Genomic DNA, 72,089 nt, shown 5'->3' with positions numbered 1-72,089 from the left:
GATGTATGTAGGTATTTTTATATTTGCAATTGTCCTGTATGTTAAAAATTATTTTGATAATGTTAAAAAATAGTAAAAAAGGAATTGAGAAGAGAATTTAAATCATACACTATAAAGTTTCAATTAAAAATATTAACCAAAAATACATATAAAAAACAAGTAAAGTGGGAGGAAATTTTAATTCTTTAGTTGTAAGTAATTTTATACATGATGCCAGTATCTGCTCTAATTATTTAGTTTAATACATTTTCATTTAAAGTAATCACTTCATTAAAAAGACTTTACCATAAATAAATGATAATGCAACAAATTATAGCCTGTAGGAGATGTACTTTTTTATATTTTTTTCTTTTTAGGAGATACCAGGGAATGAACCCAGGACCTTGTACATAGGATGCAGGTGCTCAACCACTGAAGTATCCTGGCCCCAGACCCACTTTAGATCCAAATGCCCAGAGAGGTTGAAAGTAAAAGAATGGACAATACTGAGAGACACCGCATCCAAATAATAATGAAAAGAGAGTTAGACTCACTTGAGTTGTTATCAGAAAAAATTTAAACAAACATGGTTACAAAGACAGAAAAGTATTTATATATCCATAAAAGGGTCCATATAGCAAGAACATATAATAATTATAAACATATGTGCAAGAAACAACAGAGCACTTAAATATATAGAGGGAAAAAATGACAGATTGAAGGGAGAAATAGTTTTACCATAATATTTGGAAATTTTAATTTCCCACTTTCTCATACGTTTAGAAAAATTATACAGATGATTAGTAAGGATATTGAGAACTTGAACAACACTATAAGTCAACAGGACCCAGTAGAATATATTCTTCTCAAGTATATGTGGAACATTCCTAGAATAGATGCTATGTTACCCCACAACATACACAGAAATCCTGAAATTATGAGGAACTTCTTTGACCAAAGTGGCATGAAACTGGAAATTAATAAGAGAAGGGCATGAAACTGGAAATTAATAACAGAAGGGAAATTAGAAAGTTCCACAAATATGTGAAAGTTGAATTACACACTCAAATCAACCTACAGGTCACAGATGAAATCTTGAGGGGAATTAGAAGACACTTTGTGATCAATAGAAATGAATACAGAACATACCAAAACTTATAGGATGCACAGAAAACATTACTAAGAGAGAAACTTGTAGCCAAAACTCCTAAATTTTAAAAATAACCATCTCAAATTAATAACATAATTTTACACCTTAAGAAAATACAAAAAGAAGGGCAAACTAAACCCAAAACTGGCAGAAGGAAGGAAATAAAGATTAGAGCAGAGATGAATGAGACAAGAGAAAATCAATAGAATCAACACAGTTTTAATAAAACCTGGTTATTTGAAAAGATCAATAGAACTGAAAATCCTATAGGTAGACTGATTAAAGGAAAGGGAAGCAGATGTGGCTGAACTGATAGAGCATCTGCCTACCATATGGGAGGGTCCAGGGTTCGACACCCAGGGCCTCCTAGCCTGTGTGGTGAGCTGGCCCATGTGCACAGCTGCCACATGCAAAGAGTGCTGTGCCATGCAGGGGTGTCCCACACATGTGGGTGCCCATGTGCAAGGAGTGTGCCCTGCAAGGAGAGCTGCCCCACACAAAAAAAAGCACAGCCCACCCAGGAGTGGTACCACACACACAGAGAGCTGATGCAGCAAGATGATGCAACAAAAAAGAGATGCAGTTTTCTGGTGCCTCTGAGGGTGCAAGCAGACATAGAAGAACACACAGGGAGTGGACACAAAGAGCAGACACGGGGGGGAGGGCAGGGAGAGGAGAGAAATAATGAAATAAATCTCTAAAAAAAGCATAAAGGAAAGAATCAATTCACTAAAGTTAGTAATAAAAATAGTGACACTGCTACAATGGGATTTATGATTGGCTATGAAAAAAAAAAGTGTAAAGCTGAATGTTTAAATTAATAAATGACTGTGAGTTATATAATATTAGAAGAATTTTAGCAAATAAATGGCTTGGTACCTTAGCAAAGAAAATTATAATTACTAAGATTTATGATAGTTTCATTAAAACTTGGCAACACTAAAAAAAAAAAAAAAAAAAAAAGTAAACTTTAAGCAATTGCACCACGACAGATTAGGTATCTTTGATGACATGGACCAATTCCTAGAAATACACCTGACCTTCTTTATAATATTTACTCTTAAAAATTCACTGCTATGAAAAACAAAAAGCAAAAACTTAGTGCAGATTTTTATAAAAATAATTTAGGTAATCGTATATTCTATTTTTTAGGTAACTTATACTTTTTGGTTACCCTTTGTCTTTCCTGTCTGGCCATTTTCCAAGGGAAGTAAAGATTTGTTAGAGTCAGTGATCGGAATTATACAGGCAAATCAATCAACCACCTGCCCCTGTGGTGTTTCAGTTTGATTTAGAAGTGAATTTAAAGTGATAATGACCATGTTAAATTATGCACTTAGTATCAGAGGATTTCATCAGTTCAGATGGGACAAAACTTGGAAAACATCATGTATAGCTGAAACCTAAAGATTTAACTGGGCATAGTCTTAGAAAAGGTGCTTGGGATAGGAATTGGTTTACTGGAAAAATGTACAAAACCCAAGCAACATCAGACTGTTCTTTGCAGAAACTAAGAGGAGGGGGAAATGAAGGAAATTGAAGTATTCAGGACTGAAGGCCATTGTAAGCTCCATGGTCCTTGTCCTAAGGACAGTGGGAAGCCATCAACAAACTTAAAGAATGACAGGATGAGACAGGTATGTCCAAGAGAGCCTTTTAGGTTTCAGATGCTTTGACATGTGGACAAGAGAGTACACCAACAGAAAATTGAGGAGGGTAAGGGTGAATTTTAAATATTCGATGATGGATGTCCATAAGACTTGATGAAAGAAACAGGTCCTGTGACATTGCATGCAGTTTGGACAAAGAAGTCAGGAACTATTTAACCCCTTTTCTGTGAATCCCTCCTAGACTAAGTACAGATGAGCTACCTGGGCCTCACTGAATCAACTTGAAGGGTATCTCACTAGTGCGATCTGGGAAAATTTGTGCATTAAAATAAACAATGATAACAGATAAGAACATATTGAATAAAACTGAATACCTCAATCTGTAGTGCTATAACAAATAAACAGGAAGCAAACAAGGCTTTTTAAGGTAGAAAGCTATGTAAGATATATAGAAGCAGTGCTGGAAATGGGAAAATATTACCATCTGACAACCATCAGAGTGGTCGTTGATTCAGATGAGAGGATGGTGGGTGGAGGATGGTTTGGGCCTATGTATTGATATCAGAATATGCCCTCGTAATATGTCATTCATTGTAAAGTGAAAACATGTTTTTGCATGAGAAGGAACCTGAGAGAAACTTCATGGGGTTATCAAGTTCACATCACCAGTGGTGACCCAAAAGGGGATCTCCTACCTCTCCTGATGGGCTTCCCTCCTAACTTCCTGATGGTCTGAATGTAGGGTCTAAATCTCAAGAGGAAACACTGGGCAAAGGCTGGGGCCATCTGTGCTCCTTCAATTTTTCAAAGATGTGAAAATGAAAGAACTTCTCAGGAGGAGCTCCATATTGAAGTTGACTGGATAAAGCTGACAGGAAAAATGTATTTTTGAGAGAGTTTGAGAAGGATGAGACAGCAGATAAAAGTTGAAGAGGTTTGTGAATGGGATTACAGCATTGAAGCAAAGCTGATTTCCTCTTTTGGGGTGTTCTACTAGAGTGTTCCTGTTTTGCAGATACATATATTTTTGTGAAATGTTTATTAGTGGGCAAATGGGATAAAATGAAAATAACTGGGGAAATAACTGGTGAATCTAAGGAAGGGATTGGATTGGGAGTTCTTTGTACCTACTCCTGCAATTTTTTAAAAGAGGTCCTGGGGATTGAACTCAGGACCTTGTACATAGGAAGCAGGAGCTCAAGCACTGAGCTGCACCCACTCCTACTGCAGTTTTTCCTATCTTTAATATTATTTCAAAATAAATGACTTTGAAAAACACCCATGTTGCTGCCATCCTACTAAAGTATTGAGGCCAAATCTGCTTCAATGCTATTCAACCAAAGTCAAGAAAGCAACTGACTTTTTAAGAATCTGGATGTTATTAAAGAGAAAACGGGCAATTATTATAATAATAGCACTATGTCTTTGATGTCCTGAGTGATTTGTGGTGTTTGTGGAAACAGCAAGATATCTGTATTTCAGTTTCCCACAGGAACTCCTTCCACTGCTCTATGTTGTGGACAGACTACCCTTTGTCCCAGGTTGAAAGCCATGGATAAGGACATTACATAATTAGGTGGAAAAATAATCAGAACTGAAACCATAGGAGTGAAGCCAACTAGATTCCAAGGTAGGTTCCACAGGAAAGCAGCACTTGGCTTTTCTACTAAAGTCCTGTACTCTTCATCTTGTTCTTTTCTGGTTAAAAACTCCTCTGTCTGTCTTCCCTTTATACAGGGAGGAACAGTTCATAAACCTAATCAGAATTACATTTCAAGGGACACCCTGATTACACAGCTGCTAAAGCTGGCCAGGCTCCATTCTGTGGAACGCGCCCTGTTCACTTTGAATTTATCGTACAATTAAAATTTTAAAATCTCATAAAATTTTGCAAACATTTTGTATCCTTTATTAATTCTATAAATACTTTTTGGCTGAATTCTTTGTACCAGGAAATTTCTGGATCCTGGAGATTAAGTAGGGACCCAGATGCACTGGATCTCTATGGACAAAAAGCTAGAATCCCCTGGAGGAAATATATAATTTTTTAAAAAGGGAGCAGGGAGTGGATGTGGCTCAAGTGATTGAGCACCTGCTTCCCACAAGGGAGATCCCAGGTTCGGTTCCTGGTGCCTCCAAAAAACAAAGACAAAGAACAAGCCTTGTGACTATAGAAGATTCTTCGTTTCATACCTTAATTCCCACTTGTTAATATACTTTAATGAAGAGCCTTTTCAAGTGTTTTCTCCATCTTTCTACTGGGCTTTTTGCCTTTCTTACTAATTTGTAAAGGTTATTTCTATATTAAGGCTATGAGTCCTTTCTTGGACATATGGACTGCAAAAGTATTTTCCCACTAGTTGACTTGACTTGTACTTTCTCCATGTTGTCTTTTGAAGACTAAAATTCCTTATTTTTCTTTTATTTTAGTACTGTTTTAAACAAATCAATTTTATTGACACATATTAATAAAGCATAAATTGTTCCAAACTTATTGATTGTATTCCATTTAATCACATATTTGTGCATTCATTACTTCAATCATTTTAGAGCACTTTCATTATTCCAATAATAATAAACAAAACACCCTAAAAAACTCATCCCCTCTAAATCTTTCTATACTTCTCCTGCTGTACAAAGCTGCTATTCTTTTTTTTTCTTTCTAGTATATTTGTATTATTATTTTGCAAAAACGGCCTTATATATGCAATATCACCCACATTCATGCTTTTCATGAGGTTTCACTGTCTTATGAAGTCCCATGTTACAGTTTTTAGCTTTCCTTCTAGTAATACACATGACCTTAGACTGGCCCTTTCAAACACTGTCATACCCATATATAGCTCAGCTAATTACAAACACCATGATGTGCTTCTATTCATTTCCAAAGATTTACAAATAACCTTTTTACCAGTGATGCACACATTAACCCTCAGCTTTCCATTCACTACCCTCATTTTCTTTTCTGGTGACTTATATTCTAATTATTAACTTCATGAGTTGACATTTTATATTTAGTTCATAATAGCACAATCATACAGTATTTGTCTTTTTGTGTCTGGCTTACTTCATTCAACATAATGTCCTCTAGGTTCATCCATGTTGTCATATGCTTCACAACTTCATTTCTTCTTACAGCTGCATAATATTCCATTATGTGTATACACCACAGTTTGTTTAGCCATTCATCAGTTGATGGACACCCAGGTTGCTATAACTTTTGACAATCATGAATAATGCCACTGTGAATTTCAATGTCCAGATGTCCGTTGGTGTCTCTGCTCTCAGTTATTCCAAGCACATACATAGTAATGATATTGCCAGGTAACATGCTAGGTCGATATTCAACTTCCTTAGGAGGTGCCAGTCATTCCTCCACAATGGCTGTACCATTCTGTATTCCCACTAACAGTGAAAAAGTGTTTCCATCTCTCCATATCCTCCCCAACATTTAGTTTTCCAACTTTAAGAGTGGTCAGTGTAATAGGTGTGAAATGATATCTCATGTAGTTCTGATTTGCATTTCCCTAATTTCTAATGAAAATCACTTTTTTTCATGTGTTTCTTCACCATTTGTATTTCTTCTTTGGACAATTTTCTTTTCAAGTTTTTTGCCCATTTTTTAATCAGGAAGTTTGTCTTTTTACTCTTGAGTTGTATAATTTCTTTGTATATCTTGGATATTAAAGTCTTACTAGATATGTGACTGACAAATATTTTTTTTCCATTGAATTGGCTGTCTTTTCACCGTTTTGACAAGATCCTTTGAGGTGCAAAAGTGTTTAATTTTGAGGCAGTCCCATTTATCTATTTTATCTTTTGTTGCTCCTGCTTTGGGTGTAAAGTTTAAGAAACTACCACTGGTCACAAGATGTCAAAGATGTTTTCCTACATTTTCTATTAGCACTTTTATGGTTGCCTCTTCTATATTTAGTTCATGACCCATTTTGAATTAATTTTTGTGTAAGGTTTGAGATAGACATCCTCTTTCTTTTGGCTATGGATATCAAGTTCTCTCTGCACCAAGGGAGTAGACTGTTTTGGCCCAGCTGGGAAGGCTTGACAGGCCTGTCAAAAATACTTGACGATAGATGTGAGGGTCTATTTCTGAATTCTTAATTTGTTTCCTTTGGTTAATCTGTCTTTATGCCAGTATCATGCTGTTTTCACCACTAGCTTGGTAATATCTTTTTCTATTTTTAAAAAGATCTACTTATTAATTTATTTCTCTCCCCTTCCTGCTCTCTGTGTCATTTGCTGTGTGATCTTCTGTGTCCACTTGCATTCTTGTGAGCGGCACAGGGAATCTGTGTCTCTTTTTGTTGTGTCATCTTGCTGCATCATCTCTCTGTGCATTGTCACTCCTTGGCAGGCTGCACTTTTTTTTCATGGGGGGTGGCTTTCCTTAAGGGGTGCACTCCTTGCACGTAGGACTTCCCTACATGGGGCAGGACTTTTATTGGGATTGCATTGAATATGTAGATCTGTTTGGGTAGAATTGACATCTTTATGATATTTAGGCTTCCAATAAAGGAACAAAGTCTGTCCATTTATTTAAGTCTTCTTTGGTTTCTTTTTGCAATGTGTTGGAGTTTTCTGAGTATGGACCCTTTAAATCTTTGCTTAATTTTATTCCTAAATATTTTATTTTAGTTACTATTATAAATGGATTTTTTTTCTGATTTCCTTCTCAGATTGCACACCAGTAATGTATAGAAGCGCTATTCATTTTTGCATATTAATCTTGTATCCTGCCACTTTGCTGAACTTGTCTATTAGGTCTAGTAGCTTTGTTATTAATTTTTCAGGAGCTTCTAGGTATACAATCATATCCTCAGTGAATAGTGGAAGTTTTACTTCTTCCTTTCTTATTTGGATGCCTTTTATTTCTTTATCTAGCCTAATTGTTCTAGCCTGAATTTCTAGTACAATATTGAATAACAATAGTGACAGTGGGCATCCTTGTCTTGTTCCGGATCTCAGCAAAAAAGCTTTCTACTGCTGCGATCAGTTTACAATACAATACATGAAGGGAAGGCAGTGTATAACTTAGAAATAAAGGACAGAGAGAGAGACTCAGAAGAGGAGAGAAAGATAGGGCCAGGGGACTCATAGCTTCTGAAACTGAGAGCCTCAACCCTTTTTACACATCGTATTTATTTGGAAACTAATGAGCAGCTGTTTGCTATCAGAAGTGCAACATTATCTACAATAACAGGAAGGAAATTCAACATCATCTACAATAACAGGAAGCAACAAAAAGGTAAGCGTGTTTCCCACAACATTGTACCTTTCACCATTGAGTACCATGCTAGCTGTAGGGTTTTCTTATATGCATTTTACCATATTGGGAAAGCTTCCTTCTATTCTTATCTTTTGGGTGTTTTTATCAAGAAAAGGTGCTGTATTTTGACAAATGCCTTTTCTGCATCAATCAAGAGGATCATGTGATTTTTCCTCTTCAATTTATCAATGTGGCTTATTACACTAGTTGATTTTCTTGTGTTGAACCACCCTTGCATACCTGGGATAAAACCAACTTGCTTGTGGTGATAATTCTCTTAATGTGATTTTTTATTTGGTTTGCAAGTATTGTGTTGAAGATTTTTTTGCATTTATATTCATTAGAGAGATTGGACTGTAATTTTCTTTTTTGTTGTATCTTTGTCTGGTTTTGATATTTGGGTTATATTGGCTTCATAGAATCAGTTTGGTAGCATTCTTTCCTGTTCAATTTTTTTGGAAAAGCTTGACCAAGTTTGGTATTAGATTATCTTTGAATGACTGGAAGAATTCACCTGTGAAGACATCTGATCCTGAACTTTTCATCTTTGGGAGGTTTTGTTTTATTTTTAAGATTTATTATTTATTTCCCACTCCTCCCCCCAGTTGTCTGCTCTCTGTGTCCATTCGCTGTCTATTCTTCTGTGTCCGCTTGTATACTTGTCAGCAGCACTGGGAATCTGAGTCTCTTTTTGTTGTGACATCTTGTTGCGTCAGCTCTCCGTGTGTGCGACACCACTTCTGGGCAGGCTGTACTTTTCTGTACAGGCAGCTTTCCTTATGGGGTGCACTCCTTGTGCATGGAGCTCCCCTATGCAGGGGACACCTCTGTGTGGCACGGCACTCCTTGTACACATCAGCACTGCATGTGGGCCAGCTCACCACATGGTTCAGGAGGCCCTGGGTTTGAACCCTGGGTCTCCTATGTGGTATGTGGACGCTCTATCAGTTGAGCCAAATCCGCTTCCCTTTGGGAAGTTTTTGATGACTGTTTCAAACTTTTTACTTGTGATTAGTTTGTCGAGATCTCCTATTTCCTCTAGAGTCAGTGGAGGTCAGGGGTTCTTATCCTTTTTTGTTCCACAGACCCCTTTGCCAGTCAGGTGAAAACCACGAATGCTTTCTCAGAATGTAGCAGCAGAGTTTTTGGCACTTAACATTGGCATGTCTTTAAATTAAAATTTAGGATTATTCAAAATTCCTTCAAGTTTATAGACCCCCTGTAATCTTCCCAAGCACCCCTGGGGGGGGGGTGTTGAACCCTTGTTCAGAACCCCTAATATAGGTTTGTGTGTTTTCTAGGAATTTGCCCATCTCATCTACATTGTTTCATTTTTTGCACACGGTAGTTCATTGCATCCTTTTTTGATCTCTCATTTCTGCAGGGTCCATGGTAATGTGTCCTTCTCATTTCTGATTTCATATATTTGCATCTTTTTTGATTATTGCTCTCCCTAAGGATTTCTCAAATTTGTTGAACTTCACAAAGAACCAACTTTTCATTTTTCTTTTTGTTGATTCTCCCTATTGCATCTATTTATTTATTTATTTTAATTTATTTTCATTCATTCATTCCATATTCCCCCCCTCCCCCCATTGCAGGTTGCTTGCTGTCTGTTCTCTGTGTCCACTCATTGTGTCTGTATTTATTTTTTATTTATTTCCTCTCCCCCCCGTTTGTGCCTTGCTTGTATTCTGGTATCTGCATCCATTCACTGCATGCTCTTCTGTGTTGTTGTTATTTTCTTTTGCTTATCGCCCTTTTTTGTTGTGTCAACTTGCTGAGCCAGGTCTCTGTAGCACTTGTGGGCAGCAGCACTCCGTGGTGCTTGCAGGCTGGGCAGCACTCTGCAGTGCCCAGCTGGCAGCTCACCACAGTGTACGGATGAGCCTGCCTTCAAAGGAGGTCCCAGGATGCGAACCCAGAGCCTCCCATATGGTAGATGGGAGCCCAACTGATTGAGCCACAGCTGCTTCCCATTCCCTATGGTTATTTTGTTCTTGATTTCATTTATTTCTGCTCTGATCTTTACTATTTCTTTTCTTCAGCTTGGTTTAGGGTGGGGGGACAGGCAGGGGAGAGAAATAAATGAAAAAAATAATTCTATATATAAGAAAACAAAACCCATCTAAGGGGGAGCAGATGGAATGCAACTTGTTGAGCGCCTGCTTCCCATGTTCAATCCCAGGTACCTTCTGAAAAACATCAAAGATAAACAACATGTTTGGCAGTAAAATATGGATTTTCTATAATCACAGATAAACACAAATATAAGTAAATCTTGTGTCAGTATGGCAACAGCAAATACACAATCATTAAGGAAAAAGTACCAGAATTGTAGGGTCTTATCATGTCATTACAAGGTATAAATTCCAAGAAAAAAATAGCAAATTAAAATTGAAGTGCACCTATTTGCAAGCTTTTGCAAACTGACAGAATTACAACATGTGAGAGCCAAGTAAGAGCCACATAAGAGCCAAACTGACATCCCAATAGGAGATTCTGGGACGACTCTCTCAGCAAGGGATGGAATAGAAGAAAAATTATCAACAAGGAGACTACTTCATTATCATGAATAATATATTTTACTTAATGCACACTTGTCCTTAAGCCATCTATATAAAACATGGCAAAGAGGAAAATACACTTCTGTTTCATGAACTTAAGGAACTGAAGGGCTGAGGCAGGAGAAGGATATGTAGGAGGCAACCATGGTCATCCTGTCAGCAATGAAGCAGGCTCTAACAAGAGAGAAAGAGGAGGCAAAGTAGAAGGGGCCAGATGAACACAGGAAGTGAAGGATGGAAGTAACAAGGAAAGGGAGAAGTAAAAAAAGGCTGCAAAGCTTTGGCCTGAACACATATCAGGAAGGAAATGCTGACTATGGAAAAGGGAGAGACCAAGAAGTAGGAGTTTGGGGGAGGAGTCTAGATTTTGGCGTTGGCACATTACACACAGAAGTGGGGTGTCCTGGATACAACTCTGTGTAAATCTGGACTGTGTGGAAAATTGGATTAGATAAGTAGGGTTAGTACTCATGCCAGGAGAGATGGAACTTAAGGCCAAGAGTAATCACATGAACCACAAGTGAATCAATTTCTGGAGAAGAAAAGAGGTCCAAGTATGGAGCCCTGGGGGAAAACAAAACTAAAGCTGAGGAGTTTTTGGAAGAAAACACAAACTAGCAGAGGAGACAGACATGGAAAGACTAGAGAGTCCAGATGATAAAAAGAAAAAGGAGAATGTGGTGAAACAGAAATAAGTTATGGGAGCACTTGAAGAAGTACACAGGAACCAACGGTGCCAAACGCAGCTGATGCAGCAATTAGTGGGATGTGAAGGATCTTTGGGGAGTAAGCTTTCCTTTTCTATCACCCAGCAGAAAGGAAAACATGTCCTTAAGTGAAGGATACCTGTAACACCTTTAGGTCATAATACCTTAAACTTGAAGGGTCCAAATATCCACACCAAAAGGAACAAGAATTTTGTAGCAGTCATTCAATTTCAACGGATTCAATGATAAAAAAACAAACAGGGAACTATTGATCCACCAAACAAGAAGAATGAACCTCAGAACAGTTATTTTGAGCAAACGATGCAGGTCCCAAAATGTAAATTCCAATTTATTTCATTTTTATGAATTTCAAGATGTAGCAAAACAACTGTATGAGGAGAGAAAGTAAGAACGAGAGTGAATATGGTTATTGATTGACGTGTATAGGGATTATTTTCCAGATTATTGGAAATGATTCCTATCTTGATAGGGCAAGTGGATGGTGTAGGTGAAGGAGATGAAAGGTTTGAAAAATTTGACATCATTCAGTTAAGAACAAAGCATTTAACTATATTTAAATTTTACATCACCTTGAAACAAGCAATAAGAGAGAGAGAGAGAAGACTGCTCGTAAGAGTACAATGGAGATAAGCACATTTCATTTTCAGTATCTTTCCCCCACTGACCATTCACTGATGAGCAGTTGGGCTGTCAGTTGCTTGTGGGTTCCAGGCAGAATGCTGGGGAGTTCCCTGGGATTTGTTGTGGATACAGGGTTACTGGGCAGAGTCCTGTGGTGTCATCAATGCCACAGAGGGCCTGTAGTGCTCTGTGGAGCTTGTCTTTGGACGATCCTAGGGAAGCTTTGAGAGGTGGTGATGGAGCGCAATGGCACTACTCCATACCTCACATTCCACAGCCTCCTGGAGGACTCGGGGGCATTTCAATCCTTCTTCAGCCTTCTGGTGTGTCTCCTCCTATTCAGACTTGAGCACTCTGTTAGAAGCCGACTTTATATAAAACATGAAAAACAGCTTGCAGACACACTAGCTACACTGATTGTCAAGAAGTGTCAACTTCTTGATAAGATGAGTGATGTGAAGAGGAGGTATGCAGAGACTAAGTCATCTTTAGAGGAAGCTAGGCTACAGAAAGTGACTTTAAAAAATGAGTATGGGCCATGATGTGAACCATTGACCATGAGGTGCAGAGGTGCCCAGAGACGTACTTACCAAATGCAATGGATGTGTCATGATGATGGGAATGAGCGTTGCTGGTGGGGGAGTGGTAGGGTGGGGGTGGTGGGGTTGAAGGTGTCCTCATATATTTTTTAATGTAATATTTTTACAAAATCAATAAAAAAAGAAAAAAAATAAAGTGATAATAAGATAAAAAAAAAACCACATAAAAAAATTCTTATGATGAGCTATTGTCCATGTTTTAAAAAGTGCCATTCTCATTTAACTTGTACTCTATTATCTTCAGGATTGATGAAATCTTTGTTTGGCAGAGTATTTTTTTCTCCTGTTCAAAATATAATAATGAAAATTATTAATTGCCAAAAAAAAAAAAAAATGCCCAGCCTCATTGACACCTACAGAAAGGTTAAGGGAACGACAGCAGTGTTGATGGAGGAATTAACTTCAGTGGTCCTAAAACTACAGGAAGAGAGAGCCAGATGTTCCAGACAAGAAAAAGAGATGAAGAAGATGCTGAAAACACTGAAGGCACAAGAAGAGGTCCTGAGGACCACTGCAGCACCAAGTGCTTTTCCACACTCAGTGTGTTTGGAATCCCTTCCCCTCCCTGATGGTCACTCCTGCAGTAGTGGGCTAGGTCAGTCTTAAAGCAGCACTGAGCTTCTGCTCCCCTCAGGCCTACAGAGCCACCAGGCAGTAATGACCCTCTCCAATTCTTCCATCAAAGAATTTTTGAGGGCAGTGGATCAACAGAACTTGCTCCATGGGCTGGAGATCTTCTACCTTCACCTCCTGAACACACAAGTGATTTCCTCCATAGTCAATTCCTCTTTCAATCACACAGTTTCAACTTGAGGAACACACCAGAAATATGGAACTTTCTCTTTACAGAAACTCAACATGAAAGAAAATACTACTACTGACAAAATTGTTCATATACTTGAGAGACTTATGTATATGTTCATTATTTATTAATCTGTTCTTATATTTATGTTACAATTTTTGTGTTGATCTTATGAGTATAAACTTTCTTTTATTCTTATCTATATAATATGTATTACATATGTAATTGTAAGTTGAACATATATGCAATTGTCATGAGTTGTTTTTAAGACAAAAGCATTATAACTTGCAAGAGTATATTGCCAAGAAACCTAAGTGAAAAGTAAAACTTAATAGATGTAAATTTTAAATTTTTAATAGATGTAAAATAAATAAATATAAATGAGATTTTCATCTTTCTTGGGAAGAAGGTAAACAGTATACTTACAAAGAATTTTACGTAATTCAATGGTCTATTTGAAAAGAATAAAGAATAAAAATTTAAAAGTTATATGGAACAATTTTTATTCCCATACAAGAGTGCTGCCGTATGAGTTGTATAAGCAGGAAGAAATCCCTCTTGGACAAGATCAGAAAATCTATACTCCCCATCCCACACCCATCTCTCACTCCTGCTTTCCATCAATGACACACCCTCATGGAAAGCTGAGGGAGCAGCAAGGAGCTCCTCTCCCATGGAGACAGATGACATCACTAAGATAATAATTCTAGTCATATAAAATGATGCTGGTCATGAAGCCCTGAAGAGAGCTCGGGAACTGGCCTGATCCATCGCACATATTCATGGTATAGGAAGGAAGGGCTGTGCTTGCCCTTTGGTTAATAAAAGTTCATGCCAAAGAATTTTATGTAATTCAATGGTCTATTTGAAAAGAATAAAGAATAAAAATTTAAAAGTTACATGGAACAATTTTTATTCCCATACAAGAGTGCTGCCGTATGAATTGTATAAGCAGGAAGAAATCCCTCTTGGAAAAGATCAGAAAATCTACACTCCCCATCCCACACCCATCTCTCACTCCTGCTTTCCATCAATGACATGACACACCCCCATGGAAAGCTGAGGGAGCAGCAAGGAGCTCCTCTTCCATGGAGACAGATGACATCACTAAGATAATAATTCTAGTCATATAAAATGATGCTGGTCATGAAGCCCTGAAGAGAGCTCAGGAACTGGCCTGATCCATTGCACATATTCATGGTATAGGAAGGAAGGGCTGTGCTTGCCCTTTGGTTAATAAAAGTTCATGCCAACCACGGTATTACCTGGGATACTCTCTCTGCCTGGGACTGGGCTTTTATTTCTGGAGATCTGACCTCAGGACCATGTGATCCTCACTGTTGGGGTAACCTGCCAAATCCTCATGCTTCTAAAAGTCATTCTGAGAATTTTTACCCTATTTCAATTGAATACCTTCTTATTTTTTTAATTTTATTATGATTTTTAATTTATTTCTCTCCCCTTCCCACCTCACCCCAGTTGCCTGCTCTCTGTTTCCATTCACTGAGTGTTCTTCTGTCACCGCTTCTAATCTTATCAGCGGCACCAGGAATCTGCAATTCTTTTTGTTGCATCATCTTGTTGTGTCAGCTCTCCATGTGTGTGGTGCCATTCCTGGGCAGGCTGCACTTTCTTTCGCACTGGGCGGCTCTCCTTATGGAGCGCAGTCCTTGTGTGTGGGGCTCCCCTCTGTGGGGGACACCCCTGCATGGCACGGCACTCCTTGCATGCATCAGCACTGTGCATGGGCCAGCTCCACACAGGTCAAGGAGGCCCGGGGTTTGAACCGTGGACCTCCCATGTGGTAGCAGACACCCTATCCATTGGGACAAGTCCACTTCCCTGAATACCTTCTTATTCCACCCCAGTCTCCAAGCCAGGGGCTCAAAATGCTTAAGCTAGAATTTCTCAGCCCATCCAATCAGAATGGATTCCTAGGGCCTGCCTGGAACTTACCCTGAGAGGATTAAGGGAATCCTGAGAAGAAATTCAAAGCTAGACTTATTATTAGTATTAAGTCATTCATCCCTCATGAAGAGGTTTCAAGGTTGTAAATGTTATTCCAGGTTCACCACTTTTGAATGAAAGGGTCAATCCTCAGTGTCTCCTCAGAAGTAATAGTGCAGTGGGATAAGGAAGCCTGTGTTCCCCATGGGAACCAAGTGCCAGGAGAAACAGTGCTGGCAGTTGTACCCTTAGTTGACATTACTTACATGTTCCCCATATTCCACCCTATTGTTAGTACTTGTAAGAATGTGCATTTCTTGTATTTCTACTGTTAACCATAGTCACCATCCACTAGATGGTTCATTGTGCTATACATGTTTTATCCTGTAGCTTTCCTTCTATTACCATACATGACCCCAAACTTCCCCTTTAAGCACATTTACTCACATAATTGACTGCTGTCAATTAAATTATACTCACAATAATATGCTACATCACCTCTACCCATTTCCAAACATTTGTAATTAACATAATGAAAAATTCTTCACAAAGTAAGTGTCAGCTCCCCATTTTTACACTGCTTCCATCTCTGGGTAACCTATATTAGAGATTATAACCCTATGAGTTAGCTTTATAATTAGTAGATATTAGTGAAATCATAATATATTTGTGTTTCTGTGCATGGATTATTTCAAAAAGTCCATAATGTGACATGAATAAGGTCTTCCTTCTTTCTTACATCCATTCCTTTGTATGTATATATCACATTTCACTCATCCATTCATTGGTGGATGGACACTTAGGAGTATCGGTGAGCAAAGGTCTAGTCACATTCCATCTTTCAGTTCCCCTGGGTATGAACCTAGTAGCGTGACTGCCGGATCATATACCAATTCCATGCTGAGCTTCCTAGGAAATGCTAAACTGTCTTCCACGGTGGCTACCCCATTTTCCATTGCCACCAGCAGTGAATGACTGTTCCTCCTTCTCCACATCCTTTCCCACAATTGCAGTTTTCTGGTTGTTGTTTTTTTATAGTGGCCATTCTAGTAGGTGTGTTATGATATCACATTGTGGTTATGACTTGCATTTCTCTAATAGCTATTTGTGGAAAGCATCTTTTCATGTGCTTTTAAGCCATTTGTGCTTGCTCTTTGGAAGAATGTCTTAAGTCTTTTGCCCATTTTGCCATTTTGTTTCTCTTTTCATTCTTGAATTGTGATTTTGCTTTACATATTTTGGAGAGTACACCCTTATTAGGTATATGGTTTCCAAGTATTTTCTTCCATTGTGTAGGCTGCTTTCTTGACCAATCTTTTCAAGTACAAATGATTTGAATGTGAGCAGTTTCCATTTATTCATTTTTTTTCCATTGCAAGTGCTTCCATTGTAAATAAGAAACCTTTGTTCTGCCCAAGGCCTAAAGATACTTCCTGACATTATCTTCTGTGAGTTTAATGGTCCTGGCACTTTTCTTTAGGTCTTTGATCATTTTCAGTTAATTTTTATTTAAGGTATGAGGTAGGGGTAAGGTCTGAAATGGTGAAAAGGAGCTGGCTTAAAGGGAGAAAGTATTTGGATGTCACAAATCTGATAGAGTTTACTATCCATGATTTGTAAGTAGATTCTACAACTCAACACTAAAGCAACAAATGACCCAATTAAAAAATGGGCAAAAGACTTAAACAAATCATCAAAGTTCACACACACACGCACAGTACTGATAGTAGGGAAGCAGTGTGTATATGGGTAATTATATTGGGAAAATCATGCATGATTTTTCAGTAAACCTTAAAGTTCTCTAAAATGATGTATCATCTTGGAAATGCATAACAGATTATGTTAACGTTAGATTTGATAAGGCAATGAAAAATGTTGTCTTTTCATATATAACTACTAAAAGAATATGAAAATAATGTATATCTTCTGAAAAAGAGACATGCAGAGCCAAGAGAGTCCAGATGATAAAAAGAAAAAGGAGAATGTGATGAATCAGGAATAAGGGATGGGAGCACTTCAAGAAGTCCAGAGGAACCATCTGTGCCAAAAGCAGCTGATGAAGCAATTAGTGGGATGTGAAGGACCTTTTGGGATTGAGCTTTCCTTTCTATCACTCAGAAGAAAGGAAAACATGTCCTTATATAATGTTTACTCATAATATCTTTAGCTCATAACACAAACTTGAAGGACCCAGTCATCCACCAAGAGGAACGTAAATAAATATTTTGTAATACAGTCATTCAATTTCAAAGGAGTAAATGGTAAAAAATGAGGGAACTGCCGATACACCAAAAAACAAGAATGAATCTCAAAACAATATTGTGAGCAAAGGATGCAGGCACCAAAATGTTAATTCCGATTTATTTCATTATTATGAATTTCAAGATGTGGCAAAATGAATGTATGAGTAAAGAAAATGAGAATGAGGGAAAATATGTTGGGAGGCAGTTATTGATTGAAGCGAATAGGAATTATTTTTCCAGATTATTGGAAATGATTCATATCTTGATAGGGTAATTAGATACTGTAGAGGAGGGTGATAAAAGGTTAGAAATATTTGACATCACTCAGTTAAGATCAATATATTTAACTGTATTTAAATTTTAAATCAATTTTAATCAAACAGAGGAAGAGAGAAGACTGCTCGTATGAACCAAGAGTGCCTACAACTGGAAGCAGGAAAATTGCATCCACCATCCATGTGCAATCTAAGCCCCTCTTGATCAAGAGGTGGAGTGGACATCACCATCCCATGGACCACAGAGTGGAGGAATAAAATATGGTTTAGAGAGGACTTACTGATATTCTACTATGAAACTATTGTGACTAGTAACATAAGTGTTGCTGAGGGGGGAGAGAGGTGGGGTGGGGGAGGTAGGGTTCAATGGGACCTCATATATATATATATTTAATGTAATATTATTACAAAGTAAATAAAATAAAATAAAATAAAAAAAAGAAATTGTATCATTGACATGCAGAAAGTGGCCACAGTAGTTGCTGAGGACAGGGAGAGGGAAAAAGAGACATGATGAGGGGGCATTTTTGGGACTTGGAGTTGTCCTAAATGATATTGCAGGGCCAGATGCTGGGACATTTTATATCCTTCCATAACCCACTAAATGTACTGGGGGAGAGTGTGAACAACATGATAAACTATTATCCATGTGGTGCAGCAGTGCTCCAAAATGTGTGCGCTGAGTGCGATGAGTGTGCCACAATGATGGGGGAAGCTTGGTATGGGAGGAGTGGGGTGGGGAGAGGGGATATACGGGAACCTCTTATGTTTTTTTATAATATAACCTTTTCTGTGATGTATGTATCTTCAGAAAATAGAATTTACAAAAATGGGGAGTGGGTTACATGGGACCCTCTTATGTTTTTTCAAATGTAATGTTCTATGTGATCTATTAACTTTAATTTAAAAGTGTTAAAAAGAGTAAAATGAAGAGGAAGGCAAGATGGCGTCAGACTAAGTACACCCACAAATCTCTCCTACAAAATAAATGGATGAGTGGGGACAAAATCCTGCCTGAGTGAGCTATTTGAGAACCCACTGTGCAGAGGCTTCAGGGCAACAATCTGGAGAGAGTCCGACAAAAAGAGTGATTGTTCAAGGTAAAACCATGAGTTTCTTATGCTGGAGGCTGGAACTGTGGGATGGCTAAACCCCTCCCTCAGGGCAGGAAGCCAAGGCATTCCCTCTCCCTTACCAGTCACCCAGCTGGAGGACACAAACTCTGGTGAAGGGTGGAGAGGGGTCCCCCAAGTGCAGGTTCAATTGTCTGGACCCTCTTATTTCAGCTTTGAGGATCGTACCAGCTGGTTTGAGGAGAAACCAGGAAGAGGGGAGAGGCGAATCTGATGAGGCAGCCTGATTTCCCTAACCTCCCTGGGATAGGGAAAATTGGTCTGGGTGAAGGTGGACTCAGGCAATTAACTAGTCCTGTGCAACTCACCTAAGGCAGGGGGACAGGAGGAAGTGCTTAATAGGATTCCAAGACATATGTAGGGTTCCTGGCCAGGTGTGGGTTCTCTCTCTCAAAAAGACAGAGTGTCATTTTTTTCCTGCAGTGAGTTAATTCACCAGGGTCACATTTGAATTTTAAAAGGGAACTCTCACAGGTGATAGCTTCCTGCTGCCCTGGGAGGAAAAGCAGTTAGAAAAAAATGAGGGGGAGGGAAGGGGGAGGACAGATTCCTAGTCAGCAGTTTATCCAATTGTAAAGACTCAATCCTGCCCCAGGGAAAGGGATTCTTTCTGAAGAGCTAATGAACCCAACAAGAAAGTTTAGCTCAGTGTAGGAGTTTCAGCCTTGGGTATACAAGGTCTCTAGTTTGATTCTTGGCTCCTCTTAGAGAGGTGACCCACTGGGATTTTAAACATCTAGCTGATACTTCAGGACAGGGAAAACAGACATTATCCTTGTATAGGCTTCCCTTGGGTCTCTTATTTTTCATTGAAAAAGAGGTTATTTTTGTTATATAATTTAACTTAGTTTACTCACTAAAACCCACAACAAAATATGCCATGAGAAGGCTACAAGGTAATTTATTAACATTGGCAGCCTGACAAGATCCACATGGGCTTAAGAGAGAAGTCTGTTTTTTCTTAGTGTTTGGTTGACTACTTTCTTGTGGATTTGTCTGTTGTTTTTCTTTTCTTGTCCTTCCTTCCTCTTCATCACCCCCCCTCTTTTTAATTGGGTGCTGCTGGCTTGTTTCTTGTTTGCTGTTTCTTCTTCCTCAATTTCCTCTTTTCTGTGTGTATTGATTTTGGTTACCAACACTATCTCTTTTCCTTCCTACATCTTTCTATCTTCTGTCTTCTGTTGTTGCTCTTACATTCCACCTCACTTTGTTTAGCCCCCAATTTTTCTGGCTTTTTATTTCTAACACTTCTGTTTTTTATCTTTTATGAACACTTCCTGTTTTTTCCATTCTTTTCTCTTTCCCTCTATCCTCACCACACTGGCCTTTTAATTCATACTGTATTCTTCTCCATATTAAGATTCCCATTTCATTATAGGTGCTCCAGTTTTTTATTCCTATACCTCTACATTGCTTACACAAGTTTAATATTCATTCTCCTAGGTCCTATATGGTTCTTCTGCTAACCTTTACTATCAATATTACTATAATACTTTTTGTTTTCTTATATCTTTTACTTTCCCTGGCCCTAATCTCTTTCATTCAAGGGAACTTAGAGACTATCAAGGAAATAGAATAAGAAGAACAAAGTGTTAAAGAGAAAACTTAACATGCACACACACACACAAAACAACAACTAAATAATACCAGAGGCTACACAGAGAAGCTAATCAACTGACCAAACCAATCAAGATAAAATAATGACCAGACAACAACAAAAAATTACAGACTATACCAATAATTATGAAGACATGGACCAGTCCAATAAACAAATTAAAAACCAGGAAGAGGAGCAGAACATCAAACAATTACTCAAAGCTGTCCAACCTAATATCATGAACCAGCTCATTGAAGTGAAGGAAGAGATTAAAGATATTAAGAAAACACTTGGAGAGCATACTGGAGAAATTGTAAACACACACAAAAGATAACAGATACGATGGTGATGAATGGCCCAATCCAAGAAATAAAAAATACCCTCTCAGCAAATGACAGGAGATTGGAATAGGCAGAGGAAACAGTGATGTGGAAGATGGTAAATTTAAAATCAAATGGCTAGTATAATTGAGAGATAGAAAGAAAAAGTGCAGCAGAGTGTTGTGTTTAGAGTGATAATGGAAAATGTACAAACATATGCATTATAGGCATCCCAGAAGGAGAAGAGAAGAGAAAGTGAGAGAAGGGGTGTTGTAGTAAATAATGGCAGAAAACTTCCCAAACCTACTGAGGGAGTTGTATGTATATGTCCAGGAAGCACAGTGCACCCCAAACATTATAAACCTCAACAGGCCTATTTCAAGACATATACTTGTCAAAGACAAAGAGAAAATATTCAAGACAAAGAGAAAATACTCAAGACAAAGAGAAAATACTGAAGGCAGCAAGAAGAAAGAGAACCATCACATACAAGGGAAACTCAATAAGATTAAGTGCTGATTTCTCACGTGAAACCATGGAGGCAAAAAGGCAGTGCTATGACATAGTCAAGGGACAAACAGAAAAAAATTTCCACCCAAGAATACTCTATCCAGAAAAGCTGGCATTCAAATATGATGGAGATTTCAAAATATTCATAGATAAACAGAAATTAAGAGAGGATGCTAATAAGCAACCTGCCCTTCAAGAAATACTAAAGGGGGAAGCGGACATGGCTCAAGCAATCGGGCTTTCATCTACTATATAGGAGGACTGGAGTTTGATGCCCAGGGCCTCCTGGTGAAGGCAAGTTGGGCCATGTGACAAGGTGGCCCATGCAGAGTACAGGCCCATGTTGTGTGCAGGCCAACATGGAGTCCTGGACTGCACAGACTGCTGGCCTGCACAGAGTACTACCCTGCACAGGAGTGCTGCCCCACACAGGAATGTGGCACAGCACAGGAGTGCTAGTCCACATGCAGAGCTGGTGCAGCAAGATGATGCAACAAAACAAGACACAGAGGAGACATAACAAGAGATGAAGCAATCAGGGACCTGAGGTGGTGCAAGACAAAGATTGCCACTATCCCACTCTGGAAGGTCCCAGGATCAATTCCCAAAGCCACCTAATGAGAATGCAAACAGACATAGAAGAACACACAGTGAATGGACACTGAGAGCAAGAGGGGTGGGGAAGGAGGGAGAAATAAATAAATCTAAAAGAAAGAACTACAAAAGGGAGTTCTTCAGGTTGAAAGAAAAATACAGAGGAGACAGAGTTGGAGGAGAGTATAAAAACAACTAAAAAGACAAAAAGAAATAAAAACAACATATAATACCCATAAATCCAAAGAAAATATGGCTAATGTAAGTAATTCCTTGAGAGTAATAACACTGAATGTTAATGGATTAAACTCACCAGTCAAGAGACACAGATTGGCAGAATGGAGAAGGAAATACAGCCCATCTATATGCTGTCTACAAGAAACCCAACTTATATCCAGGGATTTAAGGAGGTTGAAAGAGAATGGCTGGAAAATAATCTTACAAGCAAAAAATAACCAAAAAAGGGCAGGAGTAGCTATACTAATATTGGACAAAATAGATTTCAAGTGAAAAATGATTGTGAGAGACAAAGATGGACACTACATGTTAGTAAACAGGTAATGTTTCAAGAATAAAAAACAATAATAAACATGTATGTCCCTAACCAGGGCACCTCAAGATACATGAGGCAAACATTGCAAAAACTAAGGGGAGGAATAAATGCCTGTACAATTATAGTGGGGCACTTTCACACACCATTATCACCCTTAGACAGAACATCCCAACAGAGAAGCAATGAAGAAACAAAGACTTTGAATAATATATTAGAGGATCTGGACCTAATAAACATAGACAGAATACTACACCCAAAGACAGCAGGATATACATTCTTCTCAACTGCATATGGAACATTCTTCAAGATAGACCACCTTCTAGGCCATAAAGAAAGTCTCAATGATTTCAGAAAGATTGAAATCATACAAAATAATTTCTCTGACCAAAATGGAGTGAAGCTGGAAATATGAAAGGGCCAGAGAACAAGCTTAGGCACAAAGACATGGAAGTTAAGCAACACACTATTAGACAAACAGTGGGTCAAGGAGGAAATCTCAAAAGAAATCATTAACTACCTGAAAACTAATAAAAATGACAACACAATGTATCAAAACTTATGGGATGCCGCAAGAACTGAACTGAGACATAAATTCATAGCCATAAATTCATATATCAAAAAAGAAGAGCTAAAATTGAAGACCTAACTGCACACTTGGAGGAATTAGTAAAAAAACAATGAACTCACTCCAAAGGAAGAAGAAAGAAAGAAATAACAAAGACCAGAGCAGACCTAAATGAAATATTAATAAAAAAGTACTAGAAAAAATAAAGAAAATGAAGAGGTAGTTGAGACAATCAATAAAATTGATAAACCCTTAGCTAGACTAACAAAGAAAAAAAGAAGATACAAATACACAAAATAAGAAATGAGAAAGGGGATATCACTATTGACCATAGAGAATTAAAGACTATCATAAGAGGATATTTTGAAAAACTATATGCCAATAAGAAGGACAATTTAGAGGAAGTGAGCAAATTACTAGGAACAGATAAGCAGCCTACACTGATGAAAGAAGAAATTGATGCTCTCAACTCACCAATCACAAGGAAAGAGATAGAATCAGACTTTAAAAACCTCCCAACCAAGAAGTGCCCTGGGCCAGAAAATTAACACAGCATTTTAAAATGAACTGGAAAAAGTAACTATGAAATTTCTTTGGATGGGAGAGAGGCGAAAGAATGGCCCCTTCAACAAATGGTGCTTGGAGAACGGGATATGCCTATGCAAAAGAATGAAAGAGGATTCCCATCTCACACCTTATATAAAAATCAACTCAAGATGGACCAAAGATCTTAATATAAGAGCCAAGACCATAAAGACCTGGGAAGACAATGTAGGGAAGCATCTACAGGACCTTGTAATAGGAGATTACTTCAGGAATTTCATACCCAAAGCATGAGCAATGAAAGAAAAAATGGATAAATGAGACCCCCTGAAAATTAAAATCTTTTGTACCTCAAAGGAGTTTATCAAGAAAGTGAAAAGACAGGCTACCCAATGGGAGAAAATACTTGGTAACCATATATCTGATAGGAGCCTAATTTCCAGCATATATAAAGAAATCCTATATCTCAAAAATAAAAAGAAACAAACCATTGAAAAAATGGGCAAGAGATTTGAACAGATGCTTCTCCAAAGAAGAAATACAAATGGCTAAAAAGCACATGAAAAAATGCTCAACATTATTATCTGTTAGGAAAATGCAAATGAAAACTACAATGAGATACCATCTTACACCCATTGGACTGGTGGCTGTTAAAAAACAGAGGACTACCAGTGTTGGAAAGGGTGTGGAGGAATGGGAACCCTCATCCACTGGTGGTGGGAATGTAGAAGGATCCAACCATTGTGGTTCCTCCAAAAAGTAGCTATATTATGACCCAGGAATCCACTACTGGGTATATACTCAGAAGACCTGAAAACAAGGATACCAACCAATATAGGCACAACAATGTTCATAGCAGCATTACTCACTACTGCCAAAACTTGGAATCAACCCAAATGCCCATCAACAGAAAAGTGAATAAACAAAATATGGTATATACAGACAATGGAATACTACTCAGCTGTAAGAAGGAATACAATACTAACACATGGGATAATATGGTTGAATCTTAAAGACCTTATGTTGAGTGAAACAAGTCAGGATTCAAGGACAAACACTACATGACCTCTCTGATATGAACTGAACAAATCAAGCTGTCTCAGAGAGCTAGAGACTGGATGATAGGCTTACAGGAAATAGGGGGGAGAGGAAGGTTGTGAGCCAACGCCCAATTGGGCAAAATCTATGATAAGGAGGAGGTAAGTACTTGTGCAGTGAAGGAATAAGATGGGGTATAGGGATAGTATTGATTTGTGATTCACAAGCTTGAGGGAGGCAAGGGTTGGGAAGATGGGTCAGCTGGTCCATGGAATTGGGAAGAAGTTAGGAGGGGCAGGTGAACATGAAAGATGGTCAGGTACATGGTTGAAACTATAATGTTGAGAAAACTCTTTAGAAAATTTAATTAGGAAGTGTTATTGGTTTAAGATATTTGATGGGGGGCATCTGGCTCAGGGTGCTCCTGGGGCAAGCTTCAAGGGAGTGTGTGAGTGCTCATTTGTCATAGTGTGTTATATCAGTGGGTGCAGACACATACAATGAGTGGGAAGGCATTGTACCCCCATCTTGCAGAGGCCTGGTGTTCTCAAACAGAGGGAAGGGTGTCTCTCGTGAGTATGGGTGACTCCCAATGTGGTAGGACAGACTAGTGTGTCAAGCCCTCAGCACTGTTGCAAGTATCTACGAATCTTGTTCTTAAAGCAGTGCAACTTGGGTGTCACTGTGGACTCTGAAGGGAGGGAGAGATTGGAAATAAATAAAATAAATAAATCTATAAAAATACTTTTCTGAAAATATTATATAAAACTAAGAAAAAAATAAAAAAGATATAAGACACTGAGGAAGAAATGGATGAGATTGCCTTGCCTCTATACATATAGGACAACGTCTATTACAGTAATGAAAGGCACAATCTCAAAAAAATTTTATGATGTTTTTCATTTTTTAATACCCCAATTTACTTTTTACTTATTTTAATTTTTCTCAATTATTATGTATTTTACTTCTAATCTTTAAACCTATCATTACTATTTCATTTTTCTTATTAACACAATTTGGTAATATATTAGGCTTCATTTCTGAAGAAGTTTTGGATCACAGAGGAGGTCAACTATGGCAAGGGAGGAGCATCGGTGTGGGGTGTCATTGAAGGGGGATGCATGGGTAGGAGGGAGTTCGCCTGGGCATGCATATAGGGTATATAGATATGTTCGGATTTTTGTTGGGTATTGAAATAGTGGGGTAGAGTTTCATACAACAATTGAGGGAATGCTGAGTTTCCATTCTGGGGAGCTCTGTCACATTCCTAATGGAACAGCAACAATCTCCCAAGTGCAAGGGCAAAGACCAGTGAAGAAGGATCATGCAGTGATGGGTCCTTGATACTGACAACTATGCTTATGAGCCTGTACAGTTGAAATTTCAATTTGGCCTAGAGCTGCACAGTGTCTAAGAGTTACCTCCTGAGAGCCTTCATGCTGCTCAAATGTAGCCACTCTCTAAGCCAAACTCAGTATTTAAATGCATGACCTTCTCCCCACTGTGGGATATGACTCCCGGGGTGAGCCTCCCTGGCACCGAGGGATTACTACCAAGCACCACGTGATGATGCAACTAGAAAAAGACCTTGAATAAAAGGGGAAAATTGTAAAGACAAATGAGTTTATATGGCTAAGACTCCAAAATGAGTTAGGAGGTCATCACAGGCATCACGCTTATGCACATCTCAGCAGGATCTCAGAGAAAGCCAAAATAGATGAAGTAGTGGTGCTCTTGAGGGGTATGGAGATACCAGGTCCTACAATCATGGCTGATGGCTCTGGAGTAGTTCAGTGCCTTCCCAGTGGACCTTACTTCAGAATTTGTGCTCCTGAGTGTAATGGAGTTGGACTCAGATGTGAGTTCTCTAAACATGCCACTGCTGTTCCTTTTACTGAACTTGTGGTTGGTGTATACCCAGGAGACTTGAATCTCTGGACTTTCTATGTACCAGCTGGTCCCTGAGTCTCAGCAGCATTGTAAAACATACTCTCCAGTTTGTTGGACTTACCTAGGTCAGCTAACAAGGAGGTGAGGATGGTCAGCCACCACACCAAGGAACTGAGAGAGTATACAACTGCAATCAGGAGAATCCCATTGATCAGCCATGTGGGATCTAAGCCCCCTCTCAATTTACACGTGGAGTGGGCATTTCCACCCCAGGGTCCTGAGGATGGAAGAATAAAATAGGAATTAGAGTGGACTTACTGGTATTCTACTATAGAATTATTGTGACTCTAGCAATGGGAGTAGCTATATCATCAATGTGGAGACAGTGGCCATGGGTGTTGCTGAGAGGAGGGAGAGGGTAGAAGAGGTGTGATATGGGGACATTTTTGGGACTTGGAGTTGTCCTGAATGATATTGCAGGCAGATACAGGACATTATATATCATGCCACAAACCACTGAATGGACTGGGAGAGAGTATAATCTACAATGTAAACTATTATCTATGCTTTATAGCAGTGCTCCAATATGTATTCTTCAAATGTAATGAATGTGCCACACTAATGAAAGAAGCTGATGTGTGAGGAGTAGAGGGAATGAGGTATATAGGAATCTCTCATAATTTTTAACGTAACATTTTGTGTGATCAATATATCTTAAAAATAAATAAATAAAATGGTAAGAAAAAAAGAATCCACTTTGCAGCCAATGTTAAAGGAAGTCTTAGAGCTTGAAAGACAAAGAGAAGAGAGAGGCATGGAGTAGAGTATAGAAGAAAGAGTAGCAGAAAGGATAATCAAAAGACTTAAAAAAATAGATGAAAATATGATATGACATATGAAAACCAAAGAGTAAAATGGTGGAAATAAATAATGCATTTACATTAATATCATTGAATGTGAGTGGCTTAAACTCCCCAATTAGAAGGTATTGGTTGACAGAATGGATAAAAATATATGAGCCATCCATGTTCTGCTTACAAGAGACTCATCTTAGACCCTGGGACAAAAACTGGCTGAAATCAAAAGGTTGGAAGAAGATACTCCATGCAAATTGTAACCAAAAAAGAGCAGGGTTTGCTATACTAATATCAGACAAAACAGACTTTAAATGCAAAGGAGTTATAAGAGATACAGAAGTCCATTAAATATTACTAAAAGACATGCCTTCATAAATATCTATGCACCTAACCAGGGTGTCCCAAAATACATGAGAGAAACTCTGGCAACCTGAAGGGAGAAAGAGGTATCTTTACAATAATCATTGTCGACTTCAACACACCACTCACATCATTAGATAGAACAACTAGACAGAAGATCAACAAGGCAACAGAAAACTTCAACAATAAGATTATCAAGCTAGGACTAATAGACATATACAGAATGTTGCATCCAAGCTCAGTGGGTTATACATTCTTCTCAAGGGCCCATGGATTACTTTCCAGTGTAGATCACATGTTAGGGCCCAATGCAGCTCTAAATAAGTATAAATATATTGAAATTATACAAAGCAACTTCCCATATCATAATGGAATGAAACTAGAAATCAAAGATAGACAGGAATGAGGTAAATTCCCAAACATGTGGAGACTAAATATTATGCTCCTAAATAATCAGGGTGTTAAAGAAGCAATTGCAAGGAAAATCAATAAATATATTGAGACAAATGAAAACGAGAACACCTAAATGAGCATATTAAAAAAGAAGAAAGTGTTAAAATCAAAGATTTAACTGAGGGAGTGGATGTGGCTTAAGTGGTTTAGTTCCCACATCCCAAATGGAAGGCCCTGGGTTCAGTTCCCATTGACTCCTGAAAAAACAAAACAAAACAAAAAAATCAAACAAATGAAAAAAAAAAAAAAAAACCAACTCTGGGAAGCCAATGGGGTCCAGGGACTGAGCTCTACTCTCAGTGTCCATTCACTTTTTGTTCTTCTGTATTTGTTTGTATTCTCATTAGGTCACTCTGGAAATTGGTCCTGGGACCTTCCAGAGTGGAATAGTGGAAATCATTCTCCTGCACCCACCTCAGGTCCCTGATTGCTTCATCTCTTATTATGTCTTCCCTGTCTCTTGTTTTGTTGCATCATCTTGCTGCACCAGCTCTGTGCATGGACTAGCACTCCTGTGCTGTGCCACATTCCTGTGTGGGGCAGCACTTCTGTGCAGGGTAGTACTCTCTGCAAGCCAGCACTCCATGCAGTCCAGGACTCCATGTGGACCTGCACTCAACATGGGCCCACACTCAGCATGGGCCACCTTGTCACACGGGCCAGCCTGCCTTCATCAGGAGGACCTGGTCATCAAACTCTGGACGTCCTATATAATAGATGGAAGCCCAACTGTTCTGTTTCCCCCTTTAGTATTTCTTGAAGGGCAGGTTGCTTATTAGCATCCTCTCTTAGTTTCTGTTTATCTATGAATATTTTGAAATCTCCATCATATTTGAATGCCAGCTTTTTTGGATAGAGTATTCTTGGGTGGAAATTTCTTTCTGTTTGTCCCTTGACTATGTCATAGCACTGCCTTTTTGCCTCCATGGTTTCACATGAGAAATCAGCACTTAATCTTATTGAGTTTCCCTTGTCTGTGATGGTTCTCTTTTCTCTTGCTGCACTCTGTACTTTCTCTTTGTCTTGAGCATTGGATAATTTGACAAATGTATGTCTGGAAGTAGCCCTGTTGGGGTTTATAATGTTTGGGGTGCACTGTACTTCCTGGACATATACATACAACTCCCTCAATAGGTTTGGGAAGTTTTCAGCCATTATTTACTACGACACCCCTTCTGTCCCCTTCCCTTCTCTTCTCCTTCTGGGATGCCTATAATGTATATGTTTGCACATTTTGCATTGTCATTTTAAACCCTAAAACTCTGCTGCACTTTTTCTATCTTCTTATCTGTCAATTATACTAGCTGTTTGATTTTAAATTTACCATCTTCAACATCACTAATTCTTTCCTCTGCCTATTCAAATCTCCTGTTATTTGCTGAGAGTGTATTTTTGATTTCTTGGATTGGGCCATTCATCACCATCATATCTGTTACCTTTTGTGTGTGTTTACAATTTCTTCAGTATGCTCTCCAAGTGTTTTCTTAATATCTTTAATCTCTTTCTTCACTTCACTGAATTGGTCCATGATATTAGTGTAGACAGCTTTGAGTTCTGCTCCTTCTGCTCCAGTTTGATGTTCTGCTCCTCTTCCTGGTTTTTAATTTGTTTATTGGACTTGGCCAGGTCTTTGTAATTATTGGTATGGTCTGTAATTTTTTGTTGTTGTCTGGTCATTATTTTATCTTGATGGGTTTGTTCAGTTGATTAGCTTCTCTATGTAGTCTCTGGTATTATTTAGTTGCTGTTTTATGTGTGTGTGTGCTAAGTTTTCTCTTTAACACTTTGTTCTTCTTATTCTATTTCCTTGAAGTTTTCCAAGGTCCTTTGAAGGAAACAGATTAGGGCCAGGGAAAGTAAAAGATATAAGAAAAGAAAAAGTTTAACAGTAATATTGACAGTAAAGGTTAGCAGAAGAACCATATAGGACCTAGGAGGATGAATATTAAACTTGTGTAAGCAGTGTAGAGGTATAGGAATAAAAAACTGGAGCACCTATAATGAAATGGGAATTTTAATATGGAGAAGAATACAGTATGAATTAAAAAATTAAAAGGCCAGAATGATGAGGATAGAGGGAAAGAGAAAATAATGGAAAAAACAGAAAGTGTTGGGAAGCAGACTTGGCCCAGTGGTTAGAGCATCTGTCTACAATATGGGAGGTCTGCAGTTCAAACCCCAGGTCTCCTTGACCCATGTGGAGCTGGCCCATGTGCAGTGCTGATGCACACAAGGAGTGCCGTGCCATGCGGGGGTGTCCCCTGCATAGGGGAGCCCCCCATGCAAGAAGTGCACCCCATAAGGAGAGCCACCCAGGGTGAAAGAAAGTGCAGCCTGCCTAAGTATGGTGCCGCCCACACGGAGAGCTGACCCAAGAAGATGATGCAACAAAAAGAAACACAGATTCCCATGCTGCTGACAACAACAGAAGTGAACAAAGAAGAAGATACCCCAAATAGACACAGATATCAGACAACTGGGGTTGGGGGGGAAGGGGAGAGAAATAAAAAAAAACTCACTATAGAACAAGTGGAAAATAAAGAAAATTGTAAGAAAAGGTAAAATTAAAAACAAAACAAAACAAAAAACAGAAAGTGTTAATAAAAGATAAAAATCAGAAGTGTTAGAAATAAAAAGCCAGAAAAGTTGGGGGCTAAACAAACTGAGGTGGAATGTAAGAGAAACAACAGAAGGCAGAAGATAAAAAGATGTAGGAAGGAAAAGACATAGTGTTGGTAGCCAAAATCAGTACACACAGAAAAGAGGAAATGGAGGAAGAAGAAATACAGCAAACAAGAAACAAGCCGGCAGCACCTAATTTAAAAAGGAGGGGCGGGGGGTGAAGAGGAAGGAAGGACAAGAAAAGAAAAACAACAGACAAACCCACAAGCAAGAAGTCAACCAAACGCTAAGAAAAAACAGACTTCCCTCTTAAGCCCATGTCGAGCTTGTCAGGCTGCCGATGGTAATAAATTACCTTGTAGCCTTCTCACAGCAGATTTTGTGGCGGGTTTTAGTGAGTAAACTAAGTTAAATTATATAACAAAAAATAACCTTTTTTTCAATGAAAAATAAGAGACCCAAGGGAAGCTAATACAAGGATAATGCCTATGTTTTCCCTGTTCTAAAGTATCAGCTAGATGTTTAATATCCCAGTGGGTCACTACTCTAAGAGGAGCCAAAAATCAAACTAGAGACCTTGTATCCTCAAGTCTGAAACTTCTTTACGATCTAAACTTTCTTGTTGGGTTCCTTATCTCTTCATAAAGAGTCCCTTTCCCTAGGGCAGGATTGACTCTTTACAATTGGATAAACTGCTGACTAGGAATCACATAGAATATTACATTTAAAAAAACATAAGAGGTTCCCATATATCCCACTCCCCATTTTTGTAAATTCTATTTTTTGAAGATACATACATCACAGAAAAGGTTATATTACAAAAAACATAAGAGGTTCCTGTATACCCCCACTCTCCCACCCCACTCCTCCCATACCAAGCTTCCCCCATCATTGTGGCACACTCATCGCACTCAGCGCACACATTTTGGAGCACTGCTGCACCACATGGATAATAAATAGTTTATCATGTTGTTCACACTCTCCCCCAGTACATTTAGTGGGTTATGGAAGGATATAAAATGTCCCAGCATCTGGCCCTGCAATATCATTTAGGACAACTCCAAGTCCCAAAAATGCCCCCTCATCATGTCTCTTTTTCCCTCCCCCTGTCCTCAGCAACTACTGTGGCCACTTTCTGCATGTCAATGATACAATTTCTTATGTTACTAGTCACAATAGTTTCATAGTAGAATATCAGTAAGTCCTCTCTAAACCATATTTTATTCCTCCACTCTGTGGTCCATGGGATGGTGATGTCCACTCCACCTCTTGATCAAGAGGGGCTTAGATTGCACATGGAGGGTGGATGCAATTCTCCTGCTTCCAGTTGTAGGCACTCTTGGTTCGTACGAGCAGTCTTCTCTCTTCCTCTGTTTGATTAAAATTGATTTAAAATTTAAATACAGTTAAATATATTGATCTTAACTGAGTGATGTCAAATATTTCTAACCTTTTATCACCCTCCTCTACAGTATCTAATTACCCTATCAAGATATGAATCATTTCCAATAATCTGGAAAAATAATTCCTATTCGCTTCAATCAATAACTGCCTCCCAACATATTTTCCCTCATTCTCATTTTCTTTACTCATACATTCATTTTGCCACATCTTGAAATTCATAATAATGAAATAAATCGGATTTAACATTTTGGTGCCTGCATCCTTTGCTCACAATATTGTTTTGAGATTCATTCTTGTTGTTTGGTGTATCAGCAGTTCCCTCATTTTTTATCATTTACTCCTTTGAAATTGAATGACTGTATTACAAAATATTTATTTATGTTCCTCTTGGTGGATGACTGGGTCCTTCAAGTTTGTGCTATGAGCTAAAGATATTATGAGTATCCATTATATAAGGACATGTTTTCCTTTCCTCTGAGTGATAGAAAGGAAAGCTCAATCCCAAAAGGTCCTTCACATCCCACTAATTGCTTCATCAGCTGCTTTTGGCGCAGTTGGTTTCTCTGGACTTCTTGAAGTGCTCCCATCACTTATTCCTGGTTCATCACATTCTCCTTTTTCTTTTTATCATCTGGACTCTCTTGGCTTTGCATGTCTGTTTTTTAGAAGATATACATTATTTTTATATTCTTTTAGTAGTTATATATGAAAACACAACATTTTTCATTGCCTTATCAAATCTAACATTCACATAATCTGTTATGCATTTCTAAGATGATACATCATTTTACTTAGAGAACTGTAAGGTTTACTGAAAAATCAAGCATGATTTTCCCAATATAATTCCCTATATACACACTGCTTCCCTACTATCAGTACTGTGCATGTGTGTGGGAACTTTGATGATTTGTTTAATTAAGTCTTTTACCCATTTTTTAATTGGGTCATTTGTTGCTTTAGTGTTGAGTTGTAGAATCTATTTATAAATCACGGATAATAAACACTATCAGATTTGTGACATCCAAATACTTTCTCCCTTTAAACCAGCTGCCTTTTTGCCCTTTCAGACCTTACCCCTACCTCATACCTTAAACAAATATTAACTGAAAATGATCAAAGACCTAAAGAAAAGTGCCAGGACCATTCAACTCACAGAAGGCAATGCCAGGAAGTATCTTTAGACCTTAGGCAGAGCAAACGTTTCTTATTTACAATGGAAGCACTTGCAATGGAAGAAAAATAAATAAATGGAAACTCCTCACAATCATATCATTTGTGCTTGAAAAGATTGGTCAAGAAAGCAGCCTACACAATGGAAGAAAATACTTGGAAACCATATACCTCATAAGGGCTTACTCTCCAAAATATATAAAGCAAAACCACAATTCAAGAAAGAAAACACAAACAAAATGGCAAAATGGGCAAAAGACTTAAGACATTTTTCCAAAGAGCAAGCACAAATGGCTTAAAAGCACATGAAAATATGCTTTCCACAAATAGCTATTAGGGAAATGCAAGTCAAACCACAATGAGATATTATAACACACCTACTAGAATGGCCACTATAAAAAAAACAACAACCAGAAAACTGCAATTGCAGGAAAGGATGTGGAGAAGGAGGAACAGTCATTCACTGCTGGTGGCAATGGAAAATGGAGTAGCCACTGTGGAAGACAGTTTAGCATTTCCTAGGAAGCTAAGCATGGAATTGGTATATGATCCGGCAATCACGCTACTAGGTTCATATCAGGGGAACTGAAAGATGGAAGGTGACTAGACCTTTGCTCACTGATTCTCCTAAGTGTCCATCCACCAATGAATGGATGAGTGAAATGTGATATATACATACAAAGGAAATCAACTTGGATGTAAGAAAGAAGGAAGACCTTATTCATGTCACATTATGGACTTTTCAAAATAATCCATGCACAGAAAGACAAATATATTATGATTTCACTAATATCCACTAATTATAAAGCTAACTCATAGGGTTATAATCTCTAATATAGGTTACCCAGAGATGGAAGCAGTGTAAAAATGGGGAGCTGACACTTACTTTGTGAAGAACTTTTCATTATGTTAATTACAAATGTTTGGAAATGGGTAGAGGTGATGTAGCATATTATTGTGAGTATAATTTAATTGACAGTGGTCTATTATGTGAGTAAATGTGCTTAAAGGGGAAGTTTGGGGTCATGTATGGTAATAGAAGGAAAGCTACAGGATAAAACGTGTATAGCACAATGAAACATCTAGTGGATGGTGACTATGGTTAACAGTAGAAATACAAGAAATGCACATTCTTACAAGTACTAACAATAGGGTGGAATATGGGGAACATGTAAGTAATGCCAACTAAGGGTACAACTGCCAGCACTGTTTCTCCTGGCACTCTGGCTCCCATGGGGAACACGGGCTTCCTTATCCCACTGTGCTATTACTTCTGAGGAGACACTGAGGATTGAACCTTTCATTCAAAAGTGGTGAACCTGGAATAACATTTACAACCTTGAAACCTCTTCATGAGGGATGAATGACTTAATACTAATAATAAGTCTAGCTTTGAATTTCTTCTCAGGTTTCCCTTAATCCTCTCAGGGTAAGTTCCAGGCAGGCCCTAGGAATCCATTCTGATTGGATGGGCTGAGAAATTCTAGCTTAAGTATTTTAGACCCCTGGCTTGGAGACTGGGGTGGAATAAGAAGGTATTCAATGTGAAATAGGGTAAAAATTCTCAGAATGACTTTCAGAAGCATGAAGATTTGGCAGGTTACCTCAACAGTGAGGATCACATGGTCCTGAGGTCAGATCTCCAGAAATAAAAGCCCAATCCCAGGCAGAGAGAGTATGCCAGGTAATACTGTGGTTGGCATGAACTTTTATGAGCCAAAGGGAAGCACAGCCCTTGCTTCCTATACCATGAATATGTGCAATGGATCAGGCCAATTCCTGAGTGCTCTTCAGGTCTTCATGACTAGCATCATTATATATGACTAGAATTATTCTCTTAGTGATGTCAGCTGTTTCCCAGGGAAAGGAGCTCCTTGCTGCTCCCTCAGCTTTCCATGGGGTGTGTCATTTAAATGGAAAGCAAGAGTGAGAGATGGGTATGTGATGGGGAGTGTAGATTTTCTGATCTTGTTCAAGAGGGATTTCTTCCTGATACAGAACTCATACTGCAGCACTCTTGCATGGGAAAAAAAACTGTTCCATGTAAAGATATAACTTTTAAATTTTTATTCTTTATTCTTTTCAAATAGACTATTGAATTTTGTAAAATTATTTGTAAGAATACTGTTTACCTTCTTCCCAAGAAAGATGAAAATCTCATTTTATTTTTATTTTACATCAATTAAAATTTTTAGTAAATTTTACTTTTACTTATAACTTGGGTTTCTTGGCAATAAACTCTTGTAAGTTATGCTTTTTTCTTAAAAAAACTCATGACTGAACTGCACATATGTTCAACTTACAATTACATATGTAATACATATTATACAGATAACAACAATAAAAGAAAGTTTATACTTTTAAGATCAACACAAAAATTGTAACATAAATATATGAACAGATTAATAATGAACATATATGAACCCATACATAAGTCTCAAGTACATGAACAATCTTGTCAGTAATAGTATTTTCTTACATGCTGAGTTTCTGTAAAGCAAAAGTTCCATATTTCTGGGCTGTTCCTCAAGTTGAAATTGTGTGATTGAAGGAGGAATTGACAATGGAGGAAATCACTTGTGTGTCCAAGAGGTGAATAGAGAAACTCCAGCCCATGGAGGAAGTTCCATTGATCCACTGTCCTCAAAATCTCTCCGAAGGAAGAATTGGAGAGGGTCATTCCTGCCTGGTGGCCCTGCAGGTCTGAGGGGAGCAGAAGCTCAGTGCTGCTTTAAGACTGACCTAGACCCACTGCTGCAGGAGGGACCATCAGGGAGGGGAAGGGATTCCAAACACAGTGAGTGTGGAAAAGCACCTGGTGCTGCGGTGGTCCTCAGGACCTCTTCTTGTGCCTTCAGTGTTTTCAGCAACTTCATCATCTCTTCTTCTTGTCTGGAACATATGGATCTCTCTTCCTGTAGTTCTAGGACCACTGAAGTTAATTCCTCCATCAACACTGCTCTTGTTCCCTTAGCCTTTCTGTAGGTGTCAATAAGGCTGGGCATTTTTAAAGTCACTTTCTGTAGCCTAGCTTCCTCTAAAGATGGCTTAGTTTCTGCATACCTCCTGTTAGAAGCACTCATCTTATCAAGAAGTTGACATTTCTTGACAGTCAGTGTAACTAGTGTGTCCGCAAGCTGTTTTTCATGTTTTATGTAAAGTTGGCTTCTAAGAGACTGCTCAAGTCTGAACAGGAGGAGACACCCCAGAATGCTGAAGAAGGATTGAAATGCCCCCAAGTCCCCCAGGAGGCTGTGGAATGTGAGGTATGGAGTAGTGCCATTGCGCTCCATCACCACCTCTCAAAGCTTCCCTAGGATCATCCAAAAGACAAGCTCCACAGAGCAGTACAGGCCCTCCAGGGCACTGATGCCACCACAGGACTCTTCCCAGTAACCCTGTATCCACAACAACCCCAGAGAACTCCCCAACATTCTGCCTGGAACCCACAAGCAACTGACAGCCCCACTGCTCATCAGTGAGTGGTCAGCGGGGGAAAGATACTGAAAATAAAGTGTGCTTTTCTCCATTGTACTCTAATGAGCAGTCTTCTCTCTCTTGCTCATTTAAAAGTAATGTAAAATTTAAATGTAGTTAAATGATTTGTTCTTAAATGAATGACATCAAATTTTTCAAACCTTTCATCTCCTTCACCTACAGTAGCCATTTGCCCTATCAAGATAGGAATCGTTTCCAATAATCTGGAAAATAATCCCTATACACACCAATCAATAACCACCTCCTCACATTTTCACTCTCATTCTTATTTTCTATCCATATACATTCATTTTGCTACATCTAGAAATTCATAAAAATGAAATAAATTGGAATTTACATTTTGGTGACTGCATCATTTGCTCAAAATAACTGTTCTGAGGTTCATTCTTCTTGTTTGGTGGATCAATAGTTCCCTGTTTGTTTGTTTTTTATCATTGAATCCTTTGACATTGAATCACTATTATAAAATTCTTGTTCCTTTTGGTGTGGATATTTGGACCCTTCAAGTTTAGGGTATTATGACCTAGAGGTATTATAGGTATCCTTCATATAAGGACATGTTTTCCTTTCTGCTGGGTGATAGAAAAGGAAAGCTTACTCCCCAAAAGATCCTTCACATCCCACTAATTGCTACATCAGCTGCATTTGGCACAGTTGGTTCCTCTGAACTTCTTCAAGTGCTCCCCTCTCTTATTTCTGTTTCACCACATTCTCCTTTTTCTTTTTATCATCTAGACTCTCTAGTCTTTCCATGTCTGTCTCCTCTGCTGGTTTGTGTTTTCTTCCAAAAATTCCTCAGCTTTAGTTTTGTTCCCCCCCCCCCCCCCCCCCCAGGGCTCTGTACTTAGACCTCTTTCCTTCTCCAGAAATCAGTTCACTTGCTGGTCATGTGATCTTGGCTTACGTTCCATCTCTCCTGGCATGAGTACTAACCCTATTTATCTAACCCAATTTTCCACACAGTCCAGATTTACACAGAGTTGCATCCAGGACATCCCACTTCTGTGTGTAATGTGCCAAGGCCAAACTCTAGACTCCTCCCCCAAACTCCTCCTTCTTGGTCTCTCCCTTTTCCATAGTCAGCATTTCCCTCCTGATAAGTGTTTAGGCCAAAGCTTTGTGGCCTTTCTCGACTTCTGTCTTTCCATGTCACATCCATCCTTCACTTCCTGTGTTCATCTGGCCCCTTCTACTTTGCCTCCTCTCTCTCTCATTAGAGCCTGCTTCATTGCTGACAGGATGACCATGGTTGCCTCCTACATATCCTACTTCTCCTGCCTCAGCCCTTCATTTCCTTAAGTTCATGAAAAAGAAGTGCATTTTTCTCTTCGCCATGTTTTATATAGATGGCTTAAGGACAAGTGTGCATTAAGTAAAATACATTATTCATGATGCTGAAGTAGTCTCTTATCCTTGTTGATAATTTTTCTTCTATTCCATCCCTTGCTGAGAGAGTCGTCCCAGAATCTACTATTGGGATTTGGGTTTGGCTCTTATTTGGCTCTTACATGTTGTAATTCTGTCAATTTGCAAAAGCTTGCAAATAGGTGCACTTCAATTGCAATTTGCTATTTTTTTTCTTGAAATTTAAACCTTGTAATGATATGGTAAGACCCTACAATTCGGTACTTTTTCCTTAATGATTGTGTATTTGCTATTGCCATACTGACACAAGATTTACTTATATTTGTGTATATCTGTGATTATGTAAAATCCATATTTTACTGCCAAACATGCTGTTTATCTTTGATTTATTTCAGAATGTACCTGGGATTGAACATGGGAAGCAGGCACTCAACAATTTGTATTCCATCTGCTCCCCCTTAGATGGGTTTTGTTTTTTTATATGTAGAATTATTTTTTTCATTTATATCTCTCCCTTTCCTGTTCCCCTGCCCCTATTTGTCTGTTCTCTGTGTCCATTCGCTATGTGTTCTTCTGTGTCTGCTTATATTCTTCTCAGTGGCACAGGGAATCTGTATCTGTTTTTGTTGTGTCATTTTTTAAAAAAAGATTTATTTATTTATATCTCTCCCATTTCCCCAAACCCCCCATCACCCTAGTTGTCTGGTTTCTGTGTCTATTTGCTACATCTTCTTCTTTGTCCGCATCTGTTATTGTCAAAGGCACAGGAATCTGTGTTTGTTTTTGTTGCAAAGTCTTGTTATGTCAGCTCTCTGTGTGTGTGGTGCCATTCCTGGGCAGGCTGCACTTCCTGTCACATTGTGAGGCTGTTCTTATGGGGCACACTCCATGCCCATGGGGCCCCCGTACATGGGGACACCCCTGTGTGGCATGGCACTCCTTGCACGCATCAGTACTGTGCATGGACCAGCTCCACACGGGTCAAGGAGGCCCGGGGTTTGAACCATGGAACTCCCATGTGGTAGATGGATGCCCTATCCACTGGGCCAAGTCCACTTCCCTGTTGTGTCATCTTACTCCATCAGCTCTCCATGTGTGTGGTGCCATTCCTGGGCAGGCTGTGCTTTTCTCTTTTCTCATGGAGCGTCTCTCTTACGGGGTGCACTCCTTAAGCATGGGGCTCCCCTATGTGGGGGACACCCCTGCATGGCATGGCACTCCTTGGGGCATCAGACAGTTGGGCATGGGCCAGCTCTCCACATGGGTCAGGAGGGCCTGGGTTTTAAAACGAAATAAAGCGAGTTCTTAAAATATCCTTTTGAAAATTTTGATTAGGTGGAACACTTATATGACTATAATTACTTTTCAAGTTTAAATTTAATCTTCCTTCCTTCATTATAATTTTCTTTATTCTCACTGTTATTATTATTATTTTTCTCCTGAATATCTTCTTTGGAATCATAGCTTTTATTCAATCTTATCTTTTCTCTTTATTTATTTTTACATTCTTTCAGTAGTTACATATGAAAGATGTTTTTCTTTGCCTGCTCAGATTTAAAGTTAACACAATTTGTTATCTATTTCCAGATAATTCATCGTTTTAACTAGAAAAGTTTTAAGGTTTACTGAAAAATCATTTAGGAAATAGAACACTCTAATGTAACCACCCACGTCCACTGCTTCCCTATTATCAGCACTGTGCATGTGTGGGAACTTTGATCATTTTTCAAACAACTCTGTTGCTCATTTTTTAATTGTGTCATTTGTTGTTTAAGTGTTAAGTTGTAGAATCTCTTTATAAATCATGGATATTAAGTCCTGTTCAGATCTGTGATTTCCAAGTATTTCCTCCCAATAACCAGCTGCCTTTCCACCATTTCAGACCTTGCCCCTACCTCACACCTTAAACAAAAATTAACCAGAAATGATCAATGATATAAAGATAAGAACCAGGACCATAAAAATCATAGAAAAAAATGTGGGGAAGAATCTTCAGTCATTGCACTGGGCAACGTTTTTCAGACTTTACACTCAAACACTTACAATGAAAGAAAAAGAGATAAATGGAACCTCCTTACAATAAAATCACTTCTGCCAAAGGGCCTGGTCAAGAAAGCAGCCTACACAATGGATCAAAAGTGCTTTCCACCACTAGCCTATTAGAGAAATGCAAATCAAAAGCACAATGAGATTTCATATCACACCTACTAGAATGGGCAGTATAAAAAACAACCAGAAAACTTGGAATTGTTGGGAAGGATGTGGAGGAAGACAAACAGTCATACACTGCTTGTGCAATGTAAAATGGGGTAGCCACTATGGAAGACACCTTAGCAATTGCTCAGGAAGCTAAGGATAGATTTGTTATGTGGTCGAGAAATCATGCTCCTGGGTTCTTAATCAGAGGAACTGTAAGATGGGACGTGAGCAGACATTTGCTCACCGATGTCCATAGTGGCTTTATTCACAGTTACCAAAGGATGGATCCATCAACCGATGAATGGATAAACAAAAGGTGATATACATATATATATATATAGGAATGCAATTTGGATGTAAGAAAAAATGAAGACCATATTCATGTGACATTATGGAGTTTCTTTTGTGTAAGCTAGGCACAAAAAGATATGATTGCACTCACATCAAGTAATTACAAAACACTAGCTCATAAGGTTATGATCTACACTTATATATAGGTTACTTGGAGATGGAAGGAGTGTAAAAATGGGGAATTAACACTTAATTGTGCAGAATTTTTCATCAGGTTCATTGCAAATCTTTGGAAATGGATAGAGGTGATGGGAGCACTTTATCGTGAATGTTATTGACAGCACTGAATTACACGTGAACATGTGTTTAAAGGGGAAGATTTTGGTCATGTGTATCACTGGAAGGAAAGGTAGAGGGTAGAACATGGGTATAACACAGTGAACCATGTGTGGAGGATGACTGTGGTTAAAAGTACAAATATAAGAGTGTTCCTTCAGGAAATATAGTGAATGCATATCACTATTACAGGTACCAACAATGGGGTAGAATAAGGGGAAATATAACTAATGAAAACTGCAGGCTTTACTTAGCAGTAATATTTTAATATTGTTCCTCCATCACACTAGAGGTAGCACACTAATGCAAAGTGTCAACAAGAGGGGCCGATATGGGAAATTTGTACTTTTCATGAATTTATATAAACCTACAACTCCTCTGATTAGAAAATCATCACAATAAAAACCATTTTCCTATATGAAGAAAACCAGACACAAAGTACTACAAATGGTAGAGGTCTTTTTTGTTTAAAATGTAATTAAACACACAGAGTTTCTTAGACAGGTGTATACCTCTAGTAGCTAAGTGTGAGTAAGCAACCAGGAACACTAGATATTTGAGGAGATTTGTAGTAGGAAACATAGAGATCAAACATGCATACTAAAAAAGGGAGTGATGAAAAGAGAAAAACTCATAGAGGACTTTAGGAAAAAATATTATGGCCATCAGGGAGATAAGGGAATATTGGTTATAAATGAAAGGATATGCATTTGTAACTTCATATGTGTGTATTTGTATGTACATATACATGTCTGTGTCCATATGCATGTAGTGGTTACTGCATGCACCATTACACAGACAACCTCACAGCCTTTGTCATTCATGACATGGTTTTCCTGAAAACTAGCAGAAGGGGGAGCCCCAGTACTCACCTCTGCAGGATTGACTGCAGGAACAGCATATTTTCTGATCCCTAGAAAGGGCAGCATGAACCCAACTATGACAGTTTGAAGCTATCTGTGGATCTCAGACCAGGTCATGTCCACGGAGGCAATCCCTAAATATAATGTAAATGAGAACAAATAAAAGAAAATTTACACTTATAAAAGGAATAAAATTTTAAATTATAAATATAAGGTTAATAAACATGCAAATGATCCTATATAAACAGTGAGCTAAGTCTCTTGAATAGTTTCTTTTTTTAAAGATTTATTTATTTATTTAATTCCCGCCCCCTCCCCTCCCCTCCGTTGTCTGTTCTCTGTGTCTATTTGCTGTGTCTTGTTTCTTTGTTCACTTCTGTTGTAATCAGTGGCACGGGAAGTGTGGGCGGCGCCATTCCTGGGGAGGCTGCACTTTCTTTCGTGCTGGGTGGTTCTCCTTACGGTGTGCACTCCTTGCGCGTGGGGCTCCCCTACACAGGAGGCATGGCGCGGCACTCCTTGCACGCATCAGCACTGCGCATGGGCCAGCTCCACACGGGTCAAGGAGGCCCGGGGGTTTGAACCGCGGACCTACCATGTGGTAGACGGATGCCCTAACCCACTGGGCCAAGTCCGTTTCCCTAGTTTCTTAATTATATTAACCATCTCATCAGTCGTACTAGGTCCTTTCATGTTGAGATTTCATAATGAGAAAGTGACATATTTCTGGTGTGTTCCTCAAGTTCAAACTATGTGTGCTTGAGGGAGGAATTGACCAAGGAGGAAATCACGTGTGTGTCCAGGAGGTGAAGGTAGAAGATCTCCAGCCCATGGGAGAAGTTCTGTTGACCCACTGGCCTCAAAGACTCTCAGATAGAATTGGAGAGGATCATTCCTGCCTGGTGGCTCTGCAGGCCTGAGTGGAGCAGAAGCTCAGTGCTGCTTAAAGAACGACCCAGGCCCACTGCTGAAGGAGGAACCATCAGGGAGTGGAAGGGATTCTAAACACATTTAATTTGGAAAAGTGCCTGGTGCTCTAGTGGTTCTCATGACCTCTTCTTGAGACTCCAGTGTTTTCAGCATCTTCTTCAACTCTTCTTCTTGTTTGGAACATCTGGATCTCTCTGCCTGTAGTTCTAGGACCACAGAAGTTAATTCTTCCATCAACATTGCTGTTGTTCCTTTAGCCTTTCTGTAGGTGTCAATAAGGTTGAGCATTTTTAAAGTCACTTTCTAAGGAAGGACACATGGCTCAACTGATAGAGCGTCCACCTACCACATGGAAGGTCCAGGGTTCAATATCCAGCACTTCCTGGTCCATGTGGTGAGCTGGTCCATGTGCAGTGCTGCCGTGCACAAGAAATGCCCTGCCACACAAGGGTTCCCCCACTTAGTGGTGCCCCACATGCAAGGAGTGTGCCCTGCAAGGAGAGCTCCCCCACGTGAAAAAAGCACAGACCGCCCAGGAGTGGCACCACACACATGCAGAGCTGACCCAGTAAGATAATGGAAAAAAAAGAGACACATTTTCCAGGTGCTGCCTGTCAAGAATGCAAGTGGACACAGGAGAACACGCAGCAAATGGACACAGAAAGCAGGCAAATTGGGGGTGGGGGAGAGAAAGAAATAAAATACATCTTTTAAAAATAAATAAATAAAGTCGCTTAGTCTAGCCTAGCATCCCCTAAAGATCACTTACTCTCTGCTTACCTCTTGTGAGCAGCACTCATCTTATCAAGAAGTTGACTTTGCTTGTCAGTCAGTGTAGCTAGTGTGTCTGTCTGCAAGCTGCTCTTCATGTCTTATAAAAAGTTGGCTTATAACAGACTGCACAAGTCTGAACTAAAGTATGAAACAAAACAGAATGCTGGTGAATATTGACACATGCCTCAGTTCCCCCTGGAGGCTGTGGAATGTGAGGTCTGGACTAGTGTCATTGGGCTCCTTCCCCACCTCTCACAGATTCCCAAGGACCATTCAAAAGACACTTTCTGTTCATGGGGATGGACATTATCCATCATCATCTCCTGGTTAGTTGTCCTGGTGAGTCCAATGAATTGGAGAGTAGGTGTTGCAGTGCTTCTGTAATTCAGGGCTCAACTGACACATGGATGGGCCAAAGGTTTAAGTCTCTTGGACATATATTTATCAAGTATAGTGCTAAATATAGGTTCAAGTAAAGGGGCAGAAGAGCCATGTGTAGAGATCCCATAAATGAGTGTAACTCTATATATTCTTATGAATATTTTTCTCTCTATCTCTCTGGTTTTTAAAATTGATGTAAAAATTTTAAATAGTGAAATGCACAGATCTTAACTGCATGCTTTGTCATATTTTTAAAAGTATCATCCCCTGTTTCTACAGTACTAATGGCCCTATCAAGGTATGAATCATTTCCATTAATCTGGAAAATAATCCCTATGCCCTTCACTCATTACATACCCCCCAACATATTCACCCATGTTCTGATTTTCTGTTATCATAAATCAGGTTTGCCACATCTTCAGAGTCATAAAAATGAAATAAATTGGAATTTACATTTTGGCACATGCATCTTTTGCCCAAAACATTGTTTCAGAATCATTCATGTTTGGTAGATCAGCAGTTCTCTCATTTTTTATCATTGTGTCCTTTGACTTTGAATGACTATATTACAAAAGGTTTACTCATGTTCCTCTTGGTGGATATTTTGGTCCTTCGAGTTTGGCATATTATGACCATCCATGTATGTGTCCTTTATATCTGGACATGCTTTTTTTTTCTCCTGGGTGATAGAAGGAAAGCTTAATCCCAAAAGATCCTTCACATCTTAACTAATTGCTTCCCTATTATCAACACTTTGTATGTGTGTAGGATCATTATTAAGTTGGTTAAATTAAGTCTTTTACCCATTTTTAACTTGGGTGATTTGTCATTTTAGTGTGGAGCTGTAGAATCTCTTTATATATCATGGATATTAAACCTTTATTGGATATGTGATTTCCAAAATTTTTTCCCTTCAGTCAGTTTCTTTCTCACCTTCTTACTAATCTTACCCCTATCTAACACCTTAAACAAAAATTAATTGAAAATGAGCAAAGACCTGAAGATATGAACCAGGACCATAAAACTCACAGAAGAAAATGTGGGGAAGGGTCTTCCGATATTGTGCTGGGCAACTGTTTCTTAAACTTACATTCAAAGCACAGGCAATGAAAGAAAAAAAGATAAAGAGAACCTCCTCATAAGCAAGTCATTTGTGCTTAAGAGGACCTGGTCAATAAAGCAGCCAGCGCAATGGAAGAAAATATTTGGAAGTTGAACGAAAATGAGAACAAAACATATCAAAACCTGTGGGACAACACAAAGGCACTGCTAAGAGAGAAATTTATAGCCTGCAATGCTTATATTAAAAAAGAAGAAATAAGGAAGCAGTTGTAGCTCAAGTGGTTGTGCACCTGCTTCCCAACTACGGGGTGCAGGCATCAATCTCCAGCTCTGGTACCTAAAAACAAACAAACAAACAAAAAATCAGAGCTAAAATTGAACTAACTGCACATCTGGAGGAACTAGAAAAAGAACAGCAACCTAATCCTAAACCAAGCTGAAGAAAATAAATAGTAAAGATCAGAGCGGAAATAAATGAAATCAAGAACAAAAAAACCCATAGGGAATGGGAAGCAGCTGTGGTTCAATCAGTTGGGCTCCCATCTACCATATGGGAGGCCCTGGGTTCGCATCCTGGGGCCTCCTTATGAAGGCAGGCTCCCCCGTACTCTGTGGTGAGCCACCAGCCCTGGCATCGTGGAGTGCTGTCAGCCTGCAAGCACAGTGGAGTGCTGCTGCCCACAAGTGCCATGGAGACCTGACACAGCAAGGTGACACAACATAAAAGGGAGACAAGAAACAAACAAACAAACAAACACAGAAGAGCACACAGTGAATGGACACAGATACCAGAAAACAGGCAAGCCACAAAGGGAGGGGGGAGGAGGAAATAAATAAAAAATAAATACAGACACAGAAGACCACACAGTGAATGGACACAGAGAGCAGACAGCAAGCAACCTGTAAGGGGGGGATATGGAATGAATGAATGAATGAATGCAATAGGGAGAATCAACAAAAAGAAAAATGAAAAGTTGGTTCTTTGAGAAGTCCAACAAATTTGACAAATCCTTAGGGAGAGCAATAATCAAAAAAGATGCAAATATATAAAATCAGAAATGAGAAGGACACATTACCGTAGACCCTGCGGAAATGAGAGACCAAAAAAGGATGCTATGAACTACCATGTGCAAAAAATGAGACAATGTAGATGAGATGGGCAAATTCCTAGAAAACACAAAATACTAGGGGTTCTGAACAAGGGTTTGACACTCCCGCAAGGGTCCATGGGAGGATTACAGGGGCTCGATAAGCTTGAAGGAATTTTGAATAATCCTAAATTTTAATTTATTTTTATTTTTATTTTTTAAAGAGTTATTTATTTATTTATTTATTTCTCTCCCCTCCTCCCCATCCCAGTTTTCTGTTCTCTGGGTCTATTTGCTGCATCTTCTTTGTCCGCTTCTGCTGTCGTCAGCGGCACGGGAATCTGTGTTTCTTTTTCCTTGCATCATCTTGTTGTGTCAGCTCTCCGTGTGTGTGGCACCATTCCTGGGCAGGCTGCACTTTCTTTCGTGCTGGTTGGCTCTCCTTATGGGGTGCACTCCTTGCGCATGGAGCTCCCCTATGCGGGGGACCCCCTGCATGGCAGGGCACTCCTTCCATGCATCAGCACTGCACATGGGCCTGCTCCACATGGGTCAAGGAGGCCTGGGGTTTGAACATCGGACCTCCCATGTGGTAGACGGATGCCCTAACCACTGGGCCAAGTCCACTGCCCTAAATTTTAATTTAAAGACATGCCCATGTTAAGTGTCAAAAACTCTGCTGCTACATTCTGAGATTCATGGTTTTCACCTGACTGGCAAAGGGGTCTGTGGAACAGAAAAGATAAGAACCCCTGACCTCCACTGACTCTAGAGGAAATAGGAGATCTCAATAAACCAATCACAAGTAAAAAGATTGAAACAGTCATCAAAAACCTCCCAAAGGGATGTGGATTTGGCTCAACTGATACAGCATCTGCCTACCACATGGGAGGCCAAGGGTTCAAACCCAGGGCCTCCTGACCCATGTGGTGAGCTGGCCCACATGCAGTGCTGATGTGTGCAAGGAGTGCCATGCCACACAGGGTGTCCCCAGCATAGGGGAGCTCCACACCCCATCATGAGAGCCGCCTGTACAGAAAAGTACAGCCTGCCCAGGAGTGGTGTTGCACACATGGAGAGCTGGCGCAACAAGATGCCACAACAAAAAGAGACTCAGATTCCTGGTGCTGCTGACAAGAATAGAAGCAGACACAGAAGAATACACAGCGAATGGACTCAGAGAGCAGACAACTGGGGGGGAGGGGTGGGAAATAAATAATAAATCTTAAAAAAAAAAACCTCCCAAAGATGAAAAGTTCAGGATCAGATGTCTTCACAGGTGAATTCTTCCAGTCATTCAAAGATGATCTAATACCAAACTTGCTCAAGCTTTCCAAAAAAATTGAACAGGAAAGAATGCTACCAAACTGATTCTATGAAGGCAACATCACCCGAATATCAAAACCAGATAAAGATACCACAAAAAAGAAAATTATAGTCCAATACTCTAATGAATATAAGTACAAAAGTCTTCAACGAAATACTTGCAGACCAAATAAAAAATCACATTAAGAGAATTATCGCCACAAGCAAGTTGGTTTTATCCTAGGTATGCAAGGGTGGTTCACCACAAGAAAATCAATTAATGTAATAAACCACTGATAAACTGAAGAGGAAAAATCACATGATCGTCTCGAGTGATGCAGAAAAGGCATTTGTCAAAATACAGCACCTTTTCTTGATAAAAACTCCCAAAAGATAAGAATAGAAAGAAGCTTTCCCAATGTGGTAAAATGCATATAAGAAAACCCTACAGCTAGCATGGTACTCAATGGTGAAAGGTAGAATGTTATGGGAAACTGACTTACCTATTTGTTGCTTCCTCTTATTATAGATGATGTTGCACTTTCTTCCTGTTATTGTAAATGTTACCTTATTGTAGATGTTGCAGATGCTTCCTATTGTGAGCTGATTGCAGCAGTAGAAAGCTTTCCTGCTGAGATCAGGAACAAGACAAGGATGCCCACTGTCACTATTGTTATTCAATATTGTACTAGAAATTCAAGCTAGAACAATTAGGCTAAATAGAGAAATAAAAGGCATCCAAATAAGTAAGGAAGAAGTAAAACTTCCACTATTCACTGAGGATATGATTGTATACCTAGAATCTCCTGAAAAATCCATAACAAAGCTACTAGACCTAATAGACAAGTTCGGCAAAGTGTCAGGATACAAGATTAACATGCAAAAATGAATAGCGCTTCTATACATTACTGGTGTGCAATCTGAGAAGGAAATCAGAAAAAAAATCCATTTATAATAGTAACTAAAATAAAAATTTAGGAATAAAATTAAGCAAAGATATAAAGGGCCCATATTCAGTAAACTCCAACACATTGCTGAAAGAAACCAAAGAAGGCTTAAATCAATGGACAGCCTTTGCTCCTGGACTGGAAGGCTAAATATCATTAAGATGTCAATTCTACCCAAACAGATTTACATATTCAGTGCAATCCCAATAAAAGTTTTTTTTTTTGCAGAGATGGAAAAACCAATTATCACATTTGTTTGGAAGGGAAAGTGTCCCTGAATAGATAAAAAATGACTTGAAAAAAGAACAAAGTTGGAGGACTCTCACTTTTGGACTTTAAAGGATATTACCAAGGGAAGCAGATTTGACTCAACTGATAGAGTGTTCACCTACCATATGGGAGGTCCAGTGTTCAAACCCAGGGCCTCCTGACCCATGTAGTGAGCTGGCCCACATGCAGTGCTGCCGTGCTTAAAGAGTGCCGGGTCATGCAGGGGTATGCCCCATGAAGGGAAGTCCCACATGCAAGGAGTGCACCCCCTAAGGAAAGCTGCCGCACATGAACAAAAAGCACAGTCCACCCAGGAGTGACACAGCACACACGGAGAGCTGATGCAGCAAGATGACACAATGAAAAGAGACACAGATTCCCAGTGGCCGCTCACAAGAATGCAAGTGGACACAGAAGAACACACAGCAAATGACACAGAGAACAGGAAATGGGAAAAATAATTAAATAAATAGACCTTTTTTAAAAATAGAAAAATAAAGGATAATCCTGAGCTGGTGGTAAAAACAGCATGGTACTGGCATAAAGACAGATTAACCAAAGGAAACAAGTTAAGAATTCAGAAATAGACCCTCACATCTATCGTCAAGTATTTTTGACAAGCCTGTCAAGCCTTTCCAGCTAGGCCAGAACAGTCTACTCCCTTGGTGCAGGGAGAACTGGATATCCACAGCCAAAAGAAAGAGGACGCTTTTCTCACACCTTACACAAAAATTAATTCAAAATGGGTCAAGACCTAATATAAAAGAGACAACCATAAAAATGCTAATAGAAAATGTAGGAAAACATCTTTGACATCTTGTGACCAGTGGTAGTTCTTAAACTTTACACCCAAAGCACAAGCAACAAAAGATAAAATAGATAAATGGGACTGCCTCAAAGTTAAACACTTTTGCACCTCAAAGAACCTTGTCAAAAGTCCTTTCCATTTCCCCCTTACATTAGGTCAAACAGCATTTTAAACTCCTGTTATTATATGTAGACAGGGATATTCTGCTGGTCCATGTTGAACCTTTAATTCAAGGTCATTTTCTAGTTATGTCATCAACTGGTACTTGGTAGTGATCCCTCGGTGCCAGGGAAGCTCATCCCTGGTTGTCATGTCCCACGCTGGGGGGAAGCCATTGCATTTACATGCTGAGCTTGGCTTTGAGACTGGCCACATTTGAGTAACACAGAGGCTGTCAGGAGGGAACTCTTAGGCACAGTGCTGCTCTAGGCCTTGTTCTTATTTCAGGTGTATAGGCTCACAAGCATAATCATTAGTATCAGGGGCTCACTGTTGGACCCTCATTCCTTCCTGGTCCTTACTGTTGCCCCTGGGGGACTGCTGCTGTTCCCCTAGGGACCATGACAGAGCCTCCTTTAATCCATTTTGAGCTAATGTTTATATAACATATGAGATAGGGGTCCTCTTTCCTTCTTTTGGTTATGGATATCCCATTCTCCCAGCACTATTTGTTGGCTGGACTGTTCTACTCAAGCTGGGTGGGTTTAACCAGCTAGTTAAAAATCATTTGACCCTAGATGTGAACATCTGTTTCTGAATCATCAATTCTGTTCCTTTGGTCTGTGTGTCTGTCTTTATGCCAGTACCATGCTGTTTTTACCACTGTAGCTAGGTAATGTGATTTAAAGTCCAGAAGTGAGAGTCCTCCAACTTTGTTTGTCCTTTTTAAAATGTCTCTGGCTATTCAGGACCCCTTAACCTTCCAAATAAATTTGATAATTATGTTTTCCATTTGTTTAAAAAGTGATGGTGGAATTTTTGTCATGATTCCATTGAATCTGTATATCAATTTGAGTAGAACATGTTTTCTATTTAAAAAATTGACATCTTAATGATATTAAGTCTTCTAATCTGTGACAGTGGAATGTTCTTCTAATTATTTTGTTTTGTTTTTATTTTTTTAACCAATGAGTTGCTTTACATCTTTGGTTAAGTTTATTCCTAAATAGTCGGGGTTTTTCTGTCATATATTATTTTTATCACTCTCTTGACACTTTTAATTACATTTACTGACATAATCTTCATTTTTGACTCTCTTCCAAGTCTCTCTGTCCTGCCTTTTCTTTTCAGGCTATCACACACCCTGTAGTATTTCTTGCAAAGCTGGTCTCTTGTTTACAAACTCTTCAATTTCTGTTTATTTGTGAATATTCTAAACTAGTCCTCATTTTTGAAAAACAGTAATGCTGGATATTAGATTCTTGGCTGGAAGTTTTTCTCTTGCTGTATCTTTAATATATCAGGCCAGTGCCTTCTTACCTCCATGGTTTCTGTTGAGAAATCAGCATTTAAACTTACTGAGTATCCCTTATGTTATGCATTGCTTTTCTCTTGCTGTTCTGAGAAGCCCTTCTTTGTCTTTGGTATTTAAAATTCTGATTAGTATGTGTCTCAGAGTTGGTCTATTCAGATTTATTCAGATGGAAGTACATTGTGCTTCTTGGACATGGATACCTATGCCCTTCAATAGGTTTGGGATATTTTCTACCACTATTTCTTCAAATATCCTTCTTCCCCTTTTCCCTTCTCTTTTCCTTATGGGACACCCATGATATGGAAGGTTTCATGTCTCATTGTTGTTTAGTTTCCTGAGAACTTGTTCTATTTTTTTCCATTCTTTTCTTTACCTGTTCTTTTGTATGTTCACTTTCAGAGGCCATTTCTTCAAGCTCAACAATCCTTTATTCTGACTCATCAAATCTGCTATTATATGATTCTAGTGTATTTTTAATTTCATTTATTCCCATAAGATCTGCTATTTTTCTATGTAAGCTTTCAAATTTTACTTTGTGCTCATTCAATATCTTCTTAATATCCTTAATCTCTTTAGCCATCTCATTGAATTTATTAAGGAGATTTGTTTGAACATCTATGATTAGTTGTCTGAACTACTTTATGTCATCTGGAAGCTTATCTTGATCCTCTAACTGAGCCATATTTTCCTGTTTATTGGTGTGAATTATAATTTTTTGTTGGTGTCTTCAAATCTGGCTTAATAAATGCATTTATTCTGGGTGCAGTTTCTCTCTTTAGTTTAGGGCTTCTTGCCCTTTCTCCCTTGCTTGTTGTGTAGTAGGTGCCAAGAATATAGTTGGTGCTGTTAAGCTGTAGAAGCTCATTCTTCCCTCATTGCCCCAGGGACCAATGAAGCTTCTCCCAACTTTCTCCTTTGTCAGGGGTAGCAACAGAACCACAACTGTGTGTTGTAAACCAAGTCATGCAGGCCTAGACTATAGTTGCATAAGAGACAGATGAAGCTTCATGCCCCTTTCTCCCCTGCCTGAGGTGTGGATAGAGCTTTAGGTGTGGGCAGCAACCTATGCTGTGTGGTTCTAAAATCACCACAGTTGCCCAGGTGGAAGGTAGCTTTCCAACTCTGTCCAGCCAAATATACCTGCAGTTAACAGGAGAGGCTGGCACAGGTGCCCCCAGCTCCCTCCCTGCTGGAGGTGGGGCTGGGGCTTAGGCTAGTGCTGCAATCTGATCTGGATGGAAAGACTTTCCTTGCCAGCACTATGATTTTCAGTGCACTCTGCTTCCCCTCATGGCAGGGATGGAGTCTGGCCTCTTTCTGACTTGGACATGTTCCAACTTTTCCTGTTCTTAGGGTTATACTTTAGCCTGCTAAATTTACTAATCAGTAGCTGAAGTTGGTACCCAACTGTCTCTTCCTCCCCTGTTTTTGGGAAGTGGAGCTTCCAATTCTAGCCACAGATTAGCTCCTAAGGTGGCTTGTACTGTCAGTGGAAGATTGTCACCTCCAGGACATGGAGTATTCTACTCATGAATCTTCTCTGCAGATAGGTAGTCTCCTCTTTCCATTCTTTCAAGGATATTGGAGGATGCTTTTCTGGTCCCCTGGAGCTCCCAAACTAGAGCTTCAGAAAGCTCTGGGTGATTACTAACTGTCCTGTTGCATGAGCTGACTCTAGGCTCCTTACTTTCCTGTCATCTTGCTGGTTGTGTATCCATTAATTTTTTCAGCATCTTTTCTGGATTGAAGTGGTTTCTGTTTTAAATTTTACTTCACTGTTTAGACACATATTTAAAAAGAAAATTCAAACAAAACCACATCCTCTTATAAAGACTTTACTTCTCTTTTACTTAATGAATAATATACAAGTAAGGTTTACTGACATTTAAGGTCTTTGAAAGATTGACTCAAACTTACCTTTAATTACCATATCCCGTTATTTGATTTAGTCAATACATACAATAATGTCCCCCCAAATTTATTTATTTGTGTTTTAAATCTTGTTTATTAGAGAATTTGTGAGTTTACAGAACAACCACACACAAAATACAGGGTTCCTATACACCACTCTGCAACCAATGCCTTGCATTGGTGTGGAATTTTTTTACAATTGATAACAGGATATTTTTAAAATTTTACTATTAACTAGAGCCCATTGCTTAACATAGCAGTCACTGTGTAGTATAGGTCCATGGATTTTTTAAATTTTTTTCTGTTACCAGATATACATTCTAGCATTTCCCCTTTTAATCACCATCAGATATGTATTTCAGTGGTGTTAGTTGCATTCACAATGTTGTGCTACCATCAGCACCATCCATTACCAAAACCTTTCCATCATTCCAAATAGGAACCCTTAAACTTTGTACATTCAAACTTTATAATAACTATGACCTTTTCTTTTGTCTCAAAGTAGTTGGAAAACCTATGGCCAATAGACTGTGTTCATGGGATAATCAAAGAAATCACACACCAGTATTTTCTAGTTTGACCTTTTTCTTCATGTATTTCCAAGGTTTGATTTCCCAGCACAAAATCTTTCTTTACCTATTAAGTTTACTTTATTCATTGAAGAGAGGGGTAGATCTACATTTTCTTTTTTAACTTTATTCATTAAACATGAATTTAGAACTTTCATCATCTTAAATATTTAATAAATACAATATTAATTTATTTAATTGGTATTCAATAAATGTATGGAGATTACATGTAAGCTAAATAAAATTGAAACCACTATATTTTATTCCAGGAATGTTCTTTTTCTTTCTTTTAAAGTAGGTTTAAAACTTCTTTTCTTTAATAAAATTCTAAAACTGTGAATAATCTTAAAAGCATACTGAATGCTAGGTTTTGTAATATATTACAAAACCTTAAATTATTTTAATTATAATTTAGGAAAGATCTTTCTATACCTTTCAAGAAATTTTGCTTTACTTACTTACCGAAATTTGATAATAAGATTATAACCACTCATATTTTAAGCCAGCACTAAATCTTAATTGTCATGGATTTGTCATAAAATCACTGAGGTTAATACATGCTATGATTTCATCTTTCAGAAGTGAAAGATAAAGGCAAGAGTAATGCAGTAGAGCAATGAGAGTGCCTCCTCTGGATTAATTCTGATAGGTTTTTCAGACAAGCCTCAGTTAGAGCTGGTTCTCTTTGGAATCATCTTGACCTTTTCCTCATGACCTTTCTAGGCAACACTTTTATCATCTTGTTGTCCAACTTGGACTCTAAACTCCACACTCCTATGTACTTTTTCCTCTCCCATTTCTCCTTCCTGGACCTCTGCTTCACAAGCAGTATCATTCCTCAGCTTCTAATCAACCCCTAGTGTTCAGGTAAGTCCATCACATGTGTAGACTGTGTGATTCAACTCTATGTCTCCCTTGCCCTGGTCTATACTGAGGGTATCCTGGCTGTGATGTCCTATGACTGCTATATTGCTGCTTGTCATCCTTTACATTATACTTTTTCATGCATCCTCGGCTCTGCCATGTCTCGGCCTCTATGGCATGGCTCAGTGGGGTGGCCACCACATTGATTCAGTCCACACTCACCCTTCACCTGCCTTTCTGTGGTCATCACCAGGTGGATCATTTCTTCTGTGAGGTCCCTGTGCTCATCAGGTTGGCATATGTGGACACCACACTCAACCAAGCTGAGCTCTTTGTGGCTAGTGTATTATTCCTGGTGGTGTCTTTGTCACTCACCCTAATCTCCTATGGGTACATTGCTCAAGCAGTTTTGAAGATCAAGTCAGTCACTAGAAGACATAAAGCATTTGGGACCTGCTCTTCCCACCTGATGGTGGTCACCATCTTCTATGGAACTATCATTTTCATGTATCTGCAGCCAGCCAAGAGTAGATCCAAGGACCAGGGCAAGTTTGTTTCCCTCTTCTACATTGTGGTGATCCCCATGCTTAACCCACTCGTTTATATTCTGAGGAACAAGGAAGTAAAGGCAGCACTGGAAAAAAATTGGGGGAAACTCTATGACTGAATGGGACATGATTATCAAGAAACATTTAGGAGAGACTTACTAAGGGTGAATCATTTAATGAAGTGTGACTAAATAACTAATTTGGTTATGTCCATGACCCTGTCAATGGGATTCAGTAGAAGAGAATAAATTAGAGCTTGAATTTTAGAGTCTGAACAATCTGAGTTTGAGTGCCCATTTCACCACAGAGGAGCTGTGGGATTTGGCCAATTTGCACCACTACCATTACATTATTTCTCAACTAGGCTGTATACTAGCACCTGAAATGGAATAGACCCAATTAAAACAGATCACTGTTCAAAGGGTTTTATTGTTTTTAAAGCTTGTTTTTATAAAGTTTATTCTATTTAATAGTCACAGCTATATTTTTGATGGCTTATAAATTATTATTGAATTATTATAAAGTTTGTATCATTTTTCTTTCACAAAAATCAAAATATTTTGGCCAGTTGCTCAGAACAGAAAGAGAAAACACTAAACTTCAGTGATATTCTTTTATCAACTCTAACTATGGATTCCTAAGCCCCTTAAGTCCCATTTGTAAGCCGTTACTCTCTGAGTTCACCTCTAGAGCTGCACCCCACACCTAGTGCTGTATTATAAGTTTCTGATTTTTGTATTTCTTCCCTCACTGTTTTTTTTTTTATCCTCCCCCTGTGGCTTGCTTGCCGTCTGCTCTCTGTGTCCATTCTCTGTGCATTCTTTTGTGTCTGTATTTTTTTATTTTTTATTTATCCCCCCCTTGTACCTTGCTTGCTGTCTGCTCTCTGTGTCCATTTGCTGCACACTCTTCTGCCTTTTCTTTTTTTGCTTGTGTCCCTTTTTTGTTGCATCACCTTGCTGAGTTGGCTTTCCATGGCACTCATGGGCCGGCAGCTCTCCACATCATGTGGGTGAGCCTGCCTTCACAAGGAGGCTCTGGGATGCAAACCCAGGGCCTCCCATATGGTAGATGGGAGCCCAACTGATTGAGGCATAGCCACTTCCCTCCTCACTAGGTTTTTGATAACAGCACGTATATTATGATTTAACCACAATTTAAAATAAAACCTTTGCATATGGCTTTACAATGACTCCCGACTTTCTCTTTAAGCCCAGATATCTAATCTTCAAAACCTCATGTTAAATTGTGTATTTCTAACAGGTTGTTTTATTCCATTAAAAATTTTATTGAAGTATGTTACACTTACATGAGCAATTATAAACAGTAAGTGTAAAGTAAAAGTTGTGAACTTAGAAAATAAACATGCATAACATCATACAGAGTTCCCATATGTCACCCACCACCAATACCTTGCATTGTTGTGAAACATTTGTAACAAATTATTAAAAAGCATCATAGTAGATTACTACTAATTATAGTATATATCTTACATTTGGTGTATTTCCCCCCAAACTCACCATATTATTATGTTTTATTTATAAACCATACAATTTACTAAAGTGTACAATCAATGACATTTGATATAATCACAGAGTTGTGCATTCATCATTTTAATCAATATTAGAGCATTTTCATTACTTGAAAAAAGAAAAAAATCAACAAAAAACAAACCACTATAATGCTCACACGCTAGTGCAATGAGTTATAAATCCTAAAATGTTCTTTGACCATTTTCATTCATTTCTAAACATTTAAAAACACATTTTTAGCAATTCTGCAAAGATTAAATTTCAGCTTTCCATTCTGCAACAACGTTCTATTTTCTGGTGACATATTCTTGCTATTATTAACTCCATGATTTTTCTCATTATATTTATGAAAAGTTCATAATAGTGAAATCATACAATATTTGTCCTTTTGTGCCTTGCTTGCTTCATTCAACATAATGTCCTATAGGTTCATCTGTGTTGTCATATGCTCCATGACTTCATTACTTCTTACTGCTGAATAATATTCCATGTGATGGAATCCTGAGTTGATTCCATCTTTTGGCAATTGTAATTAATGTCACTATGAACATAGGTGTGCAGATGTCTGTCCATATCACTGCTCTAAGTTCTTCTGGGTTATATACCTGGTTGTGGTATTGCAGGTTCACATGGTAGATCTATATCTAACTTCCTTAGGAACCACTAAACAGACTCACAGTGGGGATTCTACATTCCCACCAACGTGAATAAACATTCCTGCCCCTCCACATCCTCTCCAACACCTTCAGTTTTCTGTTTTGTTAATTATGGCCATTCTAGTAGGTGTGAAATTAAATCACATTGTAGCTTTGATTTGCATTTCCCTAATAGCCAGTGGTGTTGAACATTTTTTTCATGTGTTTCTTCAACATTTGTATTTCTTTTTTTAGAAAAAAGCTTATTCAAGTTTTTCAGTCAATTTTTAATCAGGTCATTTGAGTTTTTATTGTTGAGTTGCAGGATCTCTTTATATATAATGAATATTAGACCCTTGTCAGATGTGTGATTACCAAATATTTTCTTCCATTGAGTAGGCTGCCTTTTTACCTTCTTCACACTGTCCTGTTTGCTGAAGAAGTGTTTGTTTTTTAGGAGGTCTCATTTATCTATGTTCACCTTAGTTGCTTAAGCTTTGGGTATAAGGTTTTCAAGACTGCCATCTACTGCAAGGGCTTGTAGATATTTCCCTGCATTATCTTCTAGGAGTTTTATGGTCTTGGCTTTTATATTTAGGTCTTTGATCAATTTCGAGTTGGTTCTTGTAAGGGGGTGATACAGGGCTCATCTTTCATTCTTTTTGTTATGATATCGAGTTGTCCCAGCACCATTTGTTGAAGAGACTGTTATGTAAGACCTTCACAGGCAAAATAGAAACATGGCAGAAGAATGTTCTGTTTTATCAGTAGTGACTTAAATGTCAATGGATAAAATCCTCTAGCCAAAAGGCAGAGATTTGCATAATAAATAATAAATCATGACCCAACTATATGCAGTCTGCAAGAGACTCACCTTAAATTAAAAAATACAAGTAGGTTGAGGTTGAAATGATGGGAAAAAATATACCACACCAGGAATAACTAAAAGAGAGCTGTGGTGGCTATACTAATATCATATTAAATAGACTTTAAGACAAAACAGTCACAAGGGATACATATGGTCATTATATACTGATAAAGTAGACAATTCAATAAAAGGATGTAATATTTTAAGTATATATGCACATACCAGCAGAGCCACAAAATTTGAAGCAAACACTGACACATTTGAAAGGAAAAATTAATGGTTCTACAGAAATAGTATGAGAATTTAATGTACCACTCACAATAATGGACAAAACATCTAAGCAGTAGATCAATGAGAAAATAGTGGACTTGAATGATACACTAAACCAACTAGACCTAACAGACAAATATAGAACATTGCACCCAGTGGAAACAGAGTGCGCTCTAATATTTTTTATGTCTCAGTAATGTCCTTTTGAGCTTCTTCATTCTTAGAGCCCATCCAGTATCATGTATTGCATTTAATTGTCATCTCATGCATTTTCTTCCCTCCCTCTTTCTCTTCCTTCCTTCCTTTCTTTTACTTGTAGAAACATATATGCATTCATACATGAAATACAGTTTCCATATATTACCCTCCATACAAAGTTTTCCTTATTAACACTTTGCATTAGTAGTGTGGTTCCTTTGTTACAACTGATGAAATAATATTATTATAATTGTACTATAAGCTGGAGTCCTTAGTTTACATTAGGGTTCACTGTGTTGTACAGTCTTAGGGTTTTTAAAATATTTAAAAATATTTCAACCACATTCAACTATATATTTTAGTGGTGTTAATTACATTCAAAAGGTTGTGTTATCAACACCACCGTTTTTTACTAAAGCTATATATCACCCAAAAGAGAAACAAGTTAAACAGATTTTAGGTACCTGGTAAAACATATTCCTGTTTCAGAGTCTACTAATTTGCTTATTCTAATTATTTCATATCCATATTTGTATCCATAGAGCATACAATATATTTCCTTCTGGTCTGGCCTAATTCACTCTAAATGATGTCTTCAAGGTTCATCCATAGTGTATCATGTATCAGAACTCCATTCTTAGATAATATGCCATTGTATGGATATACCACATTTTGTTTATTCACTCATTTGTTGATGGACACAGGTTGCTTCCATCTTTTAGGAATTATGATTAACGCTGCTCTAAACATTGGTGTGCAAATAACCAATTGAGTCCCAGCTATTAGTTATTTGGGGTTTATACCTAGAAGTGGGCTTGTCAGGTCTTATGGTAAATCTGTACATAACTTTCTGAGAAACTGGCAAACCGTTTTCTGCAGAACTAAACAACCATTTTCCACAGCAGCTGCACCACTTTACAGTCCCACCCACAATGAATAAGTGGTTCTAGTTCTCTGAATCCTTTCCAATATTTGTTATTTTCCATTTTAAAAATAATATTAGTCATTCTATATGTGTGTGAAATACCATTTTCCCTAATGGCTAATGATTTTTAACATCTTTTCATGTACTTTTGGTCATTTGTATATCTTTTTTGGAGTAAAGACTATTCAAGTCTTTTGTCAATTTTTTTAATAAGGTTGTTTATCTTTTGTTATTGAATTGTAGGATTTATATATATATATATTCTGAATATTATCAGATATATCATTTCCCAATATTTCCTCCCATTCTGTAGGCTGTCCTTTTCTTTTCATGATGAAGTTCTTTGATGCTTAACGCTTTAAATTTTGATGACATCCCATTCATCTAATTTTCCTTTTTTTACTCATGCTTTTGGTGTTACATCTAAGAAGCCATTGCTTAAAACAAGGTCCTGAAGATACTTCCCCAATATTTCTTGTAGGAGATTTACAGTTTTGATTCTTATATTTATGTCTTTGATACATTTTTTAACAAATCAACTTTATTGATACATTTTAATAAAGCATAAACCCATCCAAAGTGCACAATGTTATTTGATACAATCACATAGTTGTGCATTGCATTCATTACTTCAATCAGTATGAAAGTATTTTCATTAAATCAATAATAAGCAAACAAAATAATCAGCTCTCAATCTCTCTGTGCTTCTGCTGTACATAGTTGCTATTTTGTTTCTTTCTCTTTAGTTTATTAGTATTTGAATTTTTTAAAAACAGTCTTATATATGCATTATTATTCATGATTGTATTTGACATGAGGTTTCACTATGTTATACAGTTCCATGTTAAGTTTTTTAGCTTTCCTGCTACTAATATACTTGTCCTTAGACTTTCCCTTTCAATCACTGTCATACCCTTATCTATGCTAGTTAAAAACACTATGATGTGCTTTCAACACTTCTATTCATTTCTAAAGATTTACCAACTACCTTTTTACTAATTCTGCCCAGATTAACCTCCAGCTTTCCATTCTCTACCCTTATTCTAGTTTCTGGTGACCTATATTCTAATTATTAACTCCACGAGATTACAAAATATATTTAGCTCATAATAGCACAGTCATATAGTATTTGTCCTTTTTTGTCTGGCTTTCCTCACTCAACATAATGTCCTCCAGGTTCATTCATGTTGTAAGTACACTTCATGACTTCATTTCTTCTTACAGCTGCATAATAGTCCAATGTGTGTATACACAATTTAACCATTTATTGGTTGATGGACACCTGGGATGTTTCCATCTTTTGACAACTGTGAATAATAACACTATGATCATCTGTGTGTAGATTTCTGTTCATGTCACTTCTCTCAATTCTTCTGTGTCTATGCCTAGTAGTGCATACTAGGCACTACTAGGCATATTGTTGGGTCATGTGGCAAGTCTATATTCAACTTTCTTGGAATATGCCAAACAGTCCTCTAGAGTGGCTGTACCATTCTACATTCCCACTAACAAAGAATAAGCTTCCCTATCTAGCTTCATTCTTTCCAATACTTTTAGTTTTCCAACTTTTTAATAGTGGACATTCAAATAGGGGTGAAACGATATCTCATTGTAGTTTTGATGTCCATTTTCCTAATCACTAGTGTATTAGTCAGCCAAAGGGGTGTTGATGCAAAATACAAGAAATCTGTTGACTTTTATAAAGGGTATTTATTTTGTGTAGGAACTTACAGACACCAAGCCACAAAGCATAAGTTACTTCCCTCACCAAAGTCTATTTCCACGTGTTGGAGCAATATGGCTGCTGATGTCTGCCAGGGTTCAGCCTTCCTGGGTTCCTCTCTTCCCAGGGCATGCTTCTTTCCAGACTCAGTGTTCCTCTCTGCTTGGGGCTTGCTTCTCTTTCCTCTGTGTGCTTACTTCCTGGGGCTCCAGCTTGAGACTTCAGCATCAGGAGGCAGGGCAGGATGGCATCCAAGTAAGTACACTGTCATCATCTCTCCTACAAAGGACAGGCTGTATGGTGACAGAATTCTGTTGGAGCAGGCTGCTTCAGGAACCTACATGGCAGGGGGTATCTGGACATTGATCTGGAGAGGCTGCAGCAGAATTAGTGCTTGCTCGAGGAAGAACTGTGAGTTTCTAACACTGAACTTGGAAGTCATTGGAAGGTAAATGCCTTCCCCCTGGGGTTGAGGGCATAGCACTCCAGGAAAGCTTCTGGTCATGTGGCAGCATTCCCAAGCCCCATGTTCCCCAAATACATGAACCCCAAGCCCATGGTGCCCAAACCCCTCAACCCACATTTCACAGACCTACATACCCCAAGTCCACATTCTCCCAGCCTTTGTTTCCCAAGCCCAGCACTCCCAGAAATCTGACATTGCCCTAACTCTCTGGTCCTGGACTAACTCCAGGAGTGGGAAGGTGTTGGCAGGAGGTTCAGAGGGGCCCAAAGAGTACAGATTAATTTTATTGAGTTTGGAGGAGCATATCAGCTGACTTGGGGAGAGCCTAAGAAAAGAGAAGAGGTGAATCTGCTGAGAGACCCTGATTTACCTAACTGCCCTGGGATAGGAAACTTGGTCTGGAAGAAAGTGGAGTCAAAAAATTAACTAGGCCCCCTGTAGCACACCTAAGGGAGAGGGACAGTAGGATGTGCTATGCAGGCTTCCAATAGCATATTTAGGGTTCCTGGCAAGGGGTGGGTGCTCTCTCTCAAGAAATTAAGAGACATTATTTTCTGAGGTGAGTTGGTTCACCAGGAACCCATTTGGATTTCCTACAGGAGCCCTCATGCAGCCTTGCTGTGGCCCTATGAGAGAGGGAAGTGAGGAAGGGAGAAAGGTGGAAGGTCAGACTCCTAAGCAATTTATTCAATTGCAAAGAGGAATCCTTGCCTGAGGCCTCATCCAGTCTTTTTTGTTGGTTTGCTTTCTTGTTTTTCTTTCCTCTTTATCTCCCCATGGCCCTTTTTTTCCTCTCTCTCTCTCTCTCTCTCTCTCTCTCTCTCTCTCTCTCTCTCTCTCTCTCTCTCTTTTTGTTTGCTTTTTTGAAAAATTTTTTCTTCTTTTTTCTTTTTTTTATGTTAGGTGCTGCAGGCAACATTTCTTATTTGCTGTGCTTCTTCATCTTCAGTTTCCTCTATTCTCTGTGTACTGATTTTGGCTACTAACACTCTCCCCTTTCCTTTACATCATTCTATCCTCTATCCTTAATTGTTTTTGTTACATTCCACCTCTTTTTGTTTAGCCCCCAATATTTCAGACATTTTATCTCTAATATCACTAATCTGTTTTTTATTTTATTCACTCTTTACTATCATTTCTTTTCTCTTTCCCTCTCTCCTCACCATACTGGCCTTTTAATTCATACTATATTTCCCCCCATATTCAATTTACTATCTCATTATAGGTACTCCATTTTTTTAGGTTATAACTATACACAGCTTATGTCAGTTCAATATCCATTCTCCCAGATCTCACATGGTTCTTCTGCTAACATTCACTAGCAATACTACTATTACATTTTATTTTCTTACCTCACTTACTTTCTCAGGCCCTAATATTTTCCTTCAAGGGAACTTAGCCAACAGCAAGGAAATAGAATAAGAAGAACAAAGTGACAAAGAGAAGACTTAGCAAACACACAAAAACAACTATTTTTTGTCTTTATTTTTTTAATGTTACATTAAAAAAATATGAGGTCCCCATATAACCCCCACCCTCCTCATCCCCTTCTCCCCCCATAACAACAACCTCCTCCATCATCATGAGACATTCATTGCATTTGGTGAATACATCTCTGACCACCACTGCACCTTATGGTCAATGGTCCACACCGTAGCCCAAACTCTTCCACAGTCCACCCAGTGGGCCATAGGAGGACATACAATGATCAGTAACTGTCCCTGCAGCACCACCCAGGACAGCTTCAACCCCCGAAAATGCCCCCACATCACATCTCTTCCTCCCACTCCTTACCCCCAGCAGCCACCAGGGCCACTTTCTCCACACAAATGCCACATTTTCTTTGATTACTAATCACAATAGTTCATGAATAGAATATCAGTAAGACCACTCTAATCCATACTCTATTCCTCCATCCTGTGGGCCTTAGAGTGTTTGTGTCCAGTCCACATCTATATCAAGAGGGGGCTTAGATTGCACATGGATGCTGGATGCAATTCTCCTGCTTTCAGTTGTAGGCACTCTTGGCTCCTTGGTGTGGTGGTTGACCTTCTTCACCTCCATGTTAGCTGAGTGAGGTAAGTCCAATAAACCAGAGTGTATGACCTCCAAGTCTGTTAAGGCTCAGGGCTTGACTACCACATGGTCAGTCCAGAGATTCAGGTCTGCTGGGTATACATTAAACCCCACCACAACTACAGTTCTGGTAAATGTAACAGGAGAGGCGTGTGAATAAAGATCACATCTGAGTCCAGCTCCATCACACAGAAACACAAACTCCAAAATAGGGCCAATTGAGATGGCACTGAACTCCATCTGCCATGACCATAGAACCTGTGGGTCTCTGTAGCCCTCAGAAGAACCAATACCTGGGGTTGTATCTACTTTATCTGTCTCTGGGACTCTGCTCAGATGTGCATAACGACAACCCCTCTGATAACCTCCCAGCTCTTTTTGGAGACTCATAGCCATATAAACTCATTTGTCCTTTCCATTTCCCCCTTTTATTCAGGTCAAAAAGCATTTTTAACTCCTGGTATTACATGTAGACTGAGATATTCTGCTGGTCCAAGTTGACACTTTTATTAAAGGTCATTTTCTAGTTACATCAATTAAATTCCAAGATGAAGAAGCTAGCCAAGTGAATAAATGAATAAACTCAAGAAGATAAAATGATGACCAGATAGCAACAAAAAACTACAGACCATACCATTAATCAGGGAAACATGGCCCAGTCCAATGAACAAATTAAAAAATAAGGGAGAAAAGTGGAAAACCGAACAAATAATTAAAGCTCTCAAAACATGTATCATGGACCAATTTAATGAAGTGAAGGAAGAGATTCAGTATATTAAGGAAACACTTGCAGAGCATACAGAAGAAATTGTAATCATGCACAAAAAGATAATGGAATGATGGGGATGAACAGCACAATCCAAGAGATAAAAAAAATACACTCTCAGCAAATAATAGTGGATTTGAAGAGGCAGAGGAAAGAATTGATCATGTGGAACACAGTACTTCTGAAATCAAACATATAGTAAAATTGATTGATAAAAAGAAAAAAATCCAGCAGGGACATAGGGACTAAATCAAAGCTACAATGAGATAAAATCTTACTCACATATGACTGGCAGCTATCAAAAAAACAGAAGATTACAAGTGCTGGAGAGGATGTGGAGGAATGGGAGCACTCATCCACTGCTGGTGGGAAGGCAGGTGGATCCAGCCATTCTGGAGGACAGATTGGTGGTTCTCAAAAAGTTAGCTATAGATTCCACTGCTGAGTATATACCCAGAAGAACTAAAGATAAGGATACAAACCAATATATGCATATCAATGTTCGTAGCAACATTATTCACTATTGCCAAAACATGGAATCAACCCAAAAGCCCATCAGCAGATGAATGGATAAATAAAATGTGGAATATACATACAATGGAATACTACTCAACTATAAGAAGGAATACAGTACAAGCACATGTGATAACATGGACTAATCTTGAGGACCTTATGTTGAATGAAGCAAGCCAGATATTGAAGGTCAAATAATATGTGAACTCATTGATATGAAACCAGAAAACTAAGCTGCCTCAGAGAGCTAGAGACTGGAAGATAGGCTTAAAGGAATTTGTGGGGGAGAGGAAGGTTGCAAGCTGATGCTTACATGAGTGAAGTCTATGATAAGTTGGATGTAAGTATTTGTAACAGGGAAAGGACAAGATGAGGACATGGGAATACCTTTGGGGCTTGAGGGGGACTAGGGTTGGGTGGAAGGGTCAGATGGCCCAAGGAATTTGGGGGAGGTCTGAGGGGAACAGTTGAATATGGGAGGATGTCAGGTATATGTTTGAAGCTATAATGTTGAGAAAACTCTTTAGAAAATTTAATAAGGGAGGATTATGTGTTTAAGGTGCTAAAGGGGGGCATCTCATACAGGGACAAGCTTCTAGGGAGTGAGTGCTCATTTTGTCATAGTGTGTTATATCATTGGGTGGTGACCCATACAATGAGTGTGAAAGTGTACCCACAACCTGGGGAGACCTGATATTCCAAAATAGAGGGAATTGTGTCTCTCAAGAGAATTGGTGGCTCCCAATTAGGACAATCTAGTATGCCAAGCCCTCATCATTGTTGTAGTATCTGTAAATCTGGTCCCTCAAGTAGTGAAAATTGATTGTCACTATTGTCCCTGAGGGGAGGGAGAGAGAGCTATAGAATAGATGGAAGCACAGCAACTGGGGGGCAATGGAAGTGCTCCACAAGATCATGCAATGATGGATATAAGACACGTTAACTTACACCAAATGTGTATAAAAGTCTATAAGAGGGAACTGGCAAGATGGTGGCTGAGTGAGCACACTTGAGATTCTCTCCTGCAAAGAAGTGGCTGGGCAGCATTGGAAATTCTTCAGGACCAGGCTGTTTTGGGATTTTGCAGGACAGGAGATGTCTGGACATCGATTTGGTGGGAAGGTAACAGAGAAAATTCATGTATGATATAATTGAGACTCTATTACACGGAGGTGGGAACTGCATGTGGGACACTCCCTCCTGCAGTGGGCAGAGCCATGGCAACAGTGCTGGGGTGACAATTTCTGGAGGCTCTGCAGTACTGGGGAATTCATAAACCCTGAGCAGGCTATTGGGGGGTTAATAGGACAGGAGGCTTTTGCAGACCAATTTGGGGAGTCAAACGGGAGTTATTTTTGTGAAGCGGGGAATTTTTTATTGTGGACACAAATAATAGTGCTTCTGCCTAGAGCCCCGCCCCCCAAAGGCCGGCTGCCGATCTGAAGCAGACTTAAATTTACACTATAAAGAGACATCACCAGGAGACGAAACAGAGTGGGAGATGTCTGGAAGCCAATTAGGGGAATATTTTGCGGAATATTTTGTGAAGCATGGGAATTTCAGTTTCGGACTCTGTTATCGGCATTTCCAGCTGGAGCCCCACCCCCAGGCCTGGCTATGGATCTGCATCATGAAACTGGCTGCAGTGTAGAGGCACCCACAGGTGGCTGTTCTGAGGGCTTACAGGGTGGGAGGTGTCCTGAAGTCGAATTGGTGATACAGCCACAGAATAGACCCAGTGAGTGAGTGAATTGACGGGTTCAGACACATAGGTTAGAGTTTGCGGAAGTGACCTCTCCCATAGGGCGGGCACACAGCTGTGGGGATCCCTGAAGTCTGTGTTGCACTGCGGTGCTCCCAGGCTCCCTGTTAACCAGATTTGAGGGTGCCAGGTCTGAGTCCCCTAAACCCTGGTGGCCCACACCCCAGAGACTTGCACCTCTTGAGTCTTCAATATCTCAGACTTTTGATCCCTGAATCCATCATGCCCTGAGGTCCATCTGAGGTTCTTGAAAGTCCTAGCCTTCAACGTTTGCAATTTTTCTTTTTTGTTTTGTTTTGTTTTGTTGTGTTTTTATTTTTATTTTATTTATTTCATTTTTTTTATTTTTTAATGTCCTGATTGCTAACATTGCATTATCTCCTGGTCTTTTATACCAGCATATGCCCCAAAGTCTTTTTTTTTCTTTCAGTTATTTAGGGGGGTTCTTTTGATGTTGCTGTTGTGGTTGTTCTACATCTTTTTTTTCTTTTCCATGCTTGTTCCCCTCCCTTTACCCATCCCCTTTTTCTTTCTTCCTTTCTTCTCTCTTTTTTTTCTCTCTCTTGTCCCTCATTTTCTTCTTATTTTAGTTTATCTTAATTATATAATAGGTGCTGCAGGGAACAACTCACATTTGCTGGGTTTCCTCATCCTCCGCTGCCTCATTTCTTTCTGAATTGATTTTGGCTACCTACACTATCCCCTTTCCCCTACATCTTGATATCCTCCATCATCTACTGTCTCTCCTATATTCCACCTTCCTTTCTTTGATTCCCAAAGTGTCTAACTCTTAATTTCTCATACCTTTGTTTTGTCTTCTGTCTTTTATCCACTCTTGAAACTATTGCCTTTCTTTTCTCTTTCCCTCTCTCACAAAAACACTAGCTTTTTAATTCATACCATATTCCTCCCATATTCAGTCGACTACCTCATTATAGGTACTCTACCTACTGCTATAACTCTACACAACTTACATGAATCTAATATCCATCCTCCCAGATCTCATATTGTTGCTCTGTTAACATATATCACCAATACTACTTTACACATTTTCCTTTCTTACACAATTGCCTTTCCCTGGCCCTAATACTTTCCTTTAAAGTGAACTCAACCAGCAATAAGAAATTAGAATAAGAACAACAAAGTGACAAAGAGAAGATATAACACTTACTCAAAGACAACAGCTAATTAATCCCCAAGACTAGACAAAGAAGCTAAGGAACTGATGAAACTTGTCAAGATAAAATGATGAAAAGACAGCAACAAAAATCTACAAACCAAACCAGTAATCAGGAAAACATGGTTGAATCCAATGAACAAACTAAAAACCAGGAAGGGCAGCAGAACTTCACACAAGCAATTAAAGATCTCAGAATATTTATCACCAACAAATTTAATGAAGTAAAGGAAGAGGTTAACAACATGAAGACAACACTTGGAGGGGAAATTGCAGACATATGCAAAAAGATAACAGATATGATGGGAATGAACACCACAGTTCAAGAAATCAAAAATACACTTGCAGCAAATATCAGCAGATTAGAAGAGGCAGAGCAGAGAATAAGTGATGTGGAAGACAGAACATTGGAAATCAAACAGATAGTAGAATTGGTCAATAAAAAGATAGAAAAAATCCAGCTAGGACTTAGGGACTTGAAAGACAATGCAAAATGCTCAAACATACCTATTATAGGCATCCCAGAAGGAAAAGAGAAGGGAAAGGGGTCAGAAGGAGTGTTGCAGGAAATAATGGCTGAAAACTTCCCAAATCTACTGAAAGAGACAGACGTACATATACAAGAAGCACAGTGCACCACAATCTCATAAACCCCAACAGGCCCAACCTAAGACATATACTTGTCAAATTATCCAATGCTCAAGACAAAGAGAAAATTCTAAAAGCAGCAAGAGAAAAGAAAACCATCACATACAAGGGAAGCTCCATAAGATTAAGTGCTGATTTCTCATCTGAAACCATGGAGGCAAGAAGGCAGTGGTATGATATAATCAAGGTACTAAAGGAAAAAAATTTCCAACCAAGAATACTCTATCCAGCTAAACTAGCATTCAAAAATGATGGAGAGTTCAAAATATTTGCAGATAAACAGAAACTGAAAGAGTATGCCAATAAGAAACCTCCCCTTCAAGAAATTCTAAAGGGAGTTCTGCAGGAAGAAAGGAAAAAACAGGATAGGCAGAATTGGAGGAGAGTATAAGAGCAACAAAAAAGGCAAAAAGAGAAGGGAAAACAAACAAACAAAATATGACAAACACAAGTCCAATCAAAATACGGCTAACATAAATAATTCATTGAAAGTAATAACACTGAATGTCAACGGATTAAACTCACCTATCAAAAGATTCAGACTGGGACATTGGATAAGGAAATATGACCCATCTATATGCTGTCTACAAGAGACACATCTTAGACTCAGAGACTCATGGAGGCTGAAAGGGAATGGTTGGAAAACAATCTTACAAGCAAAACAATAACCAAAAAAAGGCAGGAGTAGCTATATTAATATCAGACTAAATAGACTTTAAATGCAAAACAATTGTGAGAGACAAAGAAGGATACTACATTTTAGTGAAAGGGACAATCTGTCAAGAAGATCAAACAATCATAAATATTTATGCCCCTAACAAGGGTGCCTCTAAATACGTGAGGCAAACGCTGGAAAAACTAAGTGAAAGAATAGATGCATCTACGATTATAGTGGGGGATTTTAATACACCACTATCAACTCTGGACAGAACATCTCAAAAGAGAATCACTAAAGAAACAAAACATTTGAACAGTATATTAGAGGAGCTGGATCTAATAGACATATATAGATCATTACACCCAAACACAGCAGGATATACATTTTTCTCAAGTGCACATGGATCATTCTCCAAGATAGACCATATGCTAGGCCACAAAGAAAGGCTTAATGAATTCAGAAAGATCGAAATCATACAAAATAATATCTCTGACCACAGTGGAGTGAAGCTGGAAATTTGCAAGGGCCAAAGGCCCAGATTTCACACCATAATTTGGAAATTAAACAGCACACTCTTAGAAAAACAGTGGGTCAAAGAGGAAATCTCAAAAGAAATCAATGACTACCTTGAAACAAATGATAATGATAACACAACATACCAAAATTTATGGGATGCAGCAAAAGCAGTACTGAAAGGGAAATTCATAGCCATAAATTCATATATCAAAAAATAAGAAAGAGCAAAGATTTAAGAACTAACTGCACATTTGGAGTAATTAGAAAAAAACAACAAAGTAATCCAACAGGAAGAAGAAGGAAGGAAATAACAAAGAGAAGAGCAGAACTAAATGAAATAGAAAATAAGAAAGCACTTGAAAAGATAAACAAGACCAAGAGCTGGTTTTTTGAGATCAATAAAATTGATAAACCTTTAGGGAGACTAACAAAGAAAAAAAGAGAGAAGATGCAAATACACAAAATAAGAAATAAGAAAGGAGATATCACCAATGACCCAACAGAAACAAAGACTATCATAAGATGATACTTTGAAAATCTATATTCCAATAAAAATGACAATTCAGAGGAAATGGACAAATTCCTAGAAACACATAAGTGTAGCTGGGCGAGAGGGTTTCATCCTTGCTCAGGCCCAAGAGTCGGGGGGGCTTGCTCCTGCCAATCAGCCAGCAGGGGGTGCCCCGAGAGGGAGCACCGGTTCTCCAGGCGTGGGGGACGCGCGGTTGGGGAAAAACCACGGAGACCGCTTGAGTGCAAGAACAGGTCTGCTTTATTGCGGAAGTACACTTGGTTATATAGGGTTGGGTAGAGGGAGGAGTGTGATGAAGGGAGGGCTGGCTACGGGGTGGCTGTGGATAGGAAGCTGATGGACAGACCTGAGGTAAGCAGTTACTGGGGAAGAGGGCAGATTGTAGGTTGGCAATATGGGCAGGACTGGCGGGAAGGGCGGCGGGGGCTGAAAGGGGAGGAGGGGTGGAGAGAGGCAGTAACAATTGCTCCTTTTGTTTTAAAAGGAAATAGAAGCAACAAGTTTTGTCCCGCACGGTGGGTGTGAATGGCTCGGCGTGCGCAGCAACGAAGACAAGGATTATGAGGAGGAGGAGGAGGAAAAGGAGGTCATAGGGACGGGCACTGGGATAAGACGAGGGGTGGGGGGGAGACCACGAGGACTGGCTGGTCGTGAGCGGACAACATAGCATCTGGCCAGGACGTATGTGCCCGCCATTAGGGTCGGCACACGCCGGCGCCTGGCGCACGCCGGCGCCTGGCGCGCGCCGAGCCTTGCCAGCGAAACGGGCTCGTGATGTCCCTGGACCCCCCGCCCAAGGGGGAGGAACAGTTGGGGAGAAGTGAGGGGAGGAAGACAAGAAGCTATAGGCGTGCGGTCTGGAGTAGGTGGTGCGGGCGGAAGGGGCGAGGTGGACGGCTGGGGGGGGACTCAGCGGTGGCGAGGCGTTGGTAGTGGACTTGTACAAAGGAGCTGAACACTGCATTGGCTTGATCTTTGGCAAGGTGGACTATCCTTCTGATGGCCCAGGGGCCCACAGTGAGGGCTAAGAGGATAATGATAAGGGGGCCTAGGAATGGGAGCAGGTACGGGAGGAGAGAGATAGGTAATATCTTGATCGACCACCTGCCAGAGGGCAAGGGCGGTGATCCCCGTGCCTGCTCCAGCGAGACCTAAAAGGGTGGCGACGGGAGGGGGCTGGGGTACAGAGTAGGGGGTAAGCAAGGCTTGGGGTTGTGGGAGCTGAGGGAGGCAGTGGCGAGGGGGGTGCCGGGCGAAGGAGCAGGCGAGGTGGAGCGGGGCAGAGAAGGGGGCTGTGCCTTTGGAGGATTGAAAATCTGATTTGGGCCCACTGGGGTGGAACGTGTGGGAATTGGCTCCTTTTTATAGTGATAATGCCGCCGTAATCGTAGCCTACTGCATACAGGCGGGCTCCCCACATGCGGCCTCGTAACCAGAGGTCGGAGTTGGGGTCTTTGACTGTGAGTGTGATGGTGTTCCATCGAGTAGCATTACGCTGGAGAGTGAGGTATGGGTCTTTGTTAGGGGCGCTGGACCATCCGTGGGCGATGGTTTCGCACCCCCAGGAAGGACAGTAATAGTGCATTGGGTCATGGCATCCTCTGGCGGAGGATGGGCACATGTAGAAACCTGTGGCAGCGGGGTTGTGTCCCCCCCACTCATAAGACGGAAGGTTCGTGCGTCCAGTGAGGTTGGCGACATCAGTAGTGAAAGAGGGGGTGGAGGCGGTTACATTCGAGGCGAGGAGCTTTTTTTGTTGCCAGAGGGAGAGGGTCCAATTGAAGGGCTGGTGACTCGGGTTGGCAGCAGCTGGGAGAGCGAGGGAAGCCAGGACAAAGAGAATGGCTGCGAGGCTGTGTAGAGGCATCATCTGATGGTGTGGCATCTTGATGATGGCTGGTGCTGGATCCGGGTAAATGGGGCGACC

The 72,089-nt window shown here is 39.3% G+C and overlaps 1 pseudogene; it reads left to right on the top strand.

Annotated features, from left to right (window-relative positions):
- The first annotated feature begins 20,689 nt into the window (after positions 1-20,689).
- Positions 20,690-55,016, top strand: LOC131276288 (olfactory receptor 2G2-like; annotated as a pseudogene).
- Positions 55,017-72,089: the final 17,073 nt, after the last annotated feature.

This window comes from Dasypus novemcinctus, chromosome 27, assembly GCF_030445035.2.
Source record: "Dasypus novemcinctus isolate mDasNov1 chromosome 27, mDasNov1.1.hap2, whole genome shotgun sequence".
NCBI lineage: Eukaryota > Metazoa > Chordata > Mammalia > Cingulata > Dasypodidae > Dasypus > Dasypus novemcinctus.
This window is presented reverse-complemented; position numbering and strand designations above follow the sequence as displayed.